This window comes from Myotis daubentonii, chromosome 7 (genome assembly GCF_963259705.1).
Source record: "Myotis daubentonii chromosome 7, mMyoDau2.1, whole genome shotgun sequence".
NCBI classification, from domain to species: Eukaryota; Metazoa; Chordata; class Mammalia; order Chiroptera; family Vespertilionidae; genus Myotis; species Myotis daubentonii.
Genome location: NC_081846.1, coordinates 14,023,359 through 14,095,447, shown reverse-complemented (window position 1 = coordinate 14,095,447; position 72,089 = coordinate 14,023,359). Strand labels below are relative to the sequence as shown.

At 41.8% G+C, this 72,089-nt stretch overlaps 1 protein-coding gene across 1 annotated transcript; it reads right to left on the bottom strand.

The window, feature by feature from the left end:
• Positions 1–27,115: 27,115 nt before the first annotated feature.
• CPO (carboxypeptidase O) lies at positions 27,116–46,589 on the bottom strand. The gene is made up of 9 exons (XM_059702901.1): positions 46,456–46,589; positions 40,874–40,973; positions 39,280–39,381; positions 38,243–38,347; positions 37,013–37,123; positions 33,473–33,563; positions 32,054–32,256; positions 28,360–28,444; positions 27,116–27,520 (listed from the first exon to the last, which is right to left on the bottom strand). Exons 1-9 carry the CDS (start codon positions 46,521–46,523, stop codon positions 27,258–27,260), a joined length of 1,128 nt encoding a protein of 375 aa, XP_059558884.1. The 5' UTR covers positions 46,524–46,589; the 3' UTR covers positions 27,116–27,257.
• Positions 46,590–72,089: the final 25,500 nt, after the last annotated feature.

The window sequence follows — 72,089 nt, the reverse complement described above, 5'->3', positions numbered from 1 at the left end:
AATTAAAAGAAGAGTCTTTTATATCAGAAAGCTTCAGATATAAAGTCCATTCATGAATTTAAAATTAAAATGTTAACAAGTCATGACTTACATTTAGTGTTCTCTTATTTGAATTATTGGGAATAATTTGAGAAAGTGCCAAAATAATTATAGGTTGGATTAAAGATGGGAGTAATTTCCCTGAAGAAGAATTTCAGGTAGAGATAAAGGGTAGTAGTTGCTATGGTGAACAAGTTGACCTGCTGAGTTTGCCTATTAACCTACTTTATAATCAACTCTGAGTAATTCAATTTACCCAGCCTTGCAAATCATAAGTAAATAGGCCTGCAAAAATTCTGACTGGCCTGCAAGCGTGCTTGGCTGTCATCCTTATTGCCAACATTCCCCTGGATCCCTATGGCTTCTCTCATGGACACACTAAGACAGTGATGGCGAACCTTCTGAGCTCAGTGTGTCAGCATTTTGAAAAACCCTAACTTAACTCTGGTGCCATGTCACATGTAGAAATTTTTTGATATTTGCAACCATAGTAAAACAAAGATTTATATTTTTGATATTTATTTTATATATTTAAATGCCACTTAACAAAGAGAAATCAACCAAAAGAATGAGTTCGCGTGTCAGAGGTTCGCCTTTGTCATAGGTTCGCCATCACTGCACTAAGAACATATAAGCTTTGATCTACTCATGCCTACTTGAACATCAGTCCTACATGGCTTCCAGGGGACACTCCCAACAAACAGAAATAGGGGTGTGTAGAGGGAGGGAAGCAATTGTTTTCTCATGAGGCTTAACATAATTTCCACTCAGAGCATGTGGCAGGAGGAGATTTTTGCAAAGAAATTAACCTCTGTGCTCTTCAGGGTCAATAATATTTCCCCACTTTGCTGGGGAATTTGAATTATTGACTGTCTTGAGTCTTCATTCCCTAGAAGCTAAATGGAAGAAATTAATGTTTTGGAAGTAGTAGTTGTTTTTTTTTTTTTTTTTTTTTTTAAAAAGAACTGGTTGATATCTTTCTAACAATTAGTATTTTACTAGTATTACTTAACCCATCCTTGACCATTTTGCAGAATGAGGCAATGCCTAAAATAACTAATCCCACTTTCCAGTTAGGCACAGAGAAGGGAAGTGTCTGACTTTGAGAACATGAATATTTCAGGATATCCATAGACCCTTTTGCACAAACTGGCCCAGCATAAGATACACGAAGTTTCCTCAACTTCACCATCTACTTTCCCTGGCAGCTAATTTCTAAGTCTCTGGAGAGAGGCTGTCTTGAAAACTGATCACATGATGATTTTTCTAAGGCCCATTTTAACTAGTTATGCCTTTACAATCCAACTAAAATATTTGGGGCACTCTAAAAGGGAGAAAGCAAATGATCAGACATCTCAGTGTTTATCTAAGAGCCTTGATACTGATTTAACTCAAGAAAAACATATTTTAGAAGGCCATGATTGAACTCTTTATTGAATGCTTTGTTGAAATAGCATCAACAAAATACCGCTACAAATTGTTGAACAAAGCCTGGTGATGCAGAATAAGAAGTGGGAGGCTTGGAATTCCGGATCAAAATTCCAGCTCTATGTCCTGCTAGCTGTGAGCAAATTACATATTTCCTCTTAAAGGTGCAGTTTCCTCATCTATAAAATAAGGAAACTACATGCACAGTGCCGGTGTTGCCGTAAAAACAAGATAAGGCTAATGCATGCAATGAACTTGTGAACTCCCTGCATGCAATATGAGTTCAATAAATGATAGCAATTAGACAAGAGAACAAGTCTAGTATGCAGCTAAAATGCTTTGGGATTTAATATCTGGCGGGGGGAGTGTGGGTGGGAAGTACCAATTAACTAAAGACTTTGTATACATAGATGCATAATCCATGGATACAGACAATAGAGTTGTGAAGGCCTGGGGCGGGGGGCGGGGGCAGGGTAGAGGGGGTTAATGGGGGGGGAAAAGGGACATATGTAATACTTTCAACAATAAAGATTTTAAAAAATTTGCTCTTTTACAGGAAGTAGGCCACCGAATTATTTTTCTTTTGGTGAAGAGCGGATGGGTTCAAAGCAAATTTCTAGTTCATCAAATGCCCTAAGACAACCCTAGGAAAGGGAGGTTTTTGCCCTCCTTTGCAAGGTCAGCCTCTTTTTATTCCCCGTCCCCCCCCCCCAATTCCTCCCCACTCCCACACCCACTTCTCCTTTATACTTTCTGTTACTTCGTAGCTTTTCCCTAGAGCCTGTGTTTTATGCTTTCTTTTCCACCCATCCAGGAAAAATAGCTTATCTGGTGATATTTCTCATTCACTAAAGAAAGTGCTAAGTCCAACAGCTATAGAGTCTGAAGAGGTGACACTCCTCCCGTCACGAGAGACACTGGCTAAATAGCCATCACGCTAACTTTAAGTATAGATTATTATTATTATTGGGCTTTCAGCACCTTGGCTGAGTGCCCAGCATGTCCTTGCTAAGTCAGGGTCACAAAAAAAGGCTAATTTTCTGCCACAACTCAATAGGACATGGGCCCTGCAGGATGAATATGGCCTCAGCATTTGGAATCCTGAAATAATGGCACTCCAAATTAAATTAAAAATGGGTTCGATTGCTTTTCAGTCAGAGGCACTGCTATTACCCTGTACCTTTCTTCTTGCTCCTTCCCCAAATCCTGATTGATTTCACTGCTGCCGGATCTGATAACATCTGTCCCATTGTTCGGAGGAATTTTAGATGCTCACAAAGACTAATGAATTAATGGAGGGAGGTTGGAGACACCGAAAATGAGGTGACTTCAATATATGTGCACACACATCCCTAACAGGGTTTGCTGCTGTGGTGGACACTTTCCCTGATCAAACCGGAGCAGAATTCTTGTTCAGTAGTCACTTTCTAGGTGAATGTGTTTAGTCAGGACATGAGACCAATGGCCCTTGGGCGACTCAGCTCATTAGCCCACAGCGACCACCATGCCCACACAAACCATTTTGATAATTAAATTCCCAGAAAACCTGTTCTGAATCACCCAATAATTGGCTAACTTTGTATTTGGATGCCGTTGCTGATGAGCATGAAGAACTACACAACAATGCTTCCAGTTTCACCATGGTTTTATTATGTTATTGGACCACCAGGGACCTGGTACACCCCAGAGGGAATACTTTGCAATTCAATTAACCTGCAGACATTTAGCTTAAGGAGTCATAACTAATGGAACAATACTCCCCTTCCCCTTATTTGTCTCTTATGCAGAATTACAACTACTGCTAATATAATAATAGAAATCTCAAATAAAGTTACACAGCCAGGGGGGTGCTCCGAAAATGAGGAGAGTGAAGAGAGAAGCTACAGAGGGTGAGTTGGGCCGTCACTAGACACAGTGAAATGGGGTTCTCCTTTGCTTTCAGCTACTAACCTGGAGACAGGGAAGAGGGAATTATCTACTTTCATGGGTAGGATTTCAGGAGCCTCAGGGAGGACACCCTGCTCTGAGCAGCCTCCTTATTATCCAGCACACCGGAGCCTTTAACCAGAAACAAAGCCATTCTTTTCTATTGTTACATAAAAGGCTTGGAATGTGAAATCTCCCTGGTGAGGCTGGGGATGATGTAAGCTCATTACCAAGGAGAGGCAAATGACTGATGTCACATCCTCTCATGAGAGCTGATTTTGATGATGAAAAGAGGAGAGAAAAGCCTGGGCTTAAAGAGGCACGGGGAGGGAAACAGGGTCCAGGGTTTGTCATGCTTCACAGTTTCACCTACGGCTGTTTTGTTGGGGAAATATCCCTCCATCAAGAAGGCTACTGGTATGCGTTCAGTTTTTACTGTGTGCCAGGTTCTGTGAGAGGTACTTTCCCTCACAGTGTTTCATAATTATCACACCATTGCTGCAGAACAAAAGTCTCAGTTCCCCTTTGCTAGAGAAGAAATTGAAGCTGGTATGAATAAATTCATTCATTCCAGGCCACCTGTCTTCTAGGCAGAGCAAGGATAGGATTCAAGGTCAGCCGGATTCCAAAACCCACCATGAGAGCTCATAATAGAGCTTGATCTTAAGTTTGGGGATAATGTTTTTTTCTAAAATACAAAGTCAAAATTTTGCTATTAACCTTGAAGCATTTTGGTGAAAGGAATCAGAAGGAGTAAGTCCATTTTATAGGTGAGATTGAAAATGCTTCTACTGCAAAGGAGAAAGTAACTAGCATTCAGTGTTCTGTTGCTATACCCAATTGCCTATTTGACCTCTTCCTTTGAGTCTCCCTAAGGCATCTTACTCAATCTGTGAAAAGCTGAACCCTGCATCTTTGATCAGCCCATGACCCATACCCCTTTCCTGCCCTAACCTATTCCCTCTAATGTATTTCCTTCTTGATCACTGGATACCATCACCTTTAGTCACTTAAGGCAGGAATCTAGAAGTCCTTCTGTAGTTCTCGCTCTACTGTGTCTCCTTATCTGCCCCCCACGTCTAATCAATCCAACTGAGTATACTTTCCAAATTTCTCTCAAATCAGTTTCCCTTTCTCCACTTCCTTGGTTCGTGCCCCAGTGATTTCTCCTCTGTGGTAATGCTATAATCCTAAATGAACTGGCCACTCTGCATCCTACCCTCGCTTGCTTCCCAGTCATGCTCAAATTGATGACAGATTGTTTTCTCTAAAACCCAAAGCCTGGCACATAGAAAATGCTGAATTAATGAATGATAAACAACAAATTAAAAACACGTCTACTCTCAAGGACAAATATTAGAATAGCAACAAATCAACTAGAAAATATACAAGCCTTTGTACTCCTTTAACTTGAGGTTAGATATATACACTGTGAGATATAAATCTTAAGTGTAAAGTTCCATCAGTTTTATCAAAATATACACCAATGTAAACAGCACCTCAATCAAGATATAGAACATTTCCATCATACTGGAAATTTCCTTCAGGCTTTTCCCTGGTGATTATTGATACTGAGCAATTTTTTCACAAGCTTAGTCGCCTTTCATATATCTGCTTTTGTAAAATTCTGTTCGTGTTTTTGCCTATTTTTAAATTTGAATGTAATTGTGGGTTTATAGGGGATTTTTATAAGGATGCGACTTTTGTCAGTTAAAATTAATATGGATATATTTTTCCAGGCTTGAGTTTCACTTACTGAATTGTAGTGTTTGAAAAGGAGAACAATTTGAATTTTGATGAAGTCCATCTGATCTTTTATTTTTTTCTTTTATGGTTGGTGCTTTTTGTGTCTTGTCTAAAGTCTTTGCTGACTCCAGGATTCAATGATTCTCCTGTTTCCTTCTAGAAATGTGAAATTGTAGGTGTTATAAATTATAATCATTGAAAATTAATTTTGAGTGTGGTGAGAGGCAGGGGAGTGTCACAGTTCTGTTTTTCTTTTTGTTTTCCCATGTGGAAATCCAGCATCATTTGTTGAAAATACTTTCTTTCTTTGTTGAATTGCCTTGCTGCCTCTGTTGAAATCAGCTGATTTTGTGTGTGTCTATGTCTGGACTCTGTTACATTCTAATATCCTGATATCAATCTCACACTGTTGATTAATGTACTTTATAGGAAGTTTTAAAACTGGTAGTGCAAGTTCTACTCAAACTTGTTTGAACTACTCTACGTCCTTTGGATTGTCTTATATATTAAAAAATATTTTTCTTACCAATTTTCACAAAGAAAATCCAATTGAGACTTTGAGATTGCATAGAAGCTTTAGATTTGGTTGAGGAGAATTAACATCTTAACTACAGTGATTTTCCCAATCCATGAGCAATGATATATTTTTCCATTTCTGTATGTTTTACTTATTTTCTCATAGGTATAAGTCTTCCACTTTTTATTAAATTTATTCTTAGCTGTTTGATGTTTTTTATGCCATTTTAAATATTTTTTAAATTTTATTTTCCAACAGAATATTTTATCTTGAATATTTTACATAAACAATCATGTAAATATATGAATCAACGTAGTTTTGCTTTTTTTCTGTTCCAATTTTTATGCACTTTATTTTTCCTTCCTTTGGACTTCCAGAGCAATTTAAGAAGTGATGGAATTTGCATGCTCCCAAATGTTAGAGAGAAGAGATTCAGTGATTCACCATTGAACATGATGTTAGCTTTAGGCTTTTTGTAGATGCAGATGTAAATCAGGTGAGAGTTCCCTTATAGTTTTTATCATGAATGAGTGCTAAATTATGTCAAAGTTTCCTGCCTCTATTAAAATGATTAAACAGGTATTCTCTTTTTTTCACCTGTTAATGGGGTGAGTTATATCGAATGATTTTTTATTATTATTTTAGAGAGGGAAAAAGGGAGAAAGAGAGAAACATGGGTATGAGAGAGACACATTGATCTGTTGCCTCCTGTATGCGCCATGACCTGGGATCAAACCTACAACCTAGGTATGTGCCCGTGACCTTCCAGTGCTCTGGAGGATGCTCCAACAAACTGAGCCACACCAGCCAGGGCTGAATGTTTTTAGGTTTGTTTTTTTTAAAATATTAAACTAGCCTCATGTTTCTGGGTTAAACCTCACTTGGTCATGATGCATTCTTTTTATATTTCATGAAATTCAATTTGCTAATATGCTATTATGGAATTTTGCATCCATATACATAAGACATATTGACCTGTAATTGTCTTTACTTGTAATAGCTTTGTCAAATTTTCACATCAGAGATATACTGCCATGATTAAATGAGTCAAGGAGTATTTGCTCCTATATTTCTCTCCATTGCCTTAGGAACACATCTTTTATAATTTTTTTTTGTTTTTCTTTTTGTTGCACCAAAGCAGCAATTCTCAAGCCACCTAGAATGCTTGTTAAAACAAAAATTGATGGGCCTTTCCCCCCAAGTTCCTCATTCAGTCTGGGCAGAGACCAAGAGTTTGCATTTTTAACAAATTCTTAGGGGATGCTGATATAATTAGTCTGCACATTTGCCGCTGTTGTAGTTTTCACCACAGTTAAGATGTCACTTCATTGTCTTTTTATGTCAATAGTTTCTGGTGAGATATAATCAATTTTCACATTATTATCTTGAATTTAAGATATCTTCTTGTTTCTTCTGTCTGCTTTTTAAGATTTTCTCTTTATCTTTGGTTTTCAGTAGTTTGCTATGATGTGCTTATATGATCTTTCAAAAAAATGTTTCCTTGGATTTGCCAAGCTTGTTAAGTTTATAGAGCGATATTTTTCTCCAAATTGAGGAAACTTTTGTCATTAATTCTGCATATATATCTTCATATTTTCATCTGCCCCATTCTCTCTTCTTTCTTATATCTCCAATTACACATATGTTAGACTGTGTGACATTGTCTTACAAATCAATAAATCCTTGTTCATTTTTCCGCTCTGTTTTTTCAGATTGGATAATTTCTCTTGATCTGTCTTCATATTCACTAACTCTTTCTTCTATACTTTTGAATATACGGTTAAGCCTATCCAGTGAATTTTTCATTTTAGTATTTATACTTTCAGATCTAAAATTTTATTTTATTGTTCTTAAAGTTCCTATTTGTCTGTTGAAATTTCCCCCTTTTTAAAATTGATGACCACCTCTTCCTTTAACATATTTAAGCATATTTATAATTTTAAAAATATATTTATAATAGCTGCTTTCATGTTCTTGTCTGTCTTGTCTAGGGTATCAAGGAATCAACTTATTTTTATTGCTTTTGTTCCTTATTATGGGTCACATTTTCCTGCCTTCTCCCTATTTCTTCATTCTGTATTGTATGATGGACCTTGTGGATGATTTGTTGTAGGAACCTGAATTATGTCATCTTTTTTTAAGGAATGCTAAGTTTTGTTCTGGGAAGCAGTTGAATAACTAGAAGATCTTTTAGGTTCTGTTAGCTTTTATTTTATATATTTTTTAAGGATAGGTCTATTTTGGTTTTTACTGTAATCTTGTGGGATGGCCCCTACTCTAGGATATGATCCTTACTTTTCAAGTGTGGTCTTCCAGAGTTCTCAACTGAATATCCAAGGTGCTCAGTGAGGACTCTCCATCTGGATACACCAGAGCTCCAACGTGTTCTGGCACCGCAAAACTTCCTACTTCTCCATTCAGTTCTCAGCCCTGCAGCAGCTGCTCTCTGCTAGCCTTTGTTGATTCCTGCTCTGCAAAGTCTCAGCCCAGCCTTCAGTCAAGGACATAGGGTAAAGCACCACACAGACTTTTGGAACATCTCCTTTAGAGTTCCTCTTTTCCTTCTTTTTTTTTAAAAATTAAATCTTTATTGTTCAGATTATTACATTTGTACCTCTTTTTTTCCCCCATAACTCCCCTCCTCCCAGTTCCCACCCCACCCTCCACCCTCACTCCCCACCCACTGTCCTCATCCATAGGTGCACGATTTTTGTCCAGTCTCTTCCCGCATCTCCCACACCCCTTTCCCCCCCAAGAATAGTCATTCCATTCCCTTTCTATGTCCCTGGTTCTATTATAATCACCAGTTCATTCTGTTCATCAGATTATTTATTCACTTGATTCTTAGATTCACTTGTTGATAGATGCATATTTGTTGTTCATAATTTGTATCTTTACCTTTTTCTTCTTCTTCCTCTTCTTAAAGGATACCTTTCAGCATTTCATATAATACTGGTTTGGTGGTGATGAACTCCTTTAGCTTTTCCTTATCTGTGAAGCTCTTTTTCTGACCTTCAGTTCTGAATGATAGCTTTGCTGGATAAAGTAATCTTGGTTGTAGGTTCTTGCTATTCATCACTTTGAATATTTCTTGCCACTCCCTTCTGGCCTGCAAAGTTTCTGTTGAGAAATCAGCTGACAGTCGTATGGGTATTTCCTTGTAGGTAACTGAGTTTCTTTCTCTTGCTGCTTTTAAGATTCTCTCTTTGTCTTTTGCTCTTGGCATTTTAATTATGATGTGTCTTGGTGTGGTCCTCTTTGGATTCCTTTTGTTTGGGGTTCTCTGTGCTTCCTGGACTTGAAAGTCTATTTCTTTCACCAGGTAGGGGAAGTTTTCTGTCATTATTTCTTCAAATAGGTTTTCAATATCTTGCTCTCTCTCATCTTATGGCACCCCTATAATTCTGATGTTGGTACGCTTGAAGCTGTCCCAGAGGCTCCTTACACTATCTTCATATTTTCGGATTCTTTTTTCATTTTGCTTTTCCAGTTGGGTGTTTTTTGCTTCTTCGCATTTCAAATCTTTGACTTGATTCTTGCGCTCCTCTGGTCTGCTGTTGGGAGTCTGTATAATATTCTTTATTTCAGTCAGTGTACGCTTAATTTCTAGTTGGTTCTTTATCACAACATCGAGGGTCTCATTAGATTTCTTGTAGATCTCATTAAGTTTATCGGCAGTTTCTAGAAAATTATTGAAAGACCTTAAAAGTGTGGTTTTGAGCTCTATACCCTCCATTTCTGACATTTGTGTCCTGTTTCTTTGTCTCTGCATTTTTTATGCTTTCTTGGTGCACCCCCTAGTGGTCTTTGTGCGCAGTCTTGTTGTAGTTAAGCCTTGATTGTTGTAGGTAATACTGGGGGGGGGATTTGACCTCCAGGCCAAGTGGCTGTGAGAATCAGCTGTGTCTGCAGTGGGAGAACTTCTGTCCTCTAGGGAGGTGCTAATCTAGCCTTTGCCTGAGGCTATCCAGCAAATGCCTCTGTGCAGGGCTTGGGCGGGGCGGGTCGCACTGGATCAAACAAGGCGGGCGGAGCGAGCAGTTATGGCTGCTCTCAGTCCCATCCCCAGGGGCTCTGCCTCTCAGAGTCCCAGAAACTGCTGCAAACCTCAGAGAGAAAGCTGCCCTCAAGTTCCGACCAATGCCAGACAGTCCCACTTCTCCCGGTTGAGTCTCCCTAGAGACTCGCCTGGATCTTGAGCTCAGAGCCTGAGACTCCCTCCCGATTGAAACAGACAACTGCGTCCTCAGCCACCAGCCTGCTCTGCGCGCACCTCCGCACCTTAGTATTTGACTTCCGCACTGTGCCTCCTCTGAGTCTCAGTATACCTTTCTCTTTCCTTCTAGTTGTAAAATTTCTCCTCAGCCAGCCTTCCTGTGGTTCTGGGTGATGTTTGTTCCTTCTTTTAGTTGTATTTTTGAAGTGGTTGTGCGAGGCAGCAATCTCCGGTGTTTACCTATGCCGCCATCTTGGTTCTCCTCCTAGAGCTCCTCTTTACTAGTACCCAGCCCTGAAAATTTCAAGGACTCAGCAGGGTACTAGAAAATTTCAAGTCTGAAATACTGATCTCTGCCTTTTCAAATCAGCAACTTGGGCTCTATTTTTCCACATTGTGGCAAAAAAAAAAAAAAATTGCTCCCCAGCAGAAAGTCATGGATATTCACCTTGTATGTTCCTCTTTCTGTCAGGGATTATAATTGCCTATTGTTCAATGCTTGAAAACAGGTACCTCTTATACTTTAACCATCTTGATTCTTGTTTATGACGGAAGGGCAAATCTGGTACCAGTTACTCCCTTAGGGTTGGGAGCAGAAGTTTGAAAGTTGTTTGTGTCCTTAGTAAAGATTTTATGACTAGCTACACATGTGCTTGGTGAAAACAATGCAATAGAAACTCAAGTCTTTTTCACTGCCTTCCCTGCATACACGTGTACAACAATCATTTGTAAATTTTGAGCCCTAACTACCATTGGGTATTCTTAAGTGGCTAAGACTTTGACACCAATGGTGGTTTAGATTTTTTCATGAGTTTTCATCAATTAAAAAATTGAGAAGTTTGACATTAAAATCTAAAGTTTCTATTTCTTTTTTTTTTTTAATGGGAAGATCTGGTAGCACTCAACAAGTATGGCAACAATAGCCTGGAGCAGAGTAGTGGTTTCTGTCTTTAGAGAGGATATTTGTTTTCTGGTCTTCCACAGCCCCAAGCCAGTTTATTTCACCCAGTTATGTTGTCTGTCTGATTCCTGTAGCTATTTATGTATGTGGTCTAGGCATGGGAGCCCATAATCTTACACGTAAGTAACATGCCCACAGTATCTAACATGATGCCACATTCCTCACGCTAGCTTTAGTCCATGAATACACTCATTTCCCAAGCTCCTTCTGGAGATATGAATAGCTCACTAAAAGAAGAAAAAAAAGAAGGAAAGCGGGAACAGAGATATAGGATGGAGTCAAATTCAGCCAGCATACCCTGGTCTTCATGCAGGTAGAAGTTCATCAGTAGGTGGTAAGGAGCCAGTCACGCTGTCTGCTCCCATTTTGAGTCCAAAGTTAAGATATGTTTATGCCTTTCAGCCAACAAACCTCTCTCTTGCCTAAAAGCTTCTCAGATATTACTTTCCTGGAAATTCAATTTGGGCCTGCTCTGAATTTTATACTCACAGTTTTGCTTGAAAATTCAAAGAAATGAAAAACCATAATTGCTTTGATTATGCAACAGGGAAATGGTTTTTGTGTTCTATAATCAAAACGTTGCTTTTTCGTGTGTGTGTGTGTGTGTGTGTGTGTGTGTGTGTGTGTGTGTGTGTGTTGAGGAATAGTAATGTTAACTAACATGTTTTAGATATTTATTCTGTACTAGGCATTCTGCTAAGCATTTTATATGCAGGATAAAATTTTATATTTTATTCCTGTAAAGTAGGAATGAATGTTCCCTTCATTTTACAGATGAAAAAGTGAGGCACAGAGAGGTTAAACACCTGGCCTGAGATCAAATGGCAAGTAAGTAGTGAAGTTGGAATTTGAAATCGCTGAATTAAAAACAAAGTATCTGAACCAGTTGTGCCCCTTGACTCCCTGAGTGTGATGGTTATGAGCAAAGGTGTCAGAGTCATCCACAGAGTCACCCACCGCCACTCCAGCAAGTCCCTGAGTTGCACAACCCAGAGGGTCTTTCAGACCTAGAGTTGAGCTTGCGTGGTGGCTCTGCTGACTCAAGTATTCACTACGAAAAGGAACTTGTGAAAGTGCATGCCTCTGTAGAGTAGAAGTCAGCAAAACATGCCACAAAATGTCACAATGAAATGTGCACACCACAGAGGAAGTGAGTATCACTCAGTGTGCTCTGCAGCCACTCCGCAGCTCTTCCGTATGCATTGCTCTCACAGCTCTTAGGCTTGGAAAGCAGGCAGGACAGGGGCTTGAACAAGCTCCCTTTAGTGTTCCCAGGGCCCAAATGCCCTGGAATGACTGGTCTGAGGAGACGAATTAAACTTTGAGGAGTGTCCTGTCATGAAACACTAAAGCTGGAAAGGGCCCAGGGAGATAATGTTGTCCACCCCTATTAGTTTACAAATGGGGCCATGGAAGTTCAGAGACGGGGTCTCACTTCCCAGCAGCTAAGTCAGAGATGGGAGAGAGGAGTGCGGAACCCAGGCCTCATGGCTCTTCAACGCAGTGCTCTTTGCCCGGTATCACAGAGCCTCCGCTGGGCAGAATTTGAGTTGGGCTCAGAGGTGGCTCCACTCCACCTTCTGGCTGCAGGAGCTTAGGGAGAGCAATGCATCATGAAGAAGGAGCTGGCAGTGGGAATACAGTGGTGATTTAATCAAGAACCAAAATACCTAGTTACTAAAAATAGGACTAAATTTCCCCTTCTACTACCACCCAAACTTGCATAGAAATTTTCAAACTGTCTCCCAAGAGATTGGAAGTAAAGGGAAATGGAGGATATTGTTTTATTTTATTGGTTACTTCTCTGATGATTAGTACCAGGAAGCAGAGAAATGAAAATTATGATGTTCCCGAGAAGGGCACACTGATTAACACCTCTCTTGTTTCAGAGCTCTGACATGGTGCTTTCAGCTCAACACTTTCCCGAGCAGTGAGTGTCCCATTGTCATAAGTGAGGAAAGCGGCTTGCAGAAGTGAACTCATTTTCCCAGCTGCATATCCACTAAGTTCAGAGGTAGGACCCTCTGCATTTTCTGTCACTCATTCTGTTGTATATGCAACCATCAAATACAACATATCTAAACTTAAGGGAGACATCAAGATAGGAAGGCAAACTTAAAGGTGTGTCTGTCAGCCATCCCAGCTGGTGTGGCTCAGTGGTTGAGAATCGAACTGTGACCCAGGAGGTCACAGTTCAATTCCCAGTCAGGGCACAGGCCTGGGTTGCAGGCTTGATCGCCAGTGTGGGGTGTGCAGAAGGCAGCTGATCAATGATTCTCTTTCATCATTGATGTTTCTATTTCTCTCTCCCTCTCCCTTCCTCTCTGAAATCAACAAAATTATACTTAAATAAATAAGTAAGTAAGTAAGTAAGTAAGTAAATAAATAAATAAATAAATAAATAAATAAATAAATAAAATATGTGGCCAGCTGGGATATTATACTCTTAGACAAATATAGGCTGACTAGCTGCAGGTCTATGGCCAGTCACTCAACTTCTCTAAGTTTTAGTTTTCTCATTTGCAAAATAACAATAGTAGCTTCCTCGTGGGACTAATGTAAGGCTTGCATGGTTATTCTGACATTGCATAAAGTAGTTTTCATGTCCTAAATGTTCAGAAATGTTAGAGCTTGCTCTCTTCAATATCCTCTGGCAACACTCAAAACATTCAAGAGTAACCAGAACAGGAGATCTGTAAGTGGTTAGGTATCATCCAGGTGTCAGCAGAAGTACCTCACCAGACCGGAGTGTGGTCCCTGACCAGACTTCTCCCTGGCACAGGCATCTGCCTCCCTCTTTTTGTGACTTTTCAGATATTCTTATTGGCATGTGGTGAGGCAGAATATGGCTTCAACCTTCCCCAAGCTTCCCTGTTAAAGCCTTCAGATAAAACTGGGCCTCTACTAACTTTGATATGCTACTTTATAGTATGTAGTAGTATATGGGTTTTAAAGAGAAAATAGTTGAAAAGAATAAGGATTATTATATAGGCCCTTCCTCTGAGGTTATATAGCCTTTGGTTCATGCTTACGTCAGCCATGCTGTCAGGTTTTGGAAATAGGGAACAGAGTTCCAAGAGGTTGAGTTGTACATGTCAATGATAAATCATAAACTGTAGTTAAAGATAAGGATGCCTTTTATGGGCTTGTGACCACAGAAACGATCATAAGTGAAAGTATTCAGTAACCTGCCAAAAATTAATATAATGAATTGCAACCAGATTTTGTAGTAGAAGATCTCTCCATGTGACTGCCCCGCCTCCATTTCGACACCTTTCTAGGGACAACCCACCCACCCAATAACTCACCTTCTTTTACTGGTCAGAGCTGACTGGATCAGAGACGGACAGTGGACCCAATCGGGGCCAGTGAGATTTTCTCCTAGGAATTTGGACCTAGGCTGGTAACCAATTAGTTGGAAGCCTTAATGCCAGGAGGTGATGTGGTTCTAGGGCTGAGCCCAGGATATTCCACGATGTGCCAAAGAAGCTGGCGTTAAGAGACAAAAAATATAAAGCAGGCACCCGGAGAGAAGTAGAGACAGGTGACCCCCACAGGCACAGGAAAACTGGCAGTAGCCCCCTTGGTCCTTATGAATTGTTCAATCCCTACTTCCCTTTCCCTGGAGCCTCCGGGTTGTTGAGTTTTATGAGATCCATATGGGTCCTTCCAACAGATTCTTATTTTCACTCCTGTGAGTCTGTTTGTTACTTGTACGAAACATCTCTTCACCGAGGCAGTGTCTGTGATGATTAAGTGGTCAAGGTTTTTATTCAGACGCTCTACAGTGGAAGTGTCTCGTTGGGAGGGATGAGTTTCCGTGCAGCCATCCCTGGGAGCAGGGCCCCTGCCAGGACACAGCTGCAACAGTCTCTCAGTTCAAGCTCACCTGCCCTGCAGCTCTATTTTCCCTTCCGTGTACGTGTATTCTCCCCAACTAACCTGGAAGCCCCTTTAGGAAGATAACTCGCCTTATTCATCTTTTCATCCCCTGTAGCATCCGGACTGTGATGCTATTGAATTTGCTGATGGTGTTTATGTAAAATGAAAAAGAAAAAAGCTACACCTTCTACTTCAGTAATTTTTCATTTGGGCTAAACTTCTCCTACCTGAAGTTAGGAAATAATCACATGTTTTCCTCCTTTCTTTCTTTTTCTCTTCCTTTCTTTCTTTTGTTGTTGTTAGCAATCCCTCTTCTCAGCTTTGTGTCAATGAGGAGATAGGTTTATTTAGCCAGTAATTTCCACTGCAGAAAATCTTGGGCCCAGATTGCCCTGCAAAAGCAATATGTTCTGTTTTATTTTTATATTACATTATATTTATTTTAATTGCAGCCTCCATCTGGTCAAAGATAGCATTAGGCACCGTAGATGAAGAAAAGAAACAAAGAGAGATCTAACCATGATAATAACTGACATTATTATTTTTTTAAAAATCATCCAGGGATACTATAACCTCCACGCACATGGCAAAAAACAATAGCCCTCATGTTAGAAAGCTCTGGAAAGAATCTGGAGGAGATGGGAGATGAGGAGAAACGGACTAAATCTGGTCCTGCGGTCCCCTGAGTAACCCTGAGTGGACTCTTGCACCCAGCCCATACCTGGAACAGGTCCTAGGACAGTGTGGGCTATGGTGTGAAATGACACATGTAGCCCGTAAGCTCTCCTGAGCACTTACTATTTCCGAAATCATTTCAGCATAACATTAGTGCAAAGCTTCAATCACATGTTTTAGTAATAAACGTTAGAGTAGAGCCCATGGGAGAGGTCATTATTTTTCACATTTCAGGAAATGTTTCTGTAAAACTCTGCTAGCAATTGGAGGTCTCCCAAATGAAGCTTATATTATGTCAATGATTTAGTAGACCAGAAACCAAATCCTGAAATTGGATGCTTGCCGTGAATGGCCGGGCACTCAGCTTCCAGGTTAGGATGCTGTATGAAGGGTTATCAGGGATGCTTAACCTCCATTCGTGCTTTTAAGTCTGAGCAAATGATGGGACTCAAGGGTTTACACAGGGAAGTTTGCCAAAAACAAGTAGGCGGTGACATTCCCTGACTATAATCCATTCCTCCTCCCACTGCTTGCAGTCTATCACTTAGGATGGTTTATGTTTCAGAAAACAAAAACCCATTTGAAAACTGGCTGAACCAAATCATGGAATTTGTTGGTTTACATATTGATGAATTGAAGGGTATAGGGCTTCCTGTGTGGTTTGCTGCAGAGTCAACATATTCTCAGGGGTTCCACTGATTTAAGAGCCTTTTCTTTTTTTCACCTTTAGTGTCAGATCTTCTCTTCAGGCTGGTTCTGGGCTCAGGTTCCAGAAATGGTTTCACAGCTCCGAACATCACATCTTTCTCCACACCAGTCAGAAAAAGAGAAAGCATATTTTGTAGTCTCTAATTAAAGCAAGAAAGCATTTCCCCCTGAAAGTCCAAGGAAAAGTCTCCTTTCAGTGTATTGGTCCATTTTGGGCTTTAACTCACCTCTAAAGCAACCCTTGTGCCTGGGAAGAGGTGGGTGGGCTTTGCAGATTTGCTGGAATGTATCAGAGCTCCCCCCTGGAACAAGGTGGGGTCACTCCCACTGGGAGTGAGGCTTTTCCCCAAAGGAAATCTGGGATGCTGTCATCATGGAAGAGGAGGAAATGGATACGGGCAGTCAAATCCCAGGCATTTACTACAATATTCATAGCCAGGACAAGTACCACTCTCCACCCACTTTCACCTGACAGTTACTACTCTTGATGCTAATTTCAACATATTTTGCAGATACAATGAAAGAGTAAATATGGCAGTAAAAGGCAGAGAAGGACAACTGATATTCAGGTGGGGGACTTGTGTCCTGTGAGGTCTGATAGGAATTACTCTTGAAAGAGCATGCTGGAACAAGGAGGATGGATTTAATTATGAAAATCCAAGAAGGCTGTCCTAGACACAATTGAGACCCCACCCATATTCCTTTAACTGGGCTCAGGGACCTTTTCCCAGCTGCTGTTAGTTTACAGTCATCCCATTCTCCAGGGAGTTAGCTGATGGGAGCTTCCATGCCCAGGAAGTGAACTCCTGTCTCCCTCCCTGCCCCCAACCAATCACTGACTGATGAAATACAAAAGTCCCACCCCCTTTCCTAAAGCTAAGGCAAAGCTGTGGTGCAGTTCGTTTCCAGAGCCCCCTGTGCCTCTGGTCAAGGTTGGACATTACTGAGACCACGTCCTAGCTCAGCTCAGTCTCCATCCTGATTCCCTCACTCTCTCGTAGCTTCCTCCTGTAGGGCAGCCCCTCAATAAATGACATTATCCAAATCTGTTCTCAGGCTCTGGTTCTAGAGAACCTCACTTAAAACAAGGCCACTGGGTACAGAGCAGGAAAAACACAGCACAAACTAACAAGTGGGAGTTAGGAGCTTTGGTTCAAGATGGGTTTGGGGAACTAATGGGTTACACAAATTAGAAGGTGCTTGAAATAATTAGGACTTTGCTGTTTCCAAGTAACAGATCTCCTGCCTCCCCAAAGTGACTTAACTGAAAAAGGGAGGATGTGTCACAAAGAATTGGGGTGCCACAGAGGACCCAAGGGCTACAGGGGAGCCTCAGCAGAAGGCCACTCACTGTATGGGCAGCAGTTTCTCCTTTGCTCCTCTCTCATCTCTGCACCTGCTTCACCGTTTTCTCCCCTTCTCCCCAGACCACGAGGGAGGAAAGCACAGTCATGCCAGAGCTCGGAATACTTCTCTCTTGTATCCAGAAGTTTGGACTGGACTCCAGTGTCAATGTTTTGTTCTGAAGGAAGGAATTTGATTGGTCCACTTGTATCATATAAGCCCTGACTAGTCAATTGTATCCAGGAAACGAAGGTTTGGGGTGGACGTGGCATTATACACACGCATCTTGGAGGCCTGTCCTGTGGCCACATGAAAGAGAAGAGACAGTTCTCCAAGAAAGGCCATTGGTCAGAGAACATTGTGAGTGTCCACTACGCTAGGGAGAGTAACATGCCCAGAGACTGTCATTTCATGAACTCTACCAGCTTGAAGGTGATTTCTAGCTCTGTTCTAGTCACAACAGTTATTAACGGTGGAGGCAGTGCACTGATTGAATTCAGGGGACACTTCAATCTGAGAGGGATAGTTAATATTTAGGTGACAAAACAGGGACATTGAGAGAGTTTGATAGATTTAAATAGTGCCCCAAACAATAAGATTATGGGTAAGGGAATAAATAATCTTTAATTAGGTTAACAATTTAATGTTTTTATAATAAGATGGGAGAAACATGACTTGACAATGGCCAATGAAAAATAGAATATAGGCATTCTAGTTGACCATGAGCTGGTTGTGGCATGATGTGGCTTCTAGTAAAGGTTTCACCATCTTCATCTGCACTGAACAGAATGTACAGTATTTACATCAGAGCAGGGGCCAGGGGTTTGGGGGAAGGGAGATCCTGCTGTGCTCTGCACTTGTCAGAGGTGTTCTCGGTTCTAGGCTCCCCACTTTGAGCCCTTAGAAACCCACACTCAGGGAGTGGAGGGATGTGTATTTATTTAGCACCTACTCACTGCAGACAGATTTAAAAATGCATTCTCCAGGTTAGATGGGCCATCTGGAAATACAACCGATGATAAATGGAACCAAGGAGAGGAGAGAAGACCAGGATAGCTGGGTTTAGATAGTAAGTTGTCTTACAGAAGAAGAAATGTCTTGTTCTGCTGTTCAAGGCTGTAAAAGAAGTATGTGAAGTGTTGAGTACAGAGAGGTAGAGACAAGTTTGTGCTGAATGAGAAGGAGCTTGCTAACGATTAGGGACCTGCTGTATGAGCGAACAGGCTTTCTTCCAAAAGCCTACACAGTCCCTTGAAGTATCTAAAAAGAGACTAAAGTTTGTCAATTGTAATGCTAACTACCTTGTATTGAATACAGTCATTCCTTGGTATCTGCAGGGGATTGATTCCAGGGCCTTCTTCAGATACCAAAATTAGGGGATGCTCATGTTTCTCACATAAAATGGTGTCGTATTTGCATATAACCTACACACATCCTCTGTATACTTTAAATTATCTTGGATTACCTACAATACTTAATACAATGTAAATGCTGTGGAAGTAGTTATTACTAGTACATTGTACTTTTTATGAAATAATGACAAAAAGAGTCTGAACATGTTCAGTACAGAGGCAACCATTGTAGGCCTAACTGCATAGGGTTAGGGTTTGTTTTTTACAGAGTGGTGGTGTTTTTATTTTTTTGTATAGAGTTCCACTGCTAAAATATTAGAATTTGGACAAGATGACTTAAATGTTGTCCCTAGTCCTGTAAATTTAGGCTTAAAAAACAACAACAGAAGAAAGTGCTTATTGCAGATCTGACAGCTGACCCAATGCAAACATGACCACCAACAGGAAGCACAAAAAAACCCTAGGTCAGTCATATGCTTGTGTAAAAGATGTCTCAATATCTTTCCCACCAATCATCTTGCACTGGCCTATGAAATGGACCTCTAACTTTCAAGCACTCACAGCAGCAGGTTGTATGTTCTGGAACTGTGTGATCTGGGTTTCCCTTGTGAACCTCACTCTGTGCTTCTGTCTGTGATGGAAGAGAAAGAACATCGTCCCATGCGCTGGCCGAGTTTGAAGGAGGTGCTTTAGAGGTTTGCGCCATTTTGTACAATGGAGACACCATTTTTGGCAAGTAGCTTGTACAATCCTGGCAACAGCATCTCTGTCTTTCTGGCTGATAGTTGCAAGTTTCGATATGGCTAATGCTACGACACTCCTGCCAGATGGCCAGTTAGGAACTATATGGATTCAGCTATGGGAGCTTCAGGCAAATGCTTGGTTTCTTTGATGGAGACTCAAACATAAAGCCATTTTTTGGAAGATAATGCACTTCTGAAGAGTCATAAACATCACCGAAGTAAACAGAAGTGACCAGCGCAGAGACATGCAGCAAGAGGGAGCTGAGCCTGGACCATGCCTTCTTCTTCCCAGGACTGGAATTGGTGTCTCATCAGGGCTGGTCCATGTCTCAGGACTCTAGTGTGTTCCCTCTGGGACACTGTTATCATGCAGGCTGCAGAGAGGTAACATGCATTTCCTCAGTGATATTCCCAATAACCTGTCTAGTTTATAGAACTCCCTGTAACTGTTTCTCAGTTTTCCCGGTCATTCTCGTGGCCTCTGTGGTCTCCACCGCATTTCTCCTGTCAAGTGTTCTCTCAAGGGAGTCTGAATGTTGTGTCTTGCGCTGCCCAGAGGAGTGGTTTCACTCCTGCTGTTCCTTGCGTCCACCTGTTTCAAAGTCCTCCCGGCCTCTCTCTCTGCCCCCTTACTTGATTATTGATGTGCTCCTTGAACTTCACCACCCGCATTGAACAGTCCAGTTCTGCCCTCTGTGAATTTTTCTCACTCTCTGCAAAAGGGGAACTTCCTCCTACTGGCCCAGAAAGCAGCCTGGGTTCTGCTGGGAAGGGCTGGCCTCTTGGAAGAACATCACCCCCACCCTCAACACTAACTTTTATCTGTGAATTTTTGTTTGCTTGTTTGTTTTCTAACTTTTAAAGCATCACGTAGCTGTGGCAGAGGCAGGCATATTTCAAGCGCTATACGCAAAGCCTAGGAACATGACTTCTGTGCACTTATTGTCTAATCCTTATAGGCGCTAAGTGAAGGTCACTCTTAGCCTGAGGTTAGAGGATGGAATAAAGAGAGAGTTTCGCTGAAGAAAGGATTTGTAGCAAATACCTTGAAGAGTTCCAGTGGAAGAGGGTTGAGGAAGACAAAAAAACAACTAGTTTTTCTACAAAGATTAAAGGGAAACCACTTAGGGACTCTGGAGGAGTTCAAAGGCATTTAAAGGCTGGCCTCTTTTATTTTAAGTATCATTTTCCTTTGCACAGATTTCCCAAGCAATCCACCTGGCTGACCTCAAGGCTCTCTCCATGTGGAGGTCTCTGGCAAAGTCCAAGGAGCTGTAAACAAAAAATATATAAATAAGAACCCTAGAAACAGAGGTTCAGCTCCCAAGCTACGTACATAGCCAGGAAAGTATGTGACACTTCTGAAAAGTCATTGCAGTCCTCCTGGCCCCGAACTGCCTGGGTTTGATCCTTCCTATCAATGTGCCTCAGTAAACCTCAGTTAATAGCCTCTTTCAGGGGGAAGATATTTGCCTACCTTCTCTCTCATTCCTTGGTCCCTCAGTCTGTCCTAAGATGTCATTGTCAGGTCTTGGGAATTGCAGTATCTGTCTGCCTCACTAGTAATGCAATCAGCACGAAGACATTTCCTAAGTGTGTGTGTGTGTGTGTGTGTGTGTGTGTGTGTGTGTGACTGTGATTCTGCCAATAGCCAGTATTCTCCTTCCTGCCCCTCCTCCCTATCACCCACCTCGCCACCTCAGAACAGCCCTGCCTCTCGAGGGAGAGACTGATTGGCTATGCTCTTCACCCTGAACAAGGAGACCTTTCATTTAAAAAGGAAGGATGTTTTCTATTCCCCTGAATTGGAATAATGAAATATTTCTTGTAAACCTGGAAATTAAAATGCAGACAATACACGTCCTCCAATTTCCTTTTATTGGTCTTCAAAGGTGAGCCCAGGAACAGTGGTAAATATGTATCAGGATAGCTCTTGGCCTGGAAGCATTGAAACTCCACCAATAGCAGCACCAAGAGTGGCTGCCTGGCACCTGGAAGGGCCCCTCCCATTTCCCCTGCACCCTCCGTCTCACTTCCATCTCTCACCCTGTTTACAGTGACTTTGAGGCTGGGAAGAAGCATTTTGAGGTGACACTCGAGCGGCTGTGTGGTCTGGAATGCATTATAATGTTATGTCTCAATTACAATATTCTTTGGTGGATGCGGAGGGCAGGCGCAGCCTGGATCCAGCCTTAGAGTGCACTGCCACCTCCTGGAAAACCCTCTGCACACGAGGCCTGCGTCCTGGCCCCTCCGATGCCACCAGTGGGGAAACAAAGCCTTGGTCAGAGTCTGCCTTTAGCACCGAATATTGGGTGCACAGAGCCATCCTCTCTGGCCCCTTCCAATTGGAATGTGCCAACTCCTGCAGGAAACCAAAAGGAGTTGAAATGGTCATTTTAATTAAAAACAAGTCACTAGCCCTAGCTGGTTTGGCTCAGTGGATAGAGTGTTGGCCTGCAGACTGAAGGGTCCTGGGTTTGATCCCAGTCAAGGGCACCTGCCCGGGTTTTGGGCTCAATCCCCAGTAGGGGGTGTGCAGGAGGCAGCCATTCAATGATTTTCTCTTATCATTGATGTTTCTATCTCTCTCTCCCTCTCCCTTCCTCTTTGAAATAAATAAAAATATATTTAAAAATAAATAAAATTAAAAACAGGTAATGAGGTTGGGGAGGCCACTGGTGGCAGACGCTGCTCTCAGTAAGTGAGCGCCTGGCACAGTGCAGTATGCCCTCAGGATCTTCCGAAGGAGCCACAACCTAGGGAGGGGACTGAGGACCTTGGGGCAGAAGTCACTTGCTCAGGCTGAGCCCCAGAGAGGAGACCCCCTGAGTTCTTTGGCCCCTTTGCTCCAGAGCGATTGTTTACTGAGATTCCACCTTACAGGGAGTTGGGGTCACTAAGGAGGTATCTTCAGAAAGTACCGATTATACAGAAAAGCACCTCTGAGTTTCCATTTAAACTCACAGCATATAAAGGCCTGTGCCTGACTGTGTCTGAGAGGCTCAGTGGGTTTTCTGAAACACAACTCTACTGATTAGAGCGGGTTCATTGTCGAGTTTTGGCTGGAACAAAATACATGGGGCAGCTATCCCCCTCATCACCATGAACAAGATGGCATAAGGGATTGCTTTACCAACAGCTTGCTTTGAAATACGGAGTCAATGATTGATTATCTGCATACAGACAAATAAGAAACATTGTCATTAACTGACTTCATTGATTTCAGCTAATTAACTGAATTGCTTACATTCAACTCGTGTCCCACTAAATCAGCAGTCCTTATCTTTTGGAAGACATTTTGAAAAATCTAAAAATTGATGGATCCTTTCCCCCCAGAAAAGTGCATACACCTTGTGGGTGTGATTCAATACAGTCCGTGGGGCTTCATCACCATCATCGCCAAAGCCGAAGCGATCTTATTAGCACTCAATTAAAAATGGCTTTGGCAAGCTAGCCTGCGTTTAAAGTTTGGGGCCTCCTGGTTATTTTGAGGCAAAGTGGGGGCCACGGGAATATTTGCAAATGAGCTGACCCTTGGGTTGGTACCAACAAGGAATGGCCAAGTGTATTTCCCCCTCTCTCCCACTCCCTGGCCTCGTATTGAAAGCAGGTTTAAATGTTCATCTTTTAAAAATCCCGGCTTTGCAGAGGCACACATCTGGAAAGCTCTGATAAGACCCTGCTTTGGCCTGGCTCCGGGAAAACAAAGGGTCTGCATGGCACCTGCTTGGACATGTGTGTTCTTTGTCTTTACCCCTGGAGAGCAGCCCTAATAAACGTGATTGGGAAACACAGCCTTCCACATGGCAGGAAAATCAGACATCCCTCTCTGACAGGCCCTGCTGGTGCCTCCGGGGACCGTGGTTTATGGAATAAGGTGCAAATCTCATGGCACAAAAGTGAGATGAATCGTATGAACTGCATCAACATCGTATAATAGAGACATACAGGACTGGTTCCCGGGGTTCAGGCTTCCAACCCAACGTGGTGTCTTTGGCCCCTTATTTTCACTTAATCGTCAGTTCCTGGAAGGAAGCCGTTTGCCTTCCCTCCCCAGTCTGTTGGCAGAGGCTGTGTGGTCACGTGCGCTGTATCTGATTTGAGGTTCCAAACAAGTTTTCACCCTCCAGCTCTTCTTCTGCCTGGGACGTGTCAGCAGGTCCCAGGGAACTCACTCTGGTTTCTTTCTCTGAGAGTGATCGAAATGCTGCACTCTCATATTTATATAGTAATTTTCTTATTTTTTGTTTCTTTGGAATTTCACCAATTTAAAACTCATTTCTCTCAGCAGATGGGAAAATTGAAGCACTCAGAGATAAAAATAATGAACATAAACCTGGCACATAGTAATAACAATAACAGGTAAGTGGTGATTGGTTCCTGTGTATCAGCTTGTTTAGCTCGGCATATGCACTGTCTCATTCACTCTCCTCAACAACCCTATAAAAAGGTACAATTAAGATCCTTTCTTTTCAGATTATTTGAGAGAAAGTTCCCAAATTGAAAGAAGATCCAATGAGCTATTGCTGCAATAGGGCCGTGTCACAGACAACTGTGAGCTCCCAGCAGCACATGGCAGTAGCACATTCAGGCCATGGGTCTCTGGGCCTGCAGGAGGCTGACTGACTAAGCCTGACTCAGCGAGGGTGATTCTGTTCCTTCTGCCTTCCATTCTTTTGGACCCGGGGCTGGGTATGGTATGTTCTTCCTATGGTGGTGGTAGAGATGAAAGTAGCAAGTGAAACACGTGAGGGTACTTAAGTCTTAGGCACACAGGGGCACTTCCACCGGTATGAAAATCAGCCAAAGCAAGTCACATGGGTCAGCCCAAAGTCAAGCGTGACAGCATGGCAAAGTGGACATAGGAAAGGCTGAAGAGCTGGAACCCAAACTAGCAGGGTTGGAATTTGAACCAAAGTAGCCTGGCTTTAAAACCCAAGTTCTTAACTATGTTGTATCATGGCGACTTAACAAAGGGCCCCTATTGTTGCCTTAAAAACTCAGCTTGTCCCTCCAAAAGGCTGAGTGGATTAATGTAGACAGACAAATGCGAAAACTATTAATGAGATGACATGATGGAAGAATAAGAAATTGGACAGAGAAGGCGGTTGCAACTGTAGCCATACATTACAGTGACCAATGTTCACTTTTTACAGAGAGAATACTTGCTTATATTTTAGGTCGCAATTTCAGAGCACATGAGCAGAATATCCCACTTAGTCTTCTGAGCACCTATACCAGGAGTCCTCAAACTTTCTAAACAGGGGGCCAGTTCACTGTCCCTCAGACCATTGGAGGGCTGGACTATAGTTTAAAAAAAAAACTATGAACAAATTCCTATGCACACTGCACATATCTTATTTTGAAGTAAAAAAACAAAATGGGAACAAATACAATATTTGTATTTGCATGTGGCCCGCGGGCCATAGTTTGAGGACCCCTGATTTATACTGACGTGTCAAATATTCTGAGATTCAAAATCTTTCTTAAGTAGTAATTTGGGCAGTGTATCCCATTGGAGCCGTGAAGCCCTACCGGTTAGGCTCAGTGGATAGAGCATCGGCCTATGGACTAAGGGTCCTGGGTTCGATTCTGGTCAAAGGCACATGCCTGGGTTGTAGGGTTGATCCCAGTAGCGGGCATGCAGGAGGCAGCCGATCAATGATTCTCTCTCATCATTGATGTTTCTGTCTCTCTCTCCCTCTCCCTTCCTCTTTGAAATCAATCAAAATAAATAAAAATAAAAAAAATAGTGAAGTCCTTGAGCTCAGTGGTTCTCTACTGTAACACAACTCACTGCATTTGCAGATATTACCTGGGCTCTTGGTATCACCTGCTTTGAACTTGGGAGCAAGAGGTACCAATATAAATATACTGATGCTCATGCTGCTTCCTGAGCTATGAATAATAAGGTCCTTTGTCTCTGACTCAGGAGTCTCATGTCTTCTAACATCCATGAAACAGCAACAAGCTAACTTCTTAGCTTTTAAGTGGGGTGAAGTTGAATCTCAGGCCCCCAGAAAGCCACAACATAGAATACTCTCAAGAATACGTTAGTTGCAACGGTTGTGAAATTCTCCCAAACCATTACTGTTTAAGACCAAGAAGTTGAAAACATCCATAAGAAAGATCAGTATGGTCATTCATCACCTACCTATCTTTGCTTTGAGGATCCTATCACAGGAAGTAAAAAACATGTCATGGTCCTTAGTTTCCCATATCTAGAGCCTTGTGAAGTCCCCCAAGAAAGTTATGACGTGTCCTAGCCTCTCGAAAGAATCCATGTGGGAGGCTGTAGGTAAGCTGATCACTTGCATTTCCATCTGTTCTCTTCCAACTTTATTTGGCCATAGGCCTAGTCTGTAGACATGAATTAAGCTTTGTAAATCAGAACTCCTATAGGACTCAGAGGTCCAAATTGGTAAGAGACCGTCTTAGAAACTAAAACTCTGGCTAGGTTAAAACTCATAACCGGAATCTCTAGGCACAGCCCCCCTGTTTTCTTCTTCAACATGACATTGGGGGCCACACCACCTTCTCTCCTGGCAGGCCATTGAAGAAACCCAGCCCTTTTCTCCTGGCAGTGCTACGGTGTGGAGTTGGCATTTTTATGTAAAGAGCTGGTCTCTGACTCATTAAGCCTCATTGCCCCTGACATTTCCTTATCAGCCACACATGGAAAAATGCAAAGAAATAAAGAAGACGAAGAAAGGCAATAAAAGGGAAACCACCAGGAAGTGTATTGTGACTGTGACCAACAAGGAAATTTGGAAATGGGTGACTGAACACCCAAGGATGCCCTGTCAGTTAGTCACAGCTACAACACTTGTTCAAAGCCTGACAAGTGCTTAGCACCATTTCAAGGTGTCACATAGGGATGCATAGGAAATGATGCTACCTTAAGAACACTTGCGGTTTAATAGGACAAGATAGCACAATTAAATGCCTGTGTACCTGTAAATATACAATCTGGCCCTTGCTCACCTCTCTAATTACTCATCATTTCTCTCATAGCGCCTGTCACAAGCTTCAATATTTAGTTTATTTACTTGTGTTCAAGATTATTATGGCCTCTGAGCTGCAACAGTGTGTCCATTCCAATTATTTATGGCTGCCACCCCCATTGGGATAGAAATTCCAAGAGGACAGGAACAAAGTCCACCTTATTCACCATTATAACCCCAGAGCTTAGCAAAATCTACTTAGTAGATTCTAAAAGAATTTTGTTTGAATAAGTAAATAAAAACAACAACAACCAGCAACAGCTATATAGAAGGATTATATAACTTACCTTCTGATTATATAACTTATCTTTTGTTTTGAAGGCACAAGCAAATTTTCAAATAGTTTAGATAGCGGGGGGGAAATCTCTAAACCTCAGGGAAGCTGCCCTGAAACTAACCACAGATTATAAGTGAACACAGCCAAGATCAGCAAAGCTGACCCTAACTGAACTATAGATTCACGAGCCATTGAGTTTTAGCATGGTTTGGTTTGCAGCATTACTGTCACAATAACTAACTAATATTATACTCTTTTTAAGTAATAAGAAATTAATGACGAGCAAACCAAACGTTACAATTCAAACAGGACTTATCTTTATTGAAATAGAAAGCATTTTTAGTTAAATTATTTGGTTCCTCTATGATCACAGACACACACATTCTCTGCAACCATATCAGGTCATTGGGGCTGAGCAGGCCTGGGTGGGATGTACTTAGAAAAGAGACCTGAAGGACACCAGCAGGCTCAGCACCGCGGTGGTCGATGTCACCTTTCCAGCACTGTTTGAGTACCAGTATTTCTCATGCACGTCATCCAGGATGGAGAGCACAGCCGCCATGGTCTCCTCACAGGTGGCTTGAATCTGAGCTTCTGGCAGAACAAATCCGTATGTACCATTGTCTCTCAGCTCAAATGTGTATGAGAAGGGGATCCCAATGTCGCGAGCCCAGTCTCTTGAAGACCCTGATGTGGCATCTACCGATGAAACCGTGAAGGCAGAGTTAGAAATTGTACAGTGAAAACACAGATTTCTATAAGCCATTTCCGGGATAAAGGTTCAATCCAAAAAAACAACTTCATGTGAGGATGCCATCGATAGCTGTCTTCTCTCTCTCCTTGACATTAAGCCCCTGTAGGTCAGTGATTACATCTTGTTTGACCTCTCTGTCTCCCTCCCCTCTACCCGCCCCACAGCACCTAGGATTATGCCTGGTACATAGCAAAGGTTTGGTTAAAGTTTCTGAGCTGCATCAAAGATTGAACCATCTAATATGTTAAGACAAGAGTAAACCGACATATAAAGGAACAGGAACAAAATGACCATCAGGAAAATGTTATGCAAATACTATCTAGGTGGTCCTCTGGTGGGTGGAGGAGGAGGGTGGCGGTGGGAAAAACCAGTGCACACTTCTTTCAACTAAATTCTTTCCTTTTTTAGATCTTTTCTCCAGGCCCCACCTGCTCTGTTTTCTTTGCCTGATGGGCTCTCTGGGAACTGAATCAACTGACCAAGCATCACTGGAAAACGTTCTTCCTGTTAACTCCTGTGTCTTCTCCCTGCCAGCTCTTTTTAAGCCAGGGGGAGTTCTGGTCTTAGCCAGAATATTAAGTTTTTCTTTGAGTTCACACCTTATCCCTGGAGAATATAATTCTGGATTGGAACAGACTCCCTTTTATCTTGGGTCATTTTGATTTGTAGAAATTCCTGTTGAGGAACTCTTCTCTCCCTCTTCCATCCATCCCACTCCCCAAAGTCCACTGACTTCTTTTGTGCCTCAGAGACTATTGAAGAAGCGAGAAAAAAAGATACTTACATAAAATATCTATACTCGATCCAACTCTATAATTGGTTCCATGCTTTGCTTTCAGTGCATTTGCTGCCTTCTGTCCAACTTGTATCTGGAGGTGGGAAATGCAGAGACAGATATCTGGTGTTAAAAATAAAATAAAAAATCCATAGGGTTTGGTATTTTGTCCAAATCCATCTTGAGAGCTGCAGACCATCTTTCTCACTTCCGGTTGGACATCTATACCTAGGCAGTCTGCTGGTACTTCAGACTCAACACACTCAACCCCAACAAGTGAGGGATTTTCATATTTCTGGCTTATCATGTTCCTCCAAACACATGTAAAATCATCTTTGACTCTTCTTTTTTTAAATAGTTACTGCCAAGTTTTATTACCAGTGCCATCATCTTACATCAGTCCCATTACCTCTGAAATGGGCTATGACAATAGTCTTCTAAGGTGGTTGATTAAGGCCCTGGCATGTATGTGGGAGGATGGAGTTTGGGATGGGATACAGGGTTGGTATGGGAAGAGCTCAAATGGAAAGAATGTCAGTACCTAAAACATTCGAATTCTTATAGCTATTCTAATTTCAGAGCAGTTTAAAACAGGGCTATATATAGTCATGTTTCCCCTACATAATGATTGCCAAGTTGTCTATCATGCAACATAATATTTATCATGATTTCTACACATTTTTGGTTTTGTAAATATATAGAGATTAATTACCAGACTTGGTAGTTGTAAATAATAGTAGAAGTGGAAACCTCCTTGAACATTTGGCTTGATTCTGTGCCTGTGTGCACTTTGTCAAAGCTTCCTCATAAGAACCTAAAACCACTGCTAGCCAGCTTCAGTTAGGTTGAGAAAAGGTGGGAAAATTTTTACACTGTCTTTTTATTGAAAATTCTTGAGATAAATGTTCATGCTAACTCTTCAGCACCTGAGACTATAAGAGGTGCATAATTAACTCAGTGTGCCAATTTCTGCACGTAGTACTAAAAGGTTGTCTGCAATTCCCAGCTTACCAGTAGCATTAGTTACCTTCCAGTAATGGTGATTTCAGGGCCCAGGGCCCCAGTGCCCCGGGGCCCTCCTGCCTTCTTCCCCCTCTAGCCTATGGCCAGAGGGCTCTAACCAGATGGCTAATCAGCAGCACAAACCTTGCAAAATGGTCACGTAGTATCTGTTTTGCTGAACCAAGAAGGGAATGAAATTCCCTAGAAAAATACTGGGGTATAATGGGCCTCTTTTTCTCTGCTAGTGCAAGGCCTGTCCCATCAAAGATCTATAATGGCATGTCTTTGGTGGTTCATTTGTGTTTGTCACAGATCTCTTTCAGTAGAAAGTAGACAGCCATGACAAATTTCACAGAAACTGGAGAATAAGGAGGGTTCTGGGCTTCTCATCTGAAAACTCTGTTTCTGCAGACCTCTTAAAGGAAGAAATGGAACTTCTAGGGCCAAGAAGTGTGGGAGAAATAGGACACAGTGGAATAAGAATCTAAATGGATACAATTCCTAGAAGTTGTAGACATTTCTGAGCCAGGGTGAGGCAGTCAGATGAATGTGACCTCTGGAGTCTGAGAGGTGTGTTCCAGCCCTGGCCCCACCATTCACTGTCTATAGGAGCTCTAGGAACAGAACTAACTCAAGGTCTCAATTTCCACGTCTCCAAAGTGAACTTATTATATTGTCATGAGGGTCAGATGGGAGAATGGCTGTAAAATCTCTTTGTAAATTGTAAAATCCAAGACAAATGTTCATTATTCCCACATCTTGCAAAATCTCTCTATATAAAAGGCTAATGTGCAAAGGGCCCCCTTGGGAGTTTCACTGGGATACCAGGAATTCGATCACTCGCTATGACATGTGCTGACCACCAGGGGGCGGTGCAGAAGAAAGAAGGCCCCGGCAGGCAGCCAGAAGGCCCCAGCCGGCAACTGGAAGGCCCCAATCGGTCCTGATTGCTGGCCAGGCCTAGGGACCCTACCCGTGCATGAATTTCATGCACCGGGCCTCTAGTGATCACATAATACAACTGTCCAAAAACATTGAAAAATATTGGAGTACTGCTAGATATTTTTGACTCCTGGGAGAAAGGCTCCCTTCAGCAAGGCTCTATAGCGGTTTTTCTTTTTTCTGCCCAGAGGTGTTTTATGGGCCATGCTCCAGTGGGAGAGAGACAGGATGTGTGAGAGAACTCATGGGTGCCCAGGCCTCTGTGATCTTAAGAATGGAATAAGCTTAGTTCCCATCCATCCTGGCATTTATTGATAATGGATAATTTATTTTAAAAAATAAAAAAGATAAGCATAAAATAACAAGTGGTGGTCAGAATGTGGAAAATTTGGAACCCTTGCACACTGTTGATGGGAATGGAAAATGGTGTCACTGCTATGGAAACCAGTTTGATGGTTCCTCAAAAAATTAAAAATAGAATTACCATATGCTGCATCCACTTCTGGTTATATACCCAAAAAGACTGAAAGGGAGATTTCAGGAGATATTGTACTCCTATCTTCATAGTAGCATTTTTCAAAATAGCCAAAAAGTGAAAACAATTCAGACATCCATTGATCACAAATCATTTGTCTAATGAACAAAGAAAATGTGACCTATACATACAACATAATATTATTCAGCCTTAAAAAGGAAGAAAATTTTGACACATGATACAACATACAACATGAACATCATGCAAAGTGAAATAAACCAGTCACAAAAAGACTGATAATGTACGATTCCATGGAGATGAGATAGCTAGAGCAATCAAACTCACAGAAAAAGAAAGAAGCATGGTGATTTCCAGGGGCAAAAGGTCAGGGACTGTTGTTTAATGGTATAGAGTTTCAATTACGCAAGATAAAAAGTTTCAGAGATAAAACGTTGCATAATAATGTGAATAAATAACTGCTTAAAATAGTTAAGATAGTAAGTTTTATGTTACATGTATTTTATTACAATGAAAAATGAAAAAATAATTTTTAAAATCATTATATCTATATAATAATTTATATCTATAAATATTACAATCCTCAATTTACTCTCCCTTGGCCTTTGTCTGTTGTCCTCAGGTTCACCAAAGGGCAGAGAGCCTAGTTCTTTTCAGCAATTCCACCCACTGATGGTCAGGTAAACACAGCTCAAAGAAGGACCCGGATGAGATGAAGCTCATGTTCCCTGCCCAGGGCCTGGGTTCCACTGACACTTCCCCTTACAATAGTCCTAGGCAAGTACTAGAGGCATGCATTTAGAAGAAAATAAAGCATTGTGTTTAGCAGAGAAGAGCGCAGATATTATTTAGCCATGTTATTTTAGATACACCATATTCCACTCACAGCTGGTGAGTTCTTTAAAGCACGGTTCAAAAGCCATCATTGCTGAACGGAGCTTCAAGAGAATTGACAACAATGAGAGCACGTTCCTGCAGATTATTAACATAATCATCTCATTTATATTATAGACGAATACCTAAGATGTCTCCCACCTTGACATTTTGTGAAACAGGTAGTTAATTAATGAAAGTAAAGCAGCATTTAACCTGAAACCTTCCCGGCAGGCGGCTAGCAAGGTGTAAAAAGCAGGAGAGATAAAATAAGAAAGAACAGAGAGAATAAGCAGGGCTGGAGCCAAAAATCTAGGGGAAGGAAATCAGGGGAAGGAAAGCAGGGGTTCTACTGAGGTTTCTCGTCTAAAGCCTTCGGTGCGCAGGTCTTACCAGTTCTTTGTAGTTACTGGGTTTATTTCTGGTGTAGCCATAAGGCATGAGAATGAGCTGCCCATAAGAATGTATGGTCAGGAAGCACAAAATGTCCTCTTTCTTGCTCTCTATAAAGCTGGAAACAGCTTTAGTTTCAGGTTCAGACACTGGTTCTGTCCCACAGAATGTTGAATCTGAGCAGTTCTTAGATGCGCCAATACCTGGAATATACAGGGAACCACAAAGAAGGCATGGTGATCTGTTTAGAGCCCACGAAGGGTAAGGAGTCATCCTTACTCAGGGCACCTGAGGGTGAACTGGGGGCTTGACCTTGCTTGTCTCAGTTAGTTCCGGTTAAATGAGTCAACTTGGATCGTCATTCAAGGAGGAGCTCAGAAAGGCAGAGGACTGACATCTGGGTTTAGAAGTCAACCCCATGCTTACGTGGCCTGGGAAGGAAGATGTAAAATGGAATGGCATTTTCGGTCATCATGAACTTAAACTTGAGCTGGGTCACGAAACAAATGGTTGGGAACCAGTTCTCAGGTTCCTAAGGTCAGACTCTGACATAGTCTTGTTGGCCTAAGTTTCTCTCTCACTGTCTTACTGCTTTGAGTCTACTTAGAGCTATTTTGCAAGTCCTATGTGGCATCTCATTTAATGCCCATAGGACAACAAGCTACTGATAGGATGGTATTACTATGGGCCACATTTTAAATAAGAGGAAACTCAAATAGGGAAATGAAGCAATTTTTCCAAGATTGCACAGTCACTAAGTCTGAATTTTAACTCTTGTCATTTGGTTTTTGATCCGGACTGCTCTTAACCATTCCTACCTCGTTATTTCCTTCCAATTCATTGGGCATGCTGAGATTCAGAAACCTGAAAATGCCTTCAGGAGAAGAAAATGTTGACCTTGCTTACGTCTGCCCTCCTGCTGTAAAATAAACTGCAAGGTCCATTCTCTGCTTTTTCTTCTCTTTATGATAATTCATATATTTTGAAACAAAGCAACGGGTTTCAAACATAGTCACACTGGTCTAGGTCTTCCTTGCCCTCAGTTAACCAATCTCCCTTGAAGAGAGTCCTGCACAGTCGGGCCTTGACTTACAAGTGTCCTGACCAACGAGTTTTTTGAGATACCAGCTGTCTCTTGGCAGATTTTTTACATTGAGTTGACAGAGTAATTTGAGTTAATGAGCTCCTTAACGAGCTCCTTAATGAGCTCGGTCTCAGAACGAATTAAACTCGTAAGTCAAGGCCCTACTGTACTTGAATGTTGCTGCTTTTTAACATCATCCCTTTAGAGGGAACACATAGGACAGGAATCCCAGCAAGCTTAGCTGTTTCTTTTCAGAAGTTCTATCTCTAGTAATTCACTCTTTCATGACTTCTCCATTTTTTCTTCATCAATTTATCTACTAAACATATACTTACTACACCAGGATACATTGAAATTTCGGTTGAGATCTGTCCCAAAACATGTGCCATTATTGTGGGATGAGCGGGATTTCCTCCAAAGCCGATCCTGCACAGAGGAACACAGGGATGTTGCCATTCTAAGGTCTCATAAATCACAGTGTTAGTAATGATGGGTGGTCCTCACATATGGAAAGTCATTCCTGGGATTGTCTGGAAGAACTTGCCTTTAGCATGATGAAGGTGCACGTGTAATGTTTAGTCTTACAGATAGGCTACCAACCCCAATAGCAGGAATATTGTAAATCTCCAAATTGGAGGGAGTCATTTAGCTTTTTCCTCACGAGCAGATTAGCAGTGCTGGTGGATGTGATCAGAGAATCATTTTTTTAGGTCCAAGTGATACAGGATGAGAGGGAATAGCTCGGCAGATGGAGCAAGGCTGTTCCAGATGTGTCAGCATCGGTCTCTGCACAGCTTTGGAAGCAGGAGACTGATGCGTGGAGATGAGGATAAAGACACATTTCACCAGACAAGCTCAGAGGGGAGGGTTTCATTCACATACTAGGCCAATGGCTATTGCAGATATGGGGGTCCCCTGAGGGGCCTTGAGGGGAGGGAGTGCAGGAGGCTGGGCAGGAATGAATATTCTCTAGAAACAGAAGCTCTTATTTGTGGAGTAAATTTGCTCTAGAAGCATTATAAAGAGGAAGTTGTCCACTAAATGAAAAGCGTTATGAAAAGTTTGCCCTCAGTGTGAATGATCACGATGAAAAATGAAGGCTGGGTTAGTATTTACACATCTTTTGTGTCCCTGTGCTCCTAGAGGTGGAGACAGGGTGATGTAGGAATTTTATACCAATGTAAACCCAATCACGTGGCAAGCAACTCACAAACTTCAAGGAGATGGAGTTAGAGGAAATTTGTCTGGTTGGAAAACTGGGAATATGTCAAAACAAAATAAAACAAAATGTGTTGGACTTCTGCCGGGAGCCGGTCCATCCTTGCTGTTTCAAGGGACCTGGCATATATGGCATACAGTTCTTAATATGTTTGCTCACCTTCTTGGTGCTGTGTTTTAACCAAGGTCACCTCTCCGAGAAAGGTTGAATCCCCAGGTAGGGATTTTCCCCTGAAGTTAGGGAGGGAATAAAACCCCTCAACTAAGTGCCAGGCGGGTAATTAATCCCTTTAACTACAAACAATCATGCTTAAACTACATAATCTTTTCTCCCTGGAATGGAGATAAGAAACGCCCTAACCTTTGTAATAGAGATTGATGGGATTGAATCGGCTGGTGTAAATACAGTTGTAACAAGACAGAAACACTCAGAACTTAGAACAGAATCAAGAAGACAGAACCTATACGGAGCCTAGGGACAGAAGAACTTCGCTGGCGAGAGCATGCCGGAGGATCCTGGACAGGGACTGGCCTCGGAGCCTGGAGGCGGAGCCTGGCGAGAGAGCATGGCAGGGGATCCTGGACTGAACCTGACTGCGGAGATTGGCAGGAGAGCCTGACTAGAACCTGGCTACAGAACCTGGCTGGAGATCCTAAGCAGAACCTCTCTGGAGATCCAGACCAGAACTTGGCTGGAGATCCTGCCTAGAGATTCTGGCTAGGCTGCTGATCAACTGAACACTGTCTCCGTGTCCTTCCTTCTTCGCCGACTCTGTCTACGCCTTTAGGAACCCTTGGACCTGCTGGGGTTGGACCCCGGCATATGGCGCCCGAACAGGGACCCTTAGGTAAGCGCCCCGCACTCGGGACGGATCGGACTCCACCGTAGGAAGAAGGTGGATAGTCTTCGCCGACTCCGTCCACACCTTTGGGAACCCCTGGAACAGGATTCCCCTAGGTAAGCCCCCCTCCCCCATTGAGAACCCCCACACTCGGGACGGATCAGACTCCACCGTAGGAAGAGGGTGGATAGTCTTCGCCGAATCCGTCCACACCTTTGGGAACCCCTGGAACAGGATTCCCTTAGGTAAGCCCCCCCCATTGAGAACCCCACACTCGGGACGGATAGGACTCCACCAGGGTGCTACAGACCCCCCTATAGAGGATAAGTAGGGTAAGAAGGTGGATAGTACAGAACTTAGATTGAGAAGATGTGCCATACTGAGTCCAAAGAAAGAAGACTCTGTATTGATCTTTAGATTAAGAAGATGTGCCATACTGAGTCTAAAGAAAAAAGACTCCGTATTGATCTTTTAACATATATGCTTGTTAGCAGAGGAATTAAGGTTACTCCCAGTCAGACAGAACATTTTATACAAGAAATACGTCCATGCTTTTCTGAGGAAGGAAAGGTGCCGGAAAGGTAAATGTAGAGGCATGGTAGAAGGTAGGCCCAAGGAGCCTTATCCTTAACCCCACTGCAGCCTTTCCACCCCGGGAAAGTGCAGGATTGGCAAGCTCTCCCTGGGGTGATAGATCAGGACTCAGGTAATAGCAGAAAGCGCCAATCCTACTCTTAAAATGGATATAAGAGAGCATTTGAGGTTTTTCTTTTTAATGCCTGCTTTTAAAAAATAAAAAAGGGGGAATTTGCCGGGAGCCGGTCCATCCTTGCTGTTTCAAGGGACCTGGCATATATGGCATACAGTTCTTAATATGTTTGCTCACCTTCTTGGTGCTGTGTTTTAACCAAGGTCACCTCTCCGAGAAAGGTTGAATCCCCAGGTAGGGATTTTCCCCTGAAGTTAGGGAGGGAATAAAACCCCTCAACTAAGTGCCAGGCGGGTAATTAATCCCTTTAACTACAAACAATCATGCTTAAACTACATAATCTTTTCTCCCTGGAATGGAGATAAGAAACGCCCTAACCTTTGTAATAGAGATTGATGGGATTGAATCGGCTGGTGTAAATACAGTTGTAACAAGACAGAAACACTCAGAACTTAGAACAGAATCAAGAAGACAGAACCTACACGGAGCCTAGAGACAGAAGAACTTCGCTGGATAGAGCATGCCGGAGGATCCTGGAGAGGGACTGGCCTCGGAGCCTAGAGACAGAGCCTAGCGGGAGAACATTGCAAGGGATCCTGGACTGAACCTGACTACAGAGATTGGCAGGAGAACCTGACTGGAACCTGGACACTGAACCTGACTGGAGAGCCTGGACAGAACCTGGCTGGAGAACCTAGCGAGGGAACATGGCTACAGAACCTCGCTGGAAATCCGAAGCAGAACCTCTCTGGAGATCCAGACCAGAACTTGGCTGGAGATCCGGGCTAGAGTTCCTGGCTAGGCTGCTGATCAACTGAACGCTGTCTCCGTGTCATTCCTTCTTCGCCGACTCCGTCTACGCCTTTGGGGACCCCTGGACCCGCTGGGGTTGGACCCCGGCAGACTTCAACTCTAAAAAGGCTTCTTCAGAGTTGACCTTAGATTGTTGGCTTAAGTATCTTAGGTTGAGTTTTATCTCAAATAGCATTTCTTTCTTTGCATAGCCACAAAACCTTTCATAAGTTCAATGACGGAGGTCAGAAAAATGAACCTGAGTCAATATCTAGTTTATGAAGTCTTCCCAGGACCAAACTCGATGTACTCACAGTTGTCCAAGTGTAGATATAGCCATCTATGTTAAGCACTGGAAGCACGTAGAAGTCCAGGTTCTTAAGGAGCTTTCTTATCCTTGAGTTGTCTTGATAGTTTTGTAGAATCTGGAAATGTAAGAGAGAAACATTTGGAAACATCCTAGAAAGAGGTCTTTTCTCTTTTAATTTTTAAAGTGATTTCAATGTAAATATAAGAGATGACCACAACCTCTACTCTCCAATTTGCCTCAGTAGCCTCTTGGTTATTGTGGTGATTCTCAAACATCAGTGTGTGTCATAACTGCCTGGAGGACTTGTTAAAACACAGATTTCCTAGCTCCACCCCCACCCACTCCCCACCCCTAATTCACTATGTCTGAGGTGGAGCCTGAGAACTGGATTTTCTAACAAGATCCCAGGTATGTTGATGCTGTTGGCCTAGGAACCACTTGAGAACTCCTTGTTGGTTAAATTCCTTATGTTTGGGTTTCTGAAAAGACTGACACAAAAAATATATTACTTTTATTTATTTTTTATTTTGATAATTTTTTTCTTTATTGGTTAAGGTATTACATATGTGTCCTTATCCCCCAATGCCCACCAACCCTCCCCACTCATGCCCTCACCCCCTGGGTGTCTGTGTCCATTGCTTAGGCTTATATGCATGCATACAAGTCCTTTGGTTGATCTCTTCCCCTTACCCCCATCCTCCCCTAACTTCCCTCTGAGGTTTGATGGTCTGATCAATGCTTCTCTGTCTATATTACTTTTAAAGGTTCTTTATTCCCTTCAAGGGAGGGGTATAGGTAATAAGCAAAGTTTCATTGTGCTAGGTATTTTTCATATGCTAATCTCTTAATCCACACAACAGACCCCTGAAATAGTCATTTTATACTCCCTTTCACAGGTGAAGAAGTAGGAGTTCTAGTGTTAGAAAATTTGCCCAATTCTATTTGAAAAGGCAGAGCCAGGATCACTCATCTCTGACTTCCAAGATGTAGTTTCTTCTGCATTTAGATATGTTTGTCTTCCAATAAAAATCATTTTGAATGTACTGGAAAGAAATCAGAATACCTCACTTTTCAGTGAAGATACTCATTAATTCCATTTCCCTTGGGGAGAAAGAGTAGCTCAGTAGAGAGTTGCCATGCCAACATGTGAATGAAGCAGGCTTTCTACATAGCCAAGACATGACAGTTATTTTGTGGGGTAGTTAGCCATTATGAGGAAGCGAAAGACACTTACTTCTCTCACAAACCATTGGCAAAAAGCAGGGGCAATCCATTCCCTGGCGTGAATTCCACAGTCCATCCAAATGATCTTCTTGGGTTTATTGGATGGTTGGCTGATCTGGAGGAAACATCCGTGCTCTATTACCAAACAGTCACTTACGATTGTAAGCCACTGTGCAAAGTTATCAGGTTTTTATTCCCTTTCTTACTCCACTGTGTGGTTTCAAGATGAGGCAAGGATGCTGGCAGAGATACACACAATATGACTCTTCCTCAGTGACTCTTGCTATCCTGTCTGTGACCCTGGCTGTTGTGCTTAGGACCACGTGCTGAGTCCTCATGTCCCCCACCAAAAGCCAGATAGGGGGGCTGGAGACTGGGTTATCCCCATGGCTATGCTATTATCTGGCTGTGTGACCTTGTACAAGTTACTTCGCCTCTCTGGGTTTTGGTTTCCTCCATTATAAAATGAAAGAACCAAAACTAAAGATTTTCTATGATGTTTAAATGTTTTTCAAAAGAACACTATATATTTTAAAAACTCAAGATACACATGAAAGGTGAATGGGCTCTGGCTGACGTATGAGTGGGGGATTTTCCCCCCTCCCACCTCTATGCAGGCATGGAGGTAACCAGGCCTTCACAGAGCCAGCCCTCAACCAAATGTCTAAGGCCCTGTCCAGCTCCATAACCGAGGATTCTAAGTTCCTCAGTCTTAGTGGGAACGAGGGAGGCCTAGCATGGAGGCAACAAAGGACGGAGCCCTTCTCTTTCTGGGCCTGACTATTTGCAAGTTCTCCTCCATGGTCCCACCCAACCATTCCAAATCCTCTTTACCCTAGAACTTGATTCCAACCAGATAATTAATGCCTTTACGAGTTTTGAATTTTAAAAGCCCATTTGGGGTGGAAAAGGCAGTCTTTCTGCATTGCCTCCTTTAACCTTGTCTACATTTCTGACTAGAGCTGCTGAATAGCAAACAGATATCCCTGGATTCGGTGGGAGAGACCCCTCTTCCTCGGTGAGGCAATCCTCAGCCTTCTCACTCACCTTCAGATAATACATGGGCCGCGTCTCATAGGTCATTCCTAGGAAATGCTGTGTCACCACTTCCGGGTACTTCTCCCTTATCAGGCTCATCCACTGATAGATCTGAAACAGCCAGGAAGGACTGCAGCTACCAATCAGAAGATTGTTTGCTCACCTCTAATTAAGATAACGGCTTATTTCATTAAGATACCTCATTCTGTACTCTTTGCTCTACATTACAACAGCTGTGTGCTAAACAAGCTAGACTATGAAACCAATTAATTATTACCTACCCTCTCCCATTTTCTTTAAAGTTCTACTCTGCCATAAGTCCTAAGATACTCAATTGAACCTTACAAAGAAGTTACTTCAGAAACACCATAACAACAACACCTCCTTCAAAAGGCCAGGAGACTTAGCTTCCATGTGAGACCCAATCATGCCAGACATTTAAGGTCAGGCTTATTTTGTGGGATTTTCTTCGGTCTTTATGGATCTCAACAATACCCTTTGCTAATGTCCCTGGTTCCAAGTTTAGAGAAGAGTTGGGTAAGCCCTTCATAGAATATGCCAACAGAAGTTTCTAAATCAAGCTCAAGTTACTCATTTAGATTAAACTGGGCAGACCTGAATAGATGTTGATTTAATTACATGTTTTACACCGTGCTTAGAAAAGAAGGGTCTCACAGTTTTGCCTGTAAGTCAATAACTTGGGATTCTATAAAAGTGACTGGAATTCACAAGCATAAGACATTAAACAGTCATCAGGATGTGATAGGACACCTCCTATACTTTAAAATCTTTCTTGTACTATTTGAAAAAATGTCTGAAAATATTAACATATTCCCAAATATTGAGAAAATAGTGGTAAAGCCTGTTTGGAGGGCAACTTGTACATTCATATAAAAATTTAGATGTGCATATCCTTTAATCCAGCAATTCTGTTTTTTAAAGTGTATACTTCAAAAAAGTTTTGCATAATGTCACACATACCACCCCCCCCCCCACACACACACACACTATTTGAGTGTATAGTAGCTAATGTTTTACTGTAACTAGTTTTGGAAACCACCAAACTTATCTTAGTAGCAATACAAAGATTTCTTTGAAAAAAGTTTTCTTCTCTAAAGAACTGCTGAGTCTGCCTCTCGCATCCTACAAGAAATATCACATTTTCAGCTAATCATGAGTCAGAAGGCTTCTCCACCCCACACCCCACACCCATACACACATTGCCCTGCCCTGCTTAAGCTGGTTAAGAATTGACAAGCAAGAGTAAGAGCTAATTCTGGTCCATGTTCACACTAGCAAAACTGGTGGGTGTGTTCTCTTCTTCCTTTTTCTTTTTGTTGTTGATTTGCCTTTTTCTTTCAGAGTACCAGGATCTATAGCTTCAATGGTGGTAGTCGGTGTGTGTGGGGGGGGGGGGAGGGAGAGGGGCGGTGGGCAGCGGGGGCCCTAATGTTTGGGAATTCCTTGACCACAATGCCCAGGCAAATCTCCATCTCATATTTTGAGCCTCTCTAGTCAATGGATATGAACAGTGAACCATCCTCACACATCCTAAAGTAGGTTTTATGCCCACCACCAACCCCTGCCAGGTGTCCTGGCTCACCTCCCCCATGGGGTGGTATCTGTTATAGGGATAGGTCTCCAGGCTGCTCCATGGAGTTGCTGTCTTGTTCACAACCTCTTGTCTGTGTTGTGCTGGTGACCTGCAAGGGAAGAAAGGCAGACAGAAATCAGGGAAGAAACTGGGATATCATGAGGGGTGGAAGGTGGGTGGAAAAGGTAGTAGAAAGCATTGCATGACATCTGGAGGATAAAAGTCATTTATTTCCTTAAGGTAAATACTATGATCCCAGGTTCCTGATGTTTTTCCTTTCTTTCTAAAGATTTTGTTAACATGGGCTAAATTGCACTTTTATTATATCCTAGAAAATAGGCATGAAACATTTATTAGTCTATTTTTTAAGATTGTGTATCTGTGATTTGAACTAGGAAGAGGGCAAAATGGTATTTGCATGATCAGGCCCCTAGAAAATAATTTAGTGGTTTTTTTTGGAACGGGGAGAGGAGAGGGAATGAAGCAAATGAGAAGGATATCGCCTTCCTCACTCCTGGCACTGGCTGTCCTGCCTGTCATGTCCTCCGGGGAAATGAGATCACTGGCGATGCTTTCCCTACAGTGTTGGGACCAGGGGTGGTCACTGTCAGAGCAACCTGTTTCTTCCTTCATACAGTTCAGCAAACGTTTGGGTGCTTCTCTATCACAGTTGTCCTCTCGGTGGTAGGAGAGGAGAACCCTGAAAAGCAGGGCTGGTACCTGGTGAATCCCTGTCTCCGTGGGGCTAGCATTTCCTGGCAATTTCACGCTATAGAAGGGACAAAGTAAAGGTAACTGGACACCCACAAGCACCAACATTTGGCTCTCCTCCGGCAAACGTCTGCAAAATATGTGAGTTTGTTGTTTCCTAAGCCCAGCATTGAACGACGGGGTCCATGCAATATGCAGAAAAGTAAACTGTCGGGAATTGAAGTGAAGATTTCTGATATTAAAAGTGCTTATCACTTTTACGTGAAATGAAACACAATACTTTAGCCGCACAAATCCAAATACTTAGTTCAGGCAATGTCTAAACTGTATATATAGAGAAGGCAGTTCCCCATTTCTATGCAATTTCTTGGGTGATGCATAATACATGTAGAGAGGGAAGGAAAAAGATAGCTAATCCCCCAAATTATCACTAGTCTCATCTCACCTATCTAATGAAAAGATTATTATACTTTGTGTATTCTTTTTGAATAAGAATTAATAAATATCTAAGAGAAAATGATCCTTTGGGGTACATTATTAATAAATACTAAAGATCAAAGAATGTCTGATGAAATTTTGACTGGAATGTATAAAGAAGCAAAAAAACCCCCAACATTAATGAATATTGAGGCAAATTTTGTATTTTACATACTTAGTAAGGAATGGTTTCATAAGTCTTTCATTAGCAAAGTATTTTCAAACTGTTTTTCCCTGCTTACAAAATTAACATATGCTTATCCAAAAAATTTAGAAAGCATAGAAAGAAGAAAAAGGAGGAGAGAAATAAAAAAGAAAAAATAATCTTTAATAATCCTATCTCTGTGTTAAGCACAGTTGATATTTCAACATATTTCCTGTCAGTCTTTTATCTGTGCTATTTTTTTCTTAAACACAGTACAGATTTTTATATCTATATTTCATTTTCTATTCATTCCTTTGTATTCTGTATTCTACCAGAGACATTACCTCTAACCCATAAAAACTCTTTACAAACATTATATTTAATGACTAATATTAAATTGTAAGTATATTTTACATAGTATTATTTATTTAAATACTAGAGGCCCGAAGCAGGAAAATTCATGCAAGAGTAGGCCTTCCTTCCCCGGGCTGCCAGCACTGGCTTCCCTCTGACACTCAGGGCCCAGGCATCCCCCCCCCCCCCCCCCCCCGCGGCCGCCAACAGGCATCAGGGACCTGGGCTGGCTTCCCTCAGCTGCTTGCAGGCACCAGACCTGGCTGCTTCCCTCCGGCCCTGGCTTCATCAGGAAGTACGTCCAGAATGATGTCCGGAAGACATCTGGCCTAATTAGCATATTACCCTTTTATTATTATAAATTATCATCTGTGCTGGATAGTAAAGCTAGATCATATTTTTGTTTTTTGCTAGTGTAAGTAATGGTGGACTTAATGACTTGTTTCATAAATCACTTTGCTCATTTCTGATGATTTCTTTGAGATACATTCCAAGAAGAATTAATAGGTCAAAGAGAATGAGCATTTTCAAGGCATTTGATTTATACTGCTAAGTCCCAATGATTTCTACAGATGCATACTTTTATGGGAAGTATGTGATATATATGAGATAATCTTAAAACAAAGATTACACAGCTTGTGATCTTTGTTAATTGTAGATTTTGTGGAACATCATTATATTAGGCATAGTGAATAACGAGTTTAAAAATGGCAGCTAATATATATTTTGAGTTGGTAAGAAACATATAAAAATGGACATTATTTTGTATTAGCAAATAGGAATGAATATGAAAACAACCCACTAGGGTCAGGGTATCAGATGTGAAATGTTTTCCTCCCATGTAGTCACAGGGAGCTGTCCACTGGAAGCTGTCCTCTATAAGTCCCACTGCCTGAGCTCAAACACTTCCATAATTTAACCTGGGCTTGGCGATCATTATTTTAAATAAATGCTTTACTGCATTTTCATTGTAGAATATTTGAAAAATAAAGAATAGTTCAGGGAAAGGGAAAAAATCACCAACAAAGATAACTAACTACCATTTTGGTGCATATTTTTTCTTATATTTTTCTAAGTATTTCATTACATTTTGTATTTTGCATCCTTCCTTTAGCACAAGACATGCATTTTCCTGTGCTATTAAATTTTTTCATAATCATTATTCTAAAGGATTAATATTTCATTCTTATATATGTCAATATGTATATAACCTCATATGGAATATTTAGGATGTTTCCAAATATTATAATATTTGATAAGATATCTGTAGGGAGCGGCTATAGGGTTAAGCCTCCGACTGACCTGTTGGCAAAGCCACAAACAAGTCCCAGGTTAGAGGGCACAGCCCTCTTAGCATAATTAAGCTTGACCTTATGGCTGCCCCCTAGATCCTAGCTGGGTAGCTAATGGGCTGTGGGAGGTGCAGCAAGTGCTGCCAAAACAAGTGAAACTCACAAGAACATTGTAACTATGGTGACCACTACCTTGTTTACCTCTGGCTATAAAATAAAGGCTCAGCTTGCTGTCTGGGTCTCTCTCTGTGGCCTCAGCCAGGCACAGGAGATCCACCTAGACCCAGCTTATTCTCTTTGTTTGTCTTTTCTACATCCTTCGCCACCCACCCTCAGGCTCACCGAACCCTTGGCTGTGCTGGCCCGGCACAGATATCTATATATATAAAAGCCAAATATGCAAATTGTCCCCACGGGAGTTCGACTGGAAGACCAATTGCTCTCTATGACATGCGCTAACTACCAGGGGCCGGCATGGAATGAAGGAAGGCCCCTGGCCAGCAGCTAGATGGCCCTGATTGTCGGCCAGGCCTAGGGACCCTACCCATGCACCAATTTCATGCACCGGGCCTATAGTTTATATTATAAGTGAGGCCACATCTCAGTGCATAAATTCTTTCCATACTTTTATTTTTTCAGTCTACGGTAGACTTGCAGAAGCAGGAATACTAGGTCAACAAATGTGTATGTTTTAAGGCTCTTGATATATTTAAGAAGGATGATTTTTTTCTGTCAAAGCCTTGTGAAAACTGTAAGTCTTTGTCTATAAATTATCTATAGTAATAAAAGCATAATATGCTAATTAGATTGGACAGCCAAACGATCTTCCGGACATCCTTTTGGACGTCCTTCTGGATGAAGCCCGGGCTGCAAGGGCCGAGGCAAGCCGCCGCAGCTGCCAGGGCCGAGCCCCTTGCACGAATTTCATGCATTGGGCCTCTAATAAAGAAATAATCTTAGAAGGAAAGATAAAAGCAGTATCTATATGAAACCAAGTTAACTGATGGAAAAAATAAGAAGGCAATGTTCAAACAGATTTTGACATCACAAAAAATTCTTGACTCTATATCTGAAATAAAACTGTCTATGAAGCTAAGGGCTAAGTTGAGGTCAGAGAGATGGTCTTGGCAAAAAAACTTGTTCTGTGAGAGTAAGTTTAGTGCAAGATTATTTTAACCATGAAAGAAACGAGGAAACACTTTATAACTACAGAATCTTTGATGAGGTATACCAAATGAACAAAATACTGGGTTATGTATAACAAGGGAAATAATAATTTATATGAAAACTATACCACACACACAAAGTTTTAAAATATATATTTACAGAAGTTATGATTCATTATGAATAAGAAAAGAACACAAAAATGTGCATGAATGTATAGTTTATAAACTAATAAAATGAGTAATAAACAAGACAAAATATTTAACCTTATTAAATCAACAAAATGTAAAATAGGTCATCTGTTGGTATTTTAACTTATCAAATTGGCAAACACTTACAAAGCACTTTTATACAATGTTGCTGGAAGTGTAGACTAATACAACTTTTCTAGAAGGCAATTTGGCAATGTGCAGCAAGATTCTTACAATTTTCTCAGCTCCTGACCCAGTAATTACAATTTTTATAACTTATATTAAGAAAATATTCAAAGTTTTGCAAAAAAAAAATTGCTACAGCTGAATACTTAAAATGGTGTTATTTGTGAAAACAAAGTAGAAATCAAATAAATATTCTATAGGGTAACAATGATGGAATACTATTTTCAATTATAATGTGTTTTAAATAAATTATAAATGTCATAGGAAAATTTTTATCACACAATTTAACTGAAAAATTTTGGTAATAGTATTATATACATAAATAGCTAGATAGCTATTCAGAAATATTAACAGTAACCATCTCTTGGTGAAATTATTTGGTAGTTTTAGACATTTTAAGCATTTTTTCTTATTAATTACAATAATGTAATTTATTAATGAGAAACTATGTAAATGAAGGACATAGAATTTTTTACTCTAATTCCCTTTTCCCAATCACAAAACATGGTATTTCTATTGGTATTTAGCATACATTGTGCTAGGAAATGTTTATTAGATATTTATTCATTTATTCAAAGATTATTAGAATAGTGTTTAACGATGAAAGTTCAGTGTTCTTTATTATTTTCATCTTATGGTGGTGTGTTGGGGCAGGGAGAGGGGACAATCCAGCTGCATTTATCTTGAAAAAAAGTTTACATTTAGACCATCCTAATATATAAAGAGCCAGGGTCCGTCACGACCTAGACAACCGAACTCCAGGCTAGGGTCCCGGCAGGCATGGCAGAAGTCAGTCCTGGGTCCTGGCTGCCCGCAGTGGCAGGAGGGAGCTGTGGGCCCTGGCCACCCGTGGTCTGGCGGCAGGAGGAAGCTGTGGGAACGGAGCTATGCTGCCATTGGACTGGCTGCTGGGTCCCTCCCCCCACCTGCAGGCTCCAGGGAACCAGAGCCATGCTGCAATGGGACTGGACCCTACCCGAAGGGTCCCAGCAAGCTGGGCTGAGAGACCCCCCGAACTGGGTCTCTAGTCTAAATCATAATAGTCAGTCCCTCTTCCCACTTCCCACTCACCTATCATATCCCAGCCCTCCAGGTACCAGCATCCCCAAGAGGTAAAGGGTCCCAAGTAGAGGCTTCATTCTTGTGCAGACAGAGCTAGAATATTCTGGGCCTCTCCCACAAGTCAATGGATCAAGTGTCTCTAAGAATGCATCTAGGGATTGGCTACCACAATAAAGATAAGACAAGTGGATGTCTCAGCAGAAATATATGTGAGCAATGGCTTCATTAACTCCATCATGTCCTGTGACGGGCCAGCTCAGCCAAGGGTTCTGTGAGCCTGAGGGGAGGTGGCGAAGGATTTAGAAAAGACAGGCAAAAAGAATAAGCTGGGTCTAGGTGGATCTCCTGTGCCTGGCTGGGGCCAGAGAGAGGGACCCAGACGGCAAGCTGAGCCTTTATTTTATAGCCAGAGGTAAACAAGGTAGTGGTCACCATAGTTACAATGTTCTTGTGAGTTTCACTTGTTTTGGTAGCACTTGCTGCACCTCCCACAGCCCATTAGCTACCCAGATAAGATCTAAGGATCTTCATAAGGTCAAGCTTAATTATGCTAACAGGGCTTTTCCCTCTAAGCTGGGACTTGTTTGTGGCTTTGCCAACAGGTGAGTCGGAGGCTTAACCCTATAGCCGCTCCCTACATTTCATCCTTCTTTTATTTTTAAGCTACTATAATGAAAGTAAAACTTAAGTATCAAGAACAAAACTCTGGCTATTAAAACAATAACAAAACAATGCCAATGCAAAACCCAAACTACAGACATGTTAACATTTTAAAACTTAAACATTAAGAACAAAGCTCTGGCTGTTAACAAAACAATGCCAATGCAGCACAGCAATCAGAGAGAAATCAAACTACAGCAACATTTTTTTTTTACTAAATGAAAGTTTCTTTTGCTGATTTACACTCAAAGTCCTCAGACTTGGCTGCGCAGAACTTTATAGAAGACTGGCAGCTAACCAACGCTAGCATGGCCAGAAACATGGTTGAGGGAGTAGCTTCCACTTCCTGCTTTTCTGCCATCTGCTGGGCCTCAGTTGTTAACGTCTTCAGCTGACCCCACGTTGGCACCTCAGTCCCTTGTGTAGCCTTCGTTTCTTCTTTTTCTGCTTTGCTGTCACCGGGGCAACTCTCAGTCTTTCGAACAATGGGACAAGGAGCTTCTCTGGGTCCATCGCGGTGACGCTCATAATGCTCTGGCACCCAAACTGGCTGCTCTGTTCCTTCTGGAAAGACACAAAACACAACCTCTTCCCCACATCTTTACTGAATCTGGTAAAAGTCTTTTCTGGTTTATGGATCCTTCCACCAGGCTAACCCGGCAGAGGCTACTGCACTGGAGGTCTGATGTCTTTCAGCTGCTGTACAACCCTCTGCGTTATAATTCAAAAAATTTAACACATAACATTCTTCTCCCCTTTTTTTATAGTTGCATTTTAAGAGTAGGATTGGCACTTTCCGCTATTGCCTGAGTCCTCATCTATCACCCCAGGAGGAGCTTGCCAATCCTGCGCTTCTCGGGGTGGCATGATGAAGGTTTATTGAGTCACCTGGCCTAGTTTGCCACAGTTAAAGCATCCCCCTTTCTTTTTCTGCTGACCAGCGAGTAGCATCTCCTTTAATGTGGCAGCTAATACTGTTCCTTGAACATAGGTTGGTCCAGTGTCAGCACAAACGCGAATAAAATACTTCCATAATAAGTAGTCTCCAGGTGAGAGACAAACCTTTGCAACAATATTAAGCCTCTGGTAACCTTCCACTATCCGTCTTAGTTCCCCTGCCACATTCATTCATTCCCTTTCAGCAGTGGGCTCTAGGCAGTCCCGAATCAGGGACCACAGACTGAAAGTAGAGAGAGGAATTTTCCCTGGACCTTCAACTGTATAACGACCTCTAAGTTATTTTCCTACCTTCTCCAATGTCTCTACATTTACCTTTCCTTCCTCAGGAAACCATGGGCAGGTTTTACTTACAAAATCCAATAAATCGAAAAGCTGTTGAAACCTTACAGAACAGCCCTATAGTTGGAACATAGCCTTAAGCATTAATACGTATCAATTCTTTTCCTGTGATCCTGAATTTCCCATGTTTTTACAATAACCTTCCAGGGGAGAGATGATGGAGACTTAAGGCTAGCCAGTCATGGTAAAATGCTGAGACATGGTCACACTGAGAACTTATTTTAGAAGCAGACCCAACAAATTTTCTTATGGAATGAATATGAAAATGTGAGAAAATTAAGAAACTCAAGAACAACACTTTGATTTGGAAGGCAAGAAATGGAGTGAATTGTGGTGAATTTTTATGAAATAGGGAAAATTGAGGAATGAGTGGGTTGAGGGAATGAAAAGTCAAGAATTAGTCTGAGATTTGCTGTAACCTTCTGCGGTGGAAGTTCAGGATCTGAAGGAGGGACCAACACACAAATGAAAATGCTATACAAGAAATATGAGCTTAGAAGGCATGGGGGGAAGGGGGCAGGTAGAGATCTCTCTCTTGGAGAGGCACCCTGAAACCTGGCCTTACCTGCTTTTTATTCAATTTTAGATACACTACTTGCCCTCAGTAAAGCACAGCAAACAGGTAGCAGACAGACCATCTCTAAGGTTAATAAAGATCAATAAAGATCAGTAAGGTTCAGTAAACATGTACTTTGAGGGTGTCAGGTCATGAAATTGCTTCAAGCCACCACTATCTCAACACAGTCCTGCTAACGCCCAAGGTCCATCAGCCTTCCGTATTCCTTGGTGCACTCTTATGACGGTATTGGGAAAGTGGTGGCATTCTGCAGAGATGCTTATTAGACACCAGAGGCTTGCCAAGGGGGCAGCAACTCTAGCAGACTGGCACTCAGAAGGAAGTGGAAGAAGGCACATAAATGTGTGGCTTCAGCATGTAAGAGATGGTGCTTGAACCCACAAGGAGGAGCTCATCTAGGTTGTGAGCTCATCCAGAAGGAAAGAACAAAGACTGATCTTTGAGTCATTCTCACATTTAGAGGTCTTGGCAGAAGAATGGACTTGAGCAATGGAAATTGAGAAGGAACAGCCAGTGAGGTAGGTGGAGAAGTAAGAGACTGTTGTGACCCAGAAGCCTAGTGAGGAAAGCATTTAAGAAAGTGAAAGTTACTAACGGGGCCAAATGTTGTGAAGTGGAGTCAGATGACTAATAACTAGCAATCTTACCCAACAGTATAGAGGTTCCTGGAGACCTTGAAAAGAACAGCTTAACTCAGCGTGTGGCATGTGGGAGGGACCAAAGCCTGATGAGTTGGTTAATGAAGGAAAGGGAAGTGAGAGAGTGGAGTCAGTGAGGATAGAAAACTCCATCCGCATAAATGAATGGCACCTTAAAGGAAACTGTATTGTTATGATCTTCCACCATCCCCTTGGGATACCGTCCATGTGGAAGTCTTGAATTTGAATTTTGAGGGTGTTCAGAACGGGGGTAAAATGCAACACTCACAGGGCAGTATTTGTAACTCCGAAGGAAGTTTTAATGGAGCTGTGGGTTCCATAGAGGGAGAGTGGAACAGAGGAGTTGAGGGTGCTTTCTCTTCATTCTCCTGTGAACGAAAAGGGGACCAAGATGGACTCAGGGCAGAGCAATGTATGGGTAGTTTAAATACAAAGCAAGGTTAGAATAGCCCCCTCCCACCACCCCCAACTTAAAGACATGTAATCCCATACAGCTATTCTAAAGAAAATAACATAAATAAGAACTATCTGAAAATGCACGGTCAAATCATACAAATTGTTAGTAGAAACCTGCTAATAACGTTTTAAGTATGCTGTGAGGAAATTGGGCATTACTACACTGGATTTTCCTAACAGTCACTGAAAATTGGATTTTCTTCAAACCCCATGTCCAATTTCACTGAACTATGAGGTTTCCTGCCAGCCAACTGTCCAAAGATTATCTCTCTGCCAGCTTATGGAATTCGAGCAGCAACCTGGAGAACTCGGGCCCAATGAACTGGAACCATGAGTTCTTCACTAACAAGGGTGAATTATCATCACATCTTTCCTGGTGATTAGCTTATTCCTTATTGTCGTGTTTTATAGCTTTCTAGTTAGTCATCTCAACACAGTTTATTCACAATAACCATGTTTTTTTTATTATTGCCGTTTTATAGTTCCTATAGCAATAAAATTTATTCTCAACTGGATTATTACAATATTCAAGTACTAATGGAATTCTTGTTTTTATTTGATTGTGTTTTAAAACGATACCAATAAAATTTACTCCCAAAAATATTACTGCAAGTTTTATGTTCTCTAAACTACTTGATAGAATGCCTACAAACACATGTGGTTCTTTAAGCCACACGAGTGAAGGTTTGCCAAAATGTAAACACTGTTCTAGAAAAAAAAAGGGGGGGGGTGTCCGAATCGGTTCCTATTAAGGTGAAACCCATGTTTTTTGACAGAGTAGGTAATAGGGTGAAAGAAATAAAAGGGCCTTAGAGACTGCTGACTTAGAGGAAGATTAAATTCTATTTGGCAGGAATATTTGTTTGAAAAATCAACCTCTTTTAATTACCTGCCAAGCCCTAGACAATTCCACCATCTTTGCCCTCCACAATAATATGCTCTCTCAATGATGCCCATGACTTCTCATGGCTGGTGTCCATATCAGTTGGAGAGAGGCTGCTATGAAATATTATTACCAAAGGCCAGGGTCATTTTGAGACAAAGTTTCAGAGACTTAAGAGTTGGAAGGCACACAGCCAAGCCAGCTCACCACCTCTGCTGCTCCTTAGCTGTTCTCATTGACCCTGAACTCAAGGACATTGCAGTAAACTTCATCATTTGCCATGTACCTTTTATACCTGGAATATTGAGTCAAAGAGGTAAGACCTGAATTATAGTCATTAGAGTCCTTCTAGGGGAGCAAAGTATCAATAAGACTCAAGAAAGAGATGTGTCAGGCTGGCAGAGATTAGGGTGTGTGAAGAGCTTGGACTCAGATGTGTAATAAGTTGACTTGTCACAAGCAGGGATGGAAGCAGATTGGATGGAGATCACAGGCTGATTGTCATTCAGAGATTACTGCTTTAGTGAAAGAAGATGCAAAATCTAAATTTGGTTTCTGACACTGCACCAAGGATAGGCTCTTGTTCTGACAGAAGCTACAGAGATGGCTGCTACCATCTCAGGCAATAAATGAGTGGATTTGTGGATGCATGGGTGGATGCATGAATCTCTGTCACCCTCCTATAAGATAGCATAAATCCATTGGCTAGAATTCAGTGATGGTGAACCTATGACACGCATGTCAGAGGTGACACGCAAACTCATTTTTGGGGTTGATTTTTCTTTGTTAAATGGCATTTAAATATATAAAATAAATATCAAAAATATAAGTGTTTTACTATGGTTGCAAATATCAAAAAATTTCTATATGTGACATGGCACCAGAGTTAAGTTAGGGTTTTTCAAAATGCTGACACGCTGAGCTCAAAAGGTTCGCCATCACTGGGCTAGATCTAGCCTCTCACATATACCACCAGGCACTTGGATTTCTATGCACATCTGTTCCCTTTGCCCAGCTGTGGCAGCTACGGGAGTGCCCCCACTGAGACCTACTTTTAAGAAAGAAACTGATGACTTTCTCTGGCCATTGGTGCCTTCAGAATCTGACTCAATATTCAGGCTGAGACTAGGGGCTACCTGGACATCCTCCAATGACTGAGCACAGAATTGGTGGAGTGCAAGGGTTCACCATTGTACTCAGGCAGGATTCTCCTCTGAGCAATCTTCTTGGACATGCATCACAGTCTGAGACTCTTCCAACCCAATTCTTCTCTCTCCCCCCTCTCTTTAACAGATGTCAGCCCTGTATCATGGTATGAAGGTTCTCTTTGCCTCCTCCTGCTTCCTCTCCCTTTTATCTTTCACAAGGACTACCCCCTGTAAATCTCTTTCACTTCCAACTCTGTCTTAGAATCTGCTACTCAGATGATTCAGCCAACACACTAAACAGACTCCAGGGCAAAGGAAAATAAGTGAATACGATTGGCCTTGAGTCAGAGGGATCTTTCTGGACTTTGTGGACAATTAGATGCCAAAACAAAACTGAGCTTTGGAAGAACAGGGTTAATCCTACATGGCCAGGCCCTTAACAAGTTCCAAAACACAGAAAGAAAACTGTAGAAAATCACACACTAGATAAATAGCACATTATATTAGTTGGCTAAAAAAAAAGTGTTTTCTATCTCATTGCTTGTTTGCCCTGTCTACTCTGTTCCCAGTACTTTGTGTCAGGGTCCACAACCTTTCGTGAAGATGATATACTTTGCTCTTTGTTTTTCTGTGCTAAAATATTTTCTATTTAGATCATCAGGGGAAGGAAGAGGAACAGGGAAGAAATACATGCTCTCAAGTGCCAGGAGTGCTGGTAGGAGGGTAAGGCGACTGAAGAGGTACCAGAGAGGAGCTTGGATTTCTTCCAGAAACCACAGAAACCCCAGAAACCTGCCTACAGTGGGGAGATGGGCATAGAACCAAGGTGTGGGAAGGGAATTGGCTTGGGAATTAGCCCTCTGGATACTTTAACATCTCTTGCCCAGTTGGATAATATCTCATTCAGCGTCAGCCACCATAAAGTTTTCGAAAAAGAACACTTCTGATTCATCGCCCTGGAAAACTTGATAAAGAGGATTATTATTTTGGGCTCTGCTTCTATTGGTCTCTGAAAAATATTTAAAGGGAAGGCAAAAGATAGGAAAACAACCTAAGGGTCTTCGTCAACAGATGAATGGATAATAAAGATATATATTTACAGTAGGTCCTCAGGTTACGTCGGAGATTCGTTCCTACAGCACGACGTAATGTGATTTCGCCGTACGTCGGAACCCACCTACATCAGCACCTATGTCACTCACATGGAGCACATACACAGCAGTAATGAAGTGAAACAGTAAAAACAATTTAAAAGAAAGATAACAATTCCTGACCTTTACTTGTGGTAAATCTTATATAATAAAGTGGCAATATGCAAATTGACCATCATGCCCTCACACAAGATGGCTGCCTGCCCCATGTGGTCACAAGATGGCTGCTCCCTTGTCGTCACAATATGGCCACCAAAAGGTGGCCAGTAGGGGAGGGCAGTTGGGGGTGACCAGGCCTGCAGGGGCAGTTGGGGGGGACCATGCCTACAGGGGAGGGCAGTTAGGGGTGACCAGGACGGCAGGGGAGGGCAGTTAGGGGTGACTGGGTTGGCAGGGGAGGGCAGTTGGGGGCGTCCAAGCTGGCAGGGGAGCAGTTAGGCATTGATCAGGCTGGCAGGGGAATGGTTAGGGGATGATCAGGCTTGTAGGCAGAAGTGGTTAGGGGCAATCAGGCAGGCAGGAAGGCAAGTGGTTGGGAGCCAGCAGTCCCAGATTGGAGAGGGTGCAGGCTGGGCTGAGGGACACCCCCCCCCCAGTGCATGAATTTTGTGCACTGGACCTCTAGTAAATAATAAAAAACGTAAAGCACATATGTACACACGTCAAAATGACGGAACTTTTTTTTAGATATAAATGGGAAATGGCAACGTAACCACAAAATGACGTATGTCGAGTCTGACATAACCTGAGGACTGTGTGTGTGTGTGTGTGTGTGTGTGTGTGTGTATTCTACATGGATGGACCTTAAGAGCATTATGCTAAATGAAATAAGTCCTAGAGATTAAGACCAATATGTATGACCTCACTTGTATGTGGCATCTTCTCCCTTTGGCATCTCTAAAAGCCAAACTCAAAGAAACAGAATAGACTGATGATTACCAGGGGGTTGGGAGTGGGGGAAATTGGGGCGATATTGGTCAAAAGGAACAAACTTCCAATTAAAAGACAAATAAGTGATTATGTCCACCATGGTGACTATAGTTAATAATACTGCATTTTCTACTTTAACGTTACTAAGAGAGTAGATCTTGAATGTTTTCACCACAAAAAAGAAATGGTAATTATGTGACGTGATGGAGGTGCCATGGCACTAATCATTTTACAATATACACATGTACCAAAACATTGTTCACTACAGACTTACACAATATTGTATGTCAATTGTATCCAGATAAAACTGGGAAAACAACATAAAGGAAAGGCAACACAATTAGAGCAGGCTTCCTTCTTTGGGTTTTCCCCCAGGTTCATTCCCCTACACCTTCTCATTTCTGTGAACTATATTTAGCAAGATCATTAAAGATTATTACCTTCATCATCAGAACCTCGGTGCAATGTTAGATGGGCCAAATGCAGAGCACAGGGTTAGAAATTAGAAGCCTTGGGTTCCACCATTTACCAGCCAAGTGATTTGGGGCAAACCTCGCCTGTCTTTCTTCAAAAACAATTATACCTGTCTGGCCTCCCACTCAGACTTGTGGAGCATATTAAATGAAATAATGCATGTGAAATCCCTCTGAAGATTGTTTAAAAAAAAACATTAAAATATATGGTGTAATTATCATTGACACTAATAACAAGGATCTGTAACTAGATTATAGTTCTCCACAGGATTATTCCTATATGATAACCACACTACACAGAAGAGAAAAACCAAACTTCCTAAACAGAAAAATGCAGAACTGTTCTCTCTTTTACCATGAAAAATGTTAATGTGAAGTTCATGAGAGGGTTTACCTAAAGGTGGGTGGGAGGGTGGAGGGTTCTGAGTTTTATATATACTAGAGAAACAGATTTTTGAAGTACAGCATCCGTTGAAAATAAACTATATCTTAGCTACTAAAATCAATTGCATATCTATAATAATAATAGCCTAGGTGGTGTCACACCCTCATGCATCATGCCCTAATGTCATCACAAGATGGCCGTCACAAAATGGCCATGCACACAGTGGAGGCGGGGCCCGGTGGCTGCTCTGCGTGGTGAGGCCTGGGGGTCCTGCAGCTCCGCATGGTGCGGAGGAGGCAAGTCCTGGCAGAGGAGGTGGGTCGTGGCAGGGGAGGGCAGTTGTGGGTGATTAGGCCAGCAGGGGAGGGCAATTGGGGGCAATCAGGCCGGCAGGAGAGCAGTTAGGCATCAATCAGGCCAGCAGGGGAGTGGTTAGGGGGCAATCAGGTTGGCAGGCAGAAGTGGTTAGGGGCAATCAGGCAGGCAAGCAGGCAAGTGGTTAGGAGTCAGTGGTCCCAGATTGTGAGAGGGATGTCCGACTGCCGGTTTAGGCTCGATCCTGCCAGGCCTAAACTGGCATTTGGACATTCCCCAAGGGGTCCCAAATTGAAGAGGGTGCAGGCCAGGCTGAGGAACACTTCCCCCCCATGCACAAATTTTGTGCACTGGGCCTCTAGTTTATATATATAAAAGCCTAAGCAACCAAATGACCAAATGACTGGTCAACGAGTAGCTATGATGCACACTGACCACCAGGGGGCAGACGCTTAACGCAGCAGCAGGCACAGCTGGGCTGGGATGAGCAGGAGGGGCTCCCGGGGCCCTGATTCAGGCTCCTTCCCAGCTGCCAGCTGCTTCCCACACTGTTACATCCCTTGGGCAGTCCGACATTCCCCCAAGGGGTCCCGGATTGCAAGAGGGCATAGGCCAAGCTAAGGGATCCCACCAGTGCACAAATTCGTGCACCGGGCCTCTAATAATCTATATGATCTTAACTTTCTGTTTATAAAATAAGAACATTTTCCAAGTTTCTTGGGATAAATTCCTAGAAGTGAGATCACTGGGTCAAATGGGAGTTCCATTTTTAGTTTTTTGAGGAAACTTCATACTATCCTCACAGTGGCTGCACCAGTCTGTATTTCCACCAGCAGTGCACGAGGGTTCCTTTTTCTCTGCATCCTCACCAGCACTTGTCATTTGTTGATTTGTTGATGATAGCCATCCTGACAGGTGTGAGATGGTACCGCATTGTCGTTTTGATTTGCATCTCTCAGATGACTAGTGACTTTGAGCATGTTTTCATATATCTCTTGGCCTTCCTTATGTCCTCTCTTGAAAAGTGTCTATTTGCTTTTGTTAGCATTTCCTTATCAGCGGTTCTCAACCTGTGCGTCGCGAACAATGAAAATACATCCTGCATATCAGATATTTACATTACTATTTGTAACAGTAGCAAAACTACAGTTATGAACTAGCAAAGAAAATAATTTTATGGTTGGGGGTCACCACAACATGAGGAACTGTATTAAAGAGTCGCAGCATTAGGAAGGTTGAGAACCAGAAGAATGCCATGTTATTACTGTATTTGTTCTTCTCCTAGCCTGGGGCAATCTTCTCTGAGATGACCAAATAGCCAGCTCTCTCTCCATTAGTCTGAATGGAAGAAACTTTGATTCCCAGTCCTTAGAACAGAGCTGGGCATATAGTAGGCATTTGGTAAATATATAGTGAATGAATTAATTCTATATTCGTAATTATACAATGTAATGGTAACATTAAAAGCTATTCACAAACCACCCGTCCTAATCAAAAAGTTTGCCTCATTCTTTTAGCAGCAAGTTACCGAAATCTCTCCAGGCAAACCACTTAGTCTCTCTGAGCCTTTTGTTTCTTCATCTATAAAACAAGGATGAAAATACTTCCTTTAAGGGGTCACTTTGAGAGTTAAATTAAAACAAAGGGCACATGTAAATTGCATAGCACACTAGTTCCCTAACTTGGTTTCATTTTAGAATCACCTGGGAAATTTTTCCTGTGCCTCCCCAGACCAATTACATTACAATTTCTGAAAATGGGGTCCAGGCATCCGCATTTTTATATTTCTGCAGTTGATTCTAATGGGTAGTCAGGTTTGAGACCCTCTAGCACCCATTGCCTCCTAAGTTAGGGATGCCAAGTAAGATTTAGCTTTGATTGTCATTTTCTTATCCAGACCTTGTCACAGAGCAGATCTCTGAGCAGGCCATGCTGATTTCCACCCTCTCTTACCTCAGGTTGTGTCTTACCTCTCAAAGCAAATTCAGTCTTCATCTTCTCTGTGTTGTCTAAAGTCCCAGCTCTGAAATTATACCTTTTCTCTGAAACTACTTTAACCCTGATCCCCTTCTCCTCTCAGATCCAAGGACAATCAGAAGTCGCTATTATAATATCCACTGCTTGCCCCATTCTATCAGGTTTAGTTTGCAACCATTTTGTGTGTGTCAAATTGGCATATCTCCCCTGCCTCCAGCCCAGTACTGTGGACATTCCACAATAGACACTGAAAAGGATAGTTTTTTTAAAAGCATAAAATCAAGACTTTATATAAGCTGAATACAAGTCAAGATTTTATTTAATGCATTAATTAATGAGAGATCCAATAAGATAGTGCAACCAGTTCAAAGAAGAAGTCAAAGAAACAGATATAGGCAACAAGAAATGTTGACATAAATTTACAAAAACATGCGAAATTCATCATTTGTATCCCATCCATTTAGGACAAGAATCATTTGAATTATTACTTATTTTCTACAATTTACAAAATTATACCCTAGACCCAAACAATGAAAGACAAAGGTAACCACGGAGAGTGCTCTGGACAGTGTATAGTTTTTCCATTGTATAGGCCCTATAATCTTTGTGGTCCATTACATAGCCTTTCACAAATTTTCCTGACAGCACTCAGTGTTTTTATGGTCTACTGATTATTGGGACAGATAGAGGGTAAGATAAAAACCAAGTAAGAAGCTTTGCTTAGTTAGAAATTTGAGTAAGATTAATTCAGCTAATGATATCTTCAAATAACTGTAGCCAAGGTGAAGCTCACATCCAAGCTTTACCTACAGTAGCCCTGACTGTTGAAATATCTGTACAAATTTTACCGATAAGGAGGTCAAACTTCCAATGTTGCTTGGAAAGCTGTCATCATCAAGCTTGCCAAGCTGGGAAAGAGAGGGAATGTGCACTAAGAAGCTCATGCAAGCCTATGAAAGAGAAGAAGAAGCATTACAGAAGGAGTTTTAATGAATGTTCTTTAGGTACTTGTTTATATAATACCTCACTTTAATTTCCCATTGGCCCCAAATGGGAGTTACTTTTATCCCTGCTTTTGCCATGAAGAAATTGAAATTCAGATGGATAATTAAGGCACAATTTTATGCTTAGTGATGTGATGATTTGATTATTGTCCATTTTTGCCTTTAAACTCTTAGCTCCATGAGGGCAGGAATCTGTTTCTTTTTGTTCATCACTGTATTCCCAGTGCCTAGCACAATGTCAGGCCCAGAAGAGGCACTCACTCATTGTTGAATTAATAACTGTATGAACAGTCACCAGTTATACACAAACGTGGCAGTTTCTTCTTATCCCCTACAGTTTTATCCGTCTATTGTTTTGTGTTGGTTGGGCTTTTTGTTTTGCCTTGTTTTATTGCTGGTTTGATAAGATTGCATCATAGAAATGGGAGGGAGAAGATAGGCACTTAGCAGGAACTAGGGCCTTTGCAGAGTATTTCCCCATGATCGCATTTAATCCTCATAACCTTTGAGGTAGATATTATTTTTCTGATTTTATGGAGATGAAACTGAGGCTTATGGATATAATACAAAACACCACTCGGAAGTAGTAAAGCGAGTTTGAACCCAGATTTGCCTTTTACTGCTCGACTTGGCTTTGGAGACCTTGCTCAGTCAGCGGGCTGGGAAGTCATCTCCGGTATGATCTTAGCGAGTCTTTGGGCCTCCGTTTCCTCCTCTACACAATGAAACCTAGAAACCAGCATTAAAGTGCATTTCTTTAATCACTAATACTGATATAACGTTTCCACGTGGTGATCTATTCTCTGTGGTTAAGCCATCAGACTCCTTTGCCAGTTATTGCTGCAGGGTTAAAATAACCACAAGTCCACCAATTCCCTGATTCCACATGCTTTGGTGGCATCCTTCCACTGGATGCTGACTATTTGACTCTGTCGTTCATAGAACAGTAGGCAATATGATGCAAGCAGTGACATGAAAAACACACTTTGTTGTTTGCCCTCTGGCTGCTCTTGGAACCTTTCTGCCACACGTGATTAAACCTTGATGAGACTTTCAGAAGATGAGAGCAGGTGCCCCCAGTGCTCCAGCCGACAACTAGCCAAGTCTCAGAGGCAGGACTGCCTAGCTGACTCCAGATGCCTGAGTAAACTGGCAGAGGTCAGCAATAGGACCATTGAGCCAGTCCAACTTGCCAATCCACAGACTCCCGTGCTAAACAAGTGATTATAATTTTAAACCACTACATTTTGAGTACTGACTATATATATATACATTTTGAGTACTGACTATATATATATATATATATATATATATATATATATATATACACACACACTAGAGGCCCAGTGCACAAAATTCGTGCACTTGGGGAGTGGGGGATCTCTCAGCCTGGCCTGCACCCTCTCGCAGACATCTCAGGGGATGTCTGACTGACAGCTTAGGCCCGATACCCCTGGGGAGTGTGCCTAAGCCAGCAGTCGGACATCCTTAGTGCTGCTGCAGAGACGGGAGAGGCTCCCGCCACTGCTGCTGCACTTGCCAGCTGTGAGCCTGGCCTCTGGCACACTGACCACCAGGGGGAAGCTCCTGTGTTGAGCGTCTGCCCCGTGGTGGTCAGTGCTCATCATAGTGACCTGTTGTTCTGCTGTTCAGCCAATTTGCATATTAGCCTTTTATTATATAGAATTACTTCTTTATTATTAACAGTGCGTTTTTATTATATGTTGATCCTGTAATTTCTCATTTTGAGAGAAAAGTGTAATATTTCTTAGATTTACTCTATTAAATGATGTAAAATGTGTAATTTAACAGACATACCTTCTCTTCATAGGTGGAAGAAATATACTCTTTGATTTTCTTCTAATTTTGACACCATTTAGCCCAGTAATTCATTTGGAATTTAATGAAATTTTAAGAATGAGGCATGGATTTAATTATTTTTCTCCAGTTTAATATCCAATTGTGACATCCTTTATCATTTAATAACTTCTTTCTCAATTGTTATATTGCTCTTTTATTTCTAGGTATTAATTTCACATAATGTTATTAGTTGTATTCTCTCGCAGTCTATGAACTATTTCTTCTTTATATAATAAATACCATATTTTTATTGCAAATTTATCATTCATTAGTATAATATATAGAATATTAAATTTGTAAAAGTTGTTTATTTATAGTATTGTAATTAATGAAGGCTCTTTATGTACCACAGAGAGTTTCTCTGCAATATTTCCATTGCCTTTGTATCTTCCTTCTGGCTCCTCCACAATTCTGCTTTCTCTTTTAGTTACTTGTGTCATTCTGATCATTCTCTGCCTGACAAACTCCTCGAGAGCAGAAATAGTATGTATTTTCCCTTTGTTCAGTGTTTCCACAGCGTAGATGTTCAGTCCTTATTTGTTACAGTGATATGAATTATCCCAACAGAGGTTGAGTTCTTAATGTGTCTTCCTGAACCTGTGAGTGTTCTGTGTTCATAACGTTTCCAAAACTGTACAAATCTCTTCTTGCCCTGCCTGGTATTATATAAATGGAATATCTGCAAAATAGAAAGTTGAATTCTTGAGTAGTTTTTTTAAAAAAATCACTATTAAAACAGACATGTACATTTAACCGATTGGGATGTCAATGGAAATAGGTTCTAATGTTTAGCAAAATAAATGAATGCCAGACCATATTCAATGCCAAACTGCTGACCAATACTCCCATGTGCCAGGCCCAGGTTATGCAGAAGTGATTTGAGGACGGTCTCTCTTTTTGAAACCAAGATAATAATAGTGACCAAAAGCTTTAATGGAGAGATTCAAATCTCATTTCAACCACTTTAAAGAAGAGTTATCTGTAGGAATTTAATGTCAGTATTACCCTTTAAAAATACAGTTCTAATGTCTGTCCCCCTCCCCCACTCACAAATCTGTTTTCAAGTAGAATCTTTTTGTTGTCTAAGGGCTTTTTGTTTTCCCCCCGCTTCTTCTTGGTGATGGGAGGTGCCCACTGGATTTTGAGGAATGCACTGAGAAGTAGAATTTAAAGACCAGGAGCACATTAGGACCTGCCAAGGTCCCGTCCCAGCCCGACCTCAACGCTAATGCTTCCCATAAACACTCCACGCCCATGACCTCACCCCAGACCTTCGCCTCATTTTGGCATGAGCCACCTTTCAAATCCTGTCCAATCCCATCCTCATGAAGTTTTGTATCAATAAAACTCTTGCCAGAGCCCTTAACATTGTCACTACATGCTACACCCAACCCAACTTTCTAATCACTCTGGATCATTTATTTCATCCACCTCCTTTCCTTCTCTACTCTGGCTTCTGAAAAGCTATGTGAGAAATCTCACAACTGCCATATGGCTGATGCTTATTCAACTAGTATTTTTTTAAAATATATTTTTATTAATTTCAGAGAGGAAGAAAGAGATAGAAACATCAATGATGAGAATCATTGATTGGCTGCCTTCTGCATGCCCCCTACTGGGGATCAAGCCCACAACCCAGGCATGTGCCCTGAACAGGAATCGAACCGTGACCTCCTGGTTCATAGGTCGACGCTTAACCACTGAGTCATCGTGGCTCGGCATTCAAATAGTATTTATTGAGCACTTATTATGCATAAAAACAGTAGAGGAAACTATGCAAGATCCAGAAGAATGCAACAGTAAATAAAAGGCAGCATTCACTCCTTCTCACTTCTGATGGGGTGGGTGGCAGTATTGTTATGAGAGAAATACAGAGTGCCACGGCAGCCCACAGAAAGGTGCCTAACTCAGAAAGTTAGGGGGTCAGGGAAGGCTATGCCACTTCAAATTCATGGTCTTCAACTCCAGTGGGGCCTTTGGCACCACTCAGCAATCCTTTAGTTGCCTATTCAACTACAATTTTCCTAAATGAATGGTTAAGCCCTCATGGCTCTCTTCTTCCCCATACACTCTTATCTTACTCATCTCTCTGACTTCACTGAGGAAGTCCAGTCTATGTTTACAAATTCACTTCCATCTTCACTCCTCCTTTCCTGACACAATAGAAAAGTGGTCCTTCTCTTTATCCCATTTCTCCACCATTGCGCCTCAGTTCATCTAGGACGAGGACCTTGGAAAATTGATTTATTTTCTCCTTCAAGTATATTTTCTTATATTCAAGCCCTTTCTCTTAATTACTTAATCCACGGCTAATAAACATATACAAGTCTCTCTTATACACAAAGAATTTATAAATTTAAAAATAAAGAACCCAAATGCTCTGTCTTAACCAACCTCCAGATTAAATCCAAATTGTGCCAGATAAAGCTCTCACTAGTTTACAAAAGTTTTTCAGATGTCATATTAAAATGTACACTTGAAATTTATGTAATGTTATTGATCAATGTTACCCCCAACAAATTTAATAAAAAATTTTAAAGTAAAAATAAGGAGTTCAAAAAATTGGGTTCTCCAAATAGAAGATACTGCAGGTTTGAGAAAAAGTTCACAAGTTCACCAAAGTCAAATTTAGTCTTTTCAGGGTGAGATAAATAGTGATTTCCTCATGCAATTATTGTATCTTCAAAGTATCACATATCTGCCAAATTCAGTAATGCAAAAATCAGGGGTAACTTTTTCCTAAAGAGTAAGCAACTTAATAGAAAAGATTTAAGGCTTTATTTATTTTGAAGGCTAGTGCCAGAGTCTTCCTATTGTTTTGTTTTTATTTCAAGAGGCAAAGTTGTTTGATTTGTTTTTACACTGTGGTATACGATGTCAATCGATAGCAAGACAAGGGATCACTTTTGCTTTCTCAAAATTAGACCCCATGTGAACCCCACAGATTTTTTGGAAGAATATCAAGGTTGTTCTTTCCTTGTTACATATATTATCTAGCTCTTCTACAATTGCTAAGAGATTAAGAAGAAGTATGATGAATCATGCCTTCATTTCCTCTCTCCCCATTCTCCTGATATTACATAATACTGTTTTATAAAGTGAATATTTATTGTTGGCTTTATAATGATGAGATATATATATACAAAATGGATGATTGTGTCTCATTTTAGTCTTGTATATTTTTTATTATTAAATAAAATTTTCTATCTGATTCATAGTTGGCCCTTGTCTTAGACAAGCATGTCATATTCCACAAAAGTCCTCATCACCATCACTTTATGTTAGACATATAAATGTCTACTATATGTTATTGTATGTCAAGTGTAATTGAAAAATAAAGTAAAAGAATACAAGTCCTCATCACCAAAGTTTGACAATGCTAGTCAATCCTCTCTCAATACAAATTTTGACTTTCTCCAGTAATCCTTTTGTTGAAGGATGAAATTCTCAATCACATATATGTGAAACAAAGAAGCTAAATTTATTGCTTATTATGCAATAGAGAGCTATTTTTATAAGTCTCTCTGTACAAAGCAAAACTTGATATCATAAAGGGTTTTAGGAACCGTGGTATTCAAGATTGGCAGACTCTCTCAAGTGGGAGTGTTTCAAGATTGGCTGCCTGTCAGTTGCGGAGTTCAGAGACTAGCTGACTCTCAGAAGCAATCCTGGAGTGGTGCTGATTGGCTGACCTTCACAGACACAGGGCCATCACTAATTGATTAGCATGGGCTTAATACTTGTTCTGTGGTTACTTGTTGATTACTTTGGACTAGGACCAAATAACAGTCTTTTAATCCTCATATTCAAATTAGGAGGCAAGATCTTTCCAGTTGGTGCACGCATCAGAATCACCTGGAGTGTCTGTTAAAATAGACTGCTGGGCACCACTCCAGAATTTATTATCTCATAGATCTGGAACTGCACCCGAGTGTGCACTTCTAACAAGTTCCCAGGAGATGCTGTTGCTACTGAGGCAGAGACCATACTCTGAGAACTAATGAGTATGAAAATGTCGCCAGAGTAGAGTCACTAGAGTTGGCCAGGTTTAGAGGACTGTTTGGTGGCGGTAATCTACACGATGAGCTGGGTTATAGTTGGACAGGAGAATGTTAGAGAGGCATGTGCAAGGGCCAAGGCTGACCATGAGCGTTCTTAAAGGGGCTCATGGATGGCAGGGCTTAAAAACGATTGGTGTGGAATATTTGCTGGAGAGGCATGAAAAAGACAGCTTTTCCTCTCTTCCTTCTACTGATTGCCGGATGCCTTTCATTTCTCAATTGTCAGTTAGACAAAGAAAGTCACTTTACTTTAATTTTTTCCTTTCTGTAAACATTAAATACCTAAATGAAATAGGATTTTAATCTTCCTTTTCTTCTCAATGTATGCCCATAAATTTTGCCATTGCTAATGAGCACATCCATTCAAAGTAGTGGATAATTTATACAGCTGAGCAGGCAATTTAATGCTTAAGAAAAAGAAGATCCCAGGGGCAGGGGGAAATGTGCACCATCAGTTCCTAACACATGAAAGATGTATGTTGAAAAATCAAGGCTCCTGCCCAAATGTTCAATATATTTTTTTTGTCTTAAATTCATTCCCACATAAGAGAAATGGTTCCAACTAAATTGAAGACTTTTCTTCTCTTAAGAAATGTGATAGTTGCCAACTAGTGATGGAGTTTCTAAAATTCTTTTCCCAATACTTAGATTAATTTATTGGATGGAAAAGTAAGAGCAAATCCGAGCTTCTCTGGAAGCTTGCCCAAAGTCAGCAACAGTGAATCAGTAAGTGTCACATGCAGGTATGTATAAAAGACAGGAAAAGAGTGGCACAGACACAAAACCACCAAAAGGCAACGAAGTAGAGCATAGCTCACCCTGATGGAATATTGGAGTCCTGGTATGAGCCTTACCAATCTATCAGAATTGCTTGGCAGCTCATGAGGGTAACCGTAAGGAATGACCGTGTTCTCACTGAAGGAAGGGTGCTCAAGAACAAGCATGCTGTCCCTTTCTGAGACCCTCACAGGCTATGCAGCTCTTTCTTTCTACAACGCGGGTCTTCTCTGCAGACTGTTCCAGACCACCCATTCTTAGAAGCACCAACAGCTTCAAGAGACGTTTCCAAAAATTAGAGACTATAAATCTCTATATTTTGACATGATAGGATCTTTCTTAATGGCAGGAAATGCAAGAAATGGGGCACAGAAATTCAGACTTCTCCCCACTTTTAATTTCAAGCATCTACTAGTGGATGGCTCTTCCGAAGTGAGTTCTTTATGCTTATTTTGGCCTAAATAATAAAAGGAAGCATTTACCAAATGTGCACACTTTCAGCCAGAGCAACATCTCTTTTAACAATATGTTACTTTTAGTTTTGTTCTTTTCATGGGGTGTAGGCGAGTACCTTGTAGGTAGGATATGTTTTGGGTTTTGTTTTTTTTTAAAGTTTCTCTAATGAGTCTCATGGACCATTCCAGAAGGCCCACAATGGCACGTATTTTCTGTGCAATTTGTGTACTCCCTTTTCACTAAAGGATATGCTAGAATGGTCTGACTTACTGATGGAACAAGCATGTCTGTCACTTACCCCATGCTGGGCACTGTTCTTGGTGCCGCTTCCTAAGTGAGTCGAGCCTGAGGTTGCCTCTGTGTGTGGCCTCCTGTTTCCTTACTTGCTTCTTAAACCTGACAGTGCATAACTAGAGCTCTGTTCCGTTGGTTCAAAACAGACAGGAGCTTTGTTCCTTGTTAAAAAATGCAAACAATATTGAACAAGTAACACGGTCATTTAAACTTTCCTACCATTTAACCCAGGAGTGTGGATGCTTTCTAAGAAATAGTTTTTGATTAAGGGAGGACGAGCCCAGGACCTAAAGGGAGAGGAGAAAAGCAAGCAGGCCTGGAAGAATGAGGACTCTTCAGCGACATGTCACTTCCATCCTACTCAGGACCTTAGCTCCAGTGCTCCATTTCCCAATGTCCAGCTTTGCTGCTCGAAGTGTGGTCCCTTTAGCAAATGCTACTGAAATCACCTGGGAGCTCTGCTCCGGATGCACAGGTTACAAAATATAACAGACAAGTAGAAAATCACACAGTCAGTCCACCCAACAGCAGGCCAGTGGATGCCTAACCCTTACCGTCACATCAAACAGGTAAATACCACTCCTCTTTTTGTGGGAAGGAGCCATAAAAAAACACACACACACAAAAAAACATTTCTTCCTCTCATCTCAACAGACTGGAAATGTCTACTTTATTGGCCAGGAAGAATAAGAAGGGAGAGAGAGGTTGTTTCCTCCATAGGTGCTCACCCTCCAAGAAAGTCCTGCCAGAGACCCTGGCAACAAGAAGAATATGGCTCTAGGCCTACACTGTACCCACTACCGCTGCCTGGACAAGGCACTCAAGTGAACAGTGGAGTGGGCGTAATGGAAATGATGTTGGTGGTTGCCTGAGCCTCAGCTAACCCAGTCAAGAGAAGTTGGCATTGTAAAAATCAAAAGGTAAAAAAATTAGTTGACTAAATAATAGATATCTGCCTGGCCGGGGTGGCTCAGTGGTTGAGCATCAATCTATGAAGCAGGAGGTCATGGTTCGAGTCCTGTCAGGGGCACATGCCCAGGTTGTGGGCTTGACCCCAGTATGGGGCATGCAGGAGGCAGCCAGTCAATGATTCTCTCTCATCATTGATGTTTCTATCTCTCTCTCCCTCTCCCTTTCTCTCTAAAATCAATAAACATATTGAAAAAATAGATCTCTAGGGATGCTATGAGTATCTTATATGGTTAACTGGAATTTAGGATTTGGAAATAAATTCTTTTCCCCCCTCCTTTTGAGAGATAAGGTGGTGGATCTTCACAATATTCAGGAGGAAACAGCTGCATATTTTGGCAACCATTTAGAAGAAAGGAATAAATATATGAAATATTACTGCAAGAGTATAAGGGAGAGATTTCAGTAGACAGCCAAGAAAAGAGTGAAGAGTGGAAAACAGGAAATTTAGGAGATCTCCATATGATGTGGTTTCTCAAAGATGGTGTATAAAAAAAAAAAATAAAAGCCTGCCAGAGAGCAAGGAGAGAGGGATAGAAGCAAAAGGCTTGGAACAGTGAGCATCAAATTGAGAAAAAAAACTTTCCTGAGAGACACTTAAAAAGTAATCAGAGAAACAAGCTAAAGACCCAGAAAGGGCAGTTTGTCTGGAGCTTAAAATGGAAAGAATCACAAGGAGATTTCCTTACTGTATCAAACTCTCAATGGACCGAGAAATCTGCTGTGCTAACAGCTCTGAACCAATTGCTTTGCATGAGATCTGGATTAGTTCAAATGACTTTGTCAAACTTTAATTTCCCATTTAAGCACAGAACAAATAATAATTTCAAGGTGTAGATAGCATTAGAGCTATCAAGTTGACTCATTGCAACGAAGCCAAGGGAAGTTTTACACTCAAGAGCTTTCTCATACGATTCTGTGAAAGGCTTGCTTAGCCACTTCGGTGACACACCTTTCCCTCTTTGCCCTTCTCACCTTCAAAGTGTGCTTTCCTTCATCTCATGGCTCATTCCTGGCAGAATGCTGTGCCACCATTCACTGTTCTTCTCCCTGAGATCCGACATGGCTATAGAGAATTCATTTTTGTATAAATGTAAAACTGTCTGTGACTTTAAAAATATATTTCTATTGATTGCAGAGAGAAAGGGAGAGGGAGAGAGTGGTAAAAACATCAGTGATGAGAGAGAATCATTGATTGGCTGCCTCCTGCACGCCCCAAATTGGGGAATGAGCCTGCAACCCTGGCATGTGCCCTGACAGGGAATCGAACTGTGACCTCTGGGTTCGTAGATCAATGCTCAACTACTGATCCATGCTGGTTGGGTGTGACTTTCCGTAGCTTTAGATAACTCTCTGTTCTAGACTAAAGCTGACTATTTTACTAAGATAAAGGGTGTACCATTCTTAGATCATCAATCAGGTGGCACACTTTGCTGAAAGCAGCCCAAAAAAACTGTCATTGAGATCTGAAATAAAATCCTAGCTGATAGGAGCAACAGCCATTAAAGAGCATTAGCACGGGACAATAACCAAGCAGGGGATCATTTATTCAAGCCTTAAATATCTGGATTTCTAAGTGGTACCATCTGAAGTAGATCCTCATCTGTCAAACAGCCAGGTAGAGGGATGGAGAAGAAGGTTGGTGAAAATATTCTGAACTGTTTCTGGAAGCAATGGAAAGAAACTAAAATTTAATGAGAGTCTTTGAAATTCCATGATTTTGCGTACCTTGTCTCGTTGTGGCATTGATATCACTATTTTCATTTTAAAGGCACATAAACTTAAAATCAAAGAGTTTTCATTAAATTTTTCAAAAGTTAGTTCTTTAAGAGTTATCTTGAGTTGTCTTTTCCCCTCTTTGGACCACAGCTCCTGGTGACATCTCATTTGACCTCCTAGAGATATCAATATCAGACACTCTGATAAATTCTGGGGGTAGGGAGCAGAGAATTAGGAACAGAAATACAAATACAAATATAAGTATGACATGGCTCTAGCCCTTTGTAACAAATTTTCTTCCTATGAAATTCCTTCTGAGCCTTCCTTCCTAAATCTGACTTCCCCTACTTGGGGTCCTCAATTGTACCAGGGACATCTTCCACCATAGCACCTATAATGATTCATTATATTTTGAAGCTATTTAACAAAGAGGAATTCAGCCTCCTTAGAAGGCTGGAGAAGAGGGAAAATTGGCAAAGTTAACACTTACCTTTCTCCCTATATTTTTCTGTCAGCTCCTCGAGGGCAGGAAATGCATCTGGACCGAGTGTTTGGCACAGGATTTGGAGCATGGAAAGGTTTCAGAATGCATTACTAAATTAATGAATGAAGTTAAGTAATTCAATCCAGTAGTGAAGAGAAATATATATATATATATAACTGAATGAGAAACAGGACAGGTTACACTAAAGGCGAATTCCACTGATGAGATTTTTCCAAATGGGGGTTTGCAGCTGAAGAAAAAAGCTAAACAAATCAGTAAGTGTTGAAATATCAAAGAGAAGAAGGATCTATACAATATGCAGTATAACAATATCTTTTTACGTCTCAGAGTATCCTATGGACTTCATACTTTATTTTGTCCAGTGTTCTACAATGAGAAACTGCAGCCGAGGTACGCAATGTTCACTGTAACCGTTACTTGTATTCTAGTCTGTTCCTTTCAGCTTATCCTCTACCATCCTGATTCACATCAATGATACGACATATATGGGGTAGGCCTCATAAACGGGATTAAACACTTTGTTTTATTCATAGGATTGTTTACAACTTTTATTTATTGAGTACCTACTATGGGTCAGGCACCCACTAACTTATTTATTCTTCACGGCAACCCTACTGAAGTGGCTACTCTGTCTCCACATGTTACAGATGAGATTTCTGGAACCTGGCTTCCCCTCAGACTTCATGGCCACACGAGGCAGAATGAAGATGTGAGTTTAGGTGTGTCTGACTTCAGGGCCAGGACCCTAAAGCACACACCACCCTGTGGGTAGCAGTGGTCAGCAAACTGCGGCTAGGCAAACCGCGGCTCACGAGCCACATGCGGCTCTTTGGCCCCTTGACTGTGGCTCTTCCACAAAATACCGACTTCTGCTCATGGGACACGAAGTTGCAATCGCACTGTACGTGTGCATCCGCACGTGGTATTTTATGGAAGAGCCACAGTCAAGGGGCCAAAGAGCCGCATGTGGCTTGTGAGCCGCAGTTTGCTGACCACGGGGGTAGTGGAACGAGGCCCCCTCATGACACTGGGATATAGGACTCGGCTGCCAGGGGTTCTGATATTTAGGATGCTCCAAGGTCTGCCTCTTCTTGGTTTGGCTCTTTATTGCCTAGACACTTCTTTGTCCCAGTTTACTAGATTGAATGATGCAAAAGACACCAAAGTTCCCTAGCAGAGATGCTCAAAATTAAAATAACACGTCATCACGGGTTCTTGTCTTTCCATGTGATTCAGAAAAGACCGCCCAGCAACTTACATACTCTATAAGCAACTAAGCCACGCTGTATGCATTGGAAAGTTCATCATTGTACGTGTCAGTCATCAAGTGCCACATTCCAAGCTAGGACTTCTGTTGCATGCTGAGATGAAAACCCCCAACTATGGAGCCTTAGAATTATTTTGCAGGGATCAAGGGATATCAAATGCCACTAAAATTTTTCACTCTCAGAGAAAAAGGACCCCTTCCTTATAGTGGGTCCTGCTGCGTTAAGCTGTCCTTATGAGGCCAAACTGCAACTCTGATATGCAACTCCAGCCCATCTCAGCTGCCTTCAGGAAGGGCGATAGGCCACCTACACAGCTGAAATGAAATCACACTATTTGGGCAGTGGTGGGTATTTTCTGTGTCAGAGAAACAGGTCTTAACACATTTTGAACCAGCAGCATAAAAGGTGACACTGAATCCACAGTAACCTCAGGAGGAAACATTCCCCGTCTCACCGTTGCAAATGCTTAACCCAAATGCGGGCATGTAAATAAGAAGAATACGCAGAGTCAAACACAGAGCCTCCAGGGAGGAAATTCATAAGCACTGTGCAAAGTGGTTTATAAATGTCATGTTATTATTTCTTAAAATGGGTTAGGCAGGTGTTTATCCACACTCTGTTATAGAAGCAAATGATTTCACATTCTCAAATCTTCCTCCCATAAACTGGAAATGGTTACAGGCTGTCTCCAAAAGAGAAAGTGAACATATACGAGCACATAGCATGTCAGAGCTGGAAGGGGCCTAGGAGTTCAGCTCTCCCTGCCATTTTTGTGCTGTGACCAGCAGAACTGGGAACTTGCCTCGGGACACATCCTAGACGCATTAGTAGGCGAGATTGGCCTAAAATTCAGGTCTCCCTGCTCTCAATCCAGAATGATTTTTCCAACACCAGGGGCAAACAATCTTAGTTCAGGGAAGTAAGAGTCATAGTGTCCTGTAATAACTTGGCATGTTAATACCAGGTCAATAATGCCACAATATTTCTAAGAAGAAATCATAAAGTTTTTACATAAACAACTTTTAATACAGATTTTTAAGATAAAAAATGTAGATAAGGAAACAAATGAATGGATGGGAAAAAATGAAAAATGAAACAATTATCTTACCATCCAAAGATAGTCTTTGATTGAGCCTTGGTATCCACTCTGGATGTTTCTATTCTTACAGGAGCTTATAAATTGACTAAAGGCCTGGTGCACAAAAGTTTGTGCACTCGGGGGGGGGGGGGGGACGGGTCCCTCAGCCTGGCCTGTGACCTCTCGCAGTCTGGGACCCCTCAGGGGATGACCACCTGCTGGCTTAGGCCCGCTCCCCGGGGGATTGGGCCTAAGATGGCAATCAGACATCCCTCTGGCAGCCTGGCAGCCCTCAGGGGATGTCCACTTGCCAGTGGGGAGCAGGCCTAAACTGCAGTTGGACATCCTTAGCGCTGCTGAGGAGGCAGGAGAGGCTCCCACCACCACCGCTGTACTGGCAGCCATCAGCCTGGCTTGTGGCTGAGCAGAGCTCCTCCCATGTGAGAGCACCCTGACCACCAGAGGGCAGCTTCTGCATTGAGCATCTGCCCCCTGGTGGTCAGTGTGTGTCATAGTGATCAGTCATTCCCAGTCCTTCTGCTGTTAGGGTCAGTTTGCATATTACCCGTTTACTATATAGGATAGAGGCCTGGTGCATGGGTGGGGACTGGCTGGTTTGCCCTGAAGGGTGTCCCGGATCAGGGTGGGGGTCCCACTTGGGTACCTGGCCAGCCTGGATGAGGGGATGATGGCTGTTTGCAGTTGGTCACACCCCGTTCAGGGTGGGGATCCCCACTGG

Excerpts from the sequence above, each read along its gene's own strand:
- CPO (XM_059702901.1), bottom strand. The coding sequence starts at position 46,523 with ATGAAGCCTCTACTTGGGACCCTTTACCTCTTGGGGATGCTGGTACCT. Across the intron at positions 38,348-39,279 it reads GGCCCATGTATTATCTGAAG|ATCAGCCAACCATCCAATAA; the intron begins GTGAGTGAGAAG and ends TGTTTCCTCCAG. Across the intron at positions 33,564-37,012 it reads ATATCTACACTTGGACAACT|GATCGGCTTTGGAGGAAATC; the intron begins GTGAGTACATCG and ends TCCTCTGTGCAG.